At 40.8% G+C, this 72,089-nt stretch overlaps 1 protein-coding gene across 2 annotated transcripts; it reads left to right on the top strand.

Annotated features, from left to right (window-relative positions):
• The first annotated feature begins 16,594 nt into the window (after positions 1-16,594).
• BTC (betacellulin) lies at positions 16,595-59,700 on the top strand. Of its 2 annotated transcripts, XM_032334585.1 has the most exons (6): positions 16,595-17,039; positions 42,004-42,102; positions 50,136-50,253; positions 55,040-55,186; positions 56,268-56,378; positions 57,781-59,700. In XM_032334585.1, exons 1-5 carry the CDS (start codon positions 16,976-16,978, stop codon positions 56,374-56,376), a joined length of 537 nt encoding a protein of 178 aa, XP_032190476.1. In that variant the 5' UTR covers positions 16,595-16,975; the 3' UTR covers positions 56,377-56,378; positions 57,781-59,700. The 2 variants fall into 2 exon arrangements, with proteins under 2 accessions (XP_032190476.1, XP_032190477.1); XM_032334586.1 differs by lacking the exon at positions 55,040-55,186.
• Positions 59,701-72,089: the final 12,389 nt, after the last annotated feature.

Raw genomic sequence — 72,089 nt, 5'->3', positions numbered from 1 at the left:
TGATGCAATTCAGGAAAGCTCTAGAGATCCAGGGTCCTATAGAACCCTTCCTTACCCTCATGCCTCCATCAGCAGCTATGAAGGCTGTAGCCGAGGTCTCTGTGTGCTCCTGGTTGGACCTCCGCCTTCCATCCATGCTCATGCCTCCATCAGCAGCTATGAAGGCTGTAGCTGAGGTCTCTGTGTGCTCCTGGTTGGACCCCCACCTTCCATCCATGCTCATGCCTCCATCAGCAGCTATGAAGGCTGTAGCCGAGGTCTCTGTGTGCTCCTGGTTGGACCCCCGCCTTCCATCCATGCTCATGCCTCCATCAGCAGCTATGAAGGCTGTAGCCGAGGTCTCTGTGTGCTCCTGGTTGGACCCCCGCCTTCCATCCATGCTCATGCCTCCATCAGCAGCTATGAAGGCTGTAGCCGAGGTCTCTGTGTGCTCCTGGTTGGACCCCCGCCTTCCATCCATGCTCATGCCTCCATCAGCAGTTATGAAGGCTGTAGCCGAGGTCTCTGTGTGCTCCTGGTTGGACCCCCGCCTTCCATCCATGCTCATGCCTCCATCAGCAGCTATGAAGGCTGTAGCCGAGGTCTCTGTGTGCTCCTGGTTGGACCCCCGCCTTCCATCCATGCTCAGTACTCTTTGCCTCACCTCCCTTATCTTCCTTGGAAGCATCAGCTCTCGCCTGGAGTTCAAAGCACAGAGGCAGAACAAGCTGACCTGGAGGTGCTTTACTTTCTAACCCACCCTCCACTATTAGATGGATTAGAACAAGCAGAATCCAATGGACATTTTCCCCTCCTTCCTATGAATATAGAACCATCTATGCTGAGTATCTGTGATCCATATGACTTGGTTTGCACTGTGCAAAACATTGGGTAAATGAGTAAGTTCCTTGCCCTCATGTGGCCTGTAATGTGGTCAAGGTGGAGAGCTATGGAAACAAATGAAGCCAATACAGTGACTGTTGCTGAGATAAAACTCTCAGGATGGACTAGAGGCACAAAGGGGAGGCAGGGATACGTGTGGCCAGGGATTAGAAAGTCAAGAGAAGGTTCACAGTTGAGGCGTCATCATGAAAGATGGGAGATGTTTTCTGGGAGATAAGGGAGCACAGGCATTCGGGGCAGCCACAGGTGTTCAGCCAGACAGCTGCAGGGGTTCAGCCGGGCAGTCGCAGGTGTTCAGCCGGGCAGCCACAGGTGTTCAGCCGGCAGCTGCAGGTGTTCAGGCGGGCAGCTGCAGGTGTTCAGCCATGTGACCGGGACACTGTAGATAGTGCAAGTGCTGCAATCTGTCAGAGAGCGGGGCTGGAGGAATGGGGATGGGCTGGATGGTCAGAGCTTTTCGTGTTGGCTAAGAAGTCTGGACTGACCTCTGGCAACAGGGAAATCCTGAAGGGTATTCAGCAGTGTCATAACGTGCCTACTCATTCTTTAGTCAGTTTCATAAGATGCATGTGTTTTGAGTGTGTCACATGCCAGGCACTTTTCCAGGCATTTGCGGCACATCAATAAACTGCGTGGTCCAAGATTTGCAGGAACTGGAGGAAATGATGCAGATTGGAGGGGGGAGTTGGGGTAGATGGGGAGAATGTGTCAAGGGGAGAAGGAACTCTAGTTCACTGGCCCCACTCAAGTTGGGAGCAGGCCAGGCATGTGTGAAGAATCTGGGAGGCCCGAGGGGCTGGAGTTAAGTAAACTAGGAGTAGAATAGGTGGAGAGAAGGTCATGGGCTCTGCAGGACCTTTCGACCACTCTAAGGACTTAGGTTTATGTTGTCGTGAGATGAGTAGCCATTAGGGAGAGAATGAGACAGAGGGTTGGAGGAGAGAGAGAGCGGGAAGGAGAGTGGGCTCACACAAGCATGAGCAAGAGCGAGCAGAAGGTGGCAACTTAACATTCAAAGGGATCATTCAGCTCCTGAGCTAAGCACAGACTGTGGTGTAGGGTCCATAGAGAAGCAGGTAGAACAGTAAAGAGGTTGTTGGAACAATCTAGACAAGCAATGGCAGTGGGTTGGACCAGAAGGGTAACAGTGAAAGAGATGACAAGTGCTGGATTCTGGATAGATCCAGATTTTTATCATAGAATTATCAGTTTCATAGTGTAGAGGATAAAATTTTACATGGGCTTAACATGTTTTGAATGCTTCTTATGTGCCAGATACCAGTCTGAACACTTCCCATGTCTTGACTCATTTATTTTCCACAGCCCCCCAATGGAAGAGGAGTCATTACTATTCTCCAGTTTCCATATGAGGGAACCAGTCGAGAAATAATAGTGGGGTTGAGAAAATCAGATTATTCCAGGCACAAGAAGATAAGGGTCAGAGTTAATGCTATAGAGTTGGAAATGAAGCAGGAAATCAGGCTGTGAAGTGGTGGGGGAGAGAAGATACTATTTTCCATCTTTTTATTTTATTTCTTTCTTCCTGAGCAGGACATCACGTAAGTGACCATTAAGATGGTACAGACAGCTTGAATCTCTTCCCTGGACAAAAGACTTTTGGAAACATTTTCTCTGTAAAGCCGTGAGAGACGCGTATTGTTTGCAGAACTATCACACTGATTCATGGGGAAAGTATTTTCGATGATAATAAAGCAGACAGTGGAAAGTAACTGCAGTGTAAATATATCTTTACACCGGGAGAGATGATAGAAATGTAAAAATTGAGAAGATTGAGGGAAGGTTTTTGTAGTGTTGTAATTTCTTTCCCATGATGTTTTCTGCTAAGTGAATTTCTAAAGAAGGGGTCTAATTTCTTTCTTGTGCCTGCGATGATAGGCAATGACAATTTGCAAGCCTGGATTGACTCAAAATGGGTCTTATTAATGAAGCTGTCAGCATGAAGATGGCAGAAGGAGATAGCGTGCCAGATTATGTGTTGGATTCAGTAGAAAAAGACCTTGATTCTAGCTCTAATGCTGAGGTTTGCTTTATAAAACTTCCTTATGCCTTATTTATAAAACAAAGACCACAAGGGACAACAGTAGGAATGGATGCTTCCAAGGCTTTTTTAGGGTGAAAAAGATGCTAAATAAATGAAAGGTACATAATGAAAAACAAAAATCTCCTACTAGGAACTTTTTGAAGGGAGAGAGTTAAAGTTATTTACTCACTCGAGGGGATTTTTCTGCTGCATTTACCATCTTGACAGTTTGCCCAAAGAAAGGGATATGGCAGTTAGAAGTTATTAAGATTTACAAACGTCATTTGTCATCACAGCTGGAGACTCAGTAACAGCTCTTCAGTCTAGACTGCATTCAAGGCTTGCCCTTCGTCTTCTCCGGGCATTGGCTATAGTAACAAAGCCTCCTTCCTTTAGATTTCTTTGCTCATGGGAATGTGGACTGTGTTTTAGTGCAATCCATGTTCCTACTGCTGCATTAAATCTCCATACTTAAAAATATACTCCAGACAGCTTAAAGATGGTGATTTGGGCTGTGTCGAAATGTAAGCTATGTAACTCACATTGAAAGGCTTGGGTAATTGACATTACCTTGCACTTGTGGATAGGCTAAGAAAGCAGAAATTGTTTGGTTGTTATCACTGCTGAGACCAAATAGACCATGATTTGTAAGAAATACATCTCAGTATTTATTTTGGTATTTCTATGGGAGCAAGTGAGCATATAAATATTACGGGTCATAAACCAAAAGTACTCATTTTAAATTAAATCACAATTTGAAGATAGTCTAGAATATGAGGATGTCTTAGCCATTTATATGCTAATTCGCCTTTTAAATTATTTTTTTAAATGTCTAGTTTCATGGAAGATATAAGCAGAAATGGTTTCTTACTGACCATCTGGTCATTTTAAGCCGTGTTTAAAATGACATGTTGTATTTGCGTTTTATGGCTAAAAAAGACTGTTTAAGGTCATCTCGTCTTGGAATCTCAGCACCTCCAGGTTAGAAGTGAGATGAGATTATTTGAATTTCCTTTTCAATGCACAGTATGAGCATTTCCAGTGCTAAGAAACTCATTATTTCCCAGAGGAATCTATTCTCTCATTAGGACTTTCAACAGATCTTCTTTCCATCGAATCCAAATTCATCTGACTGTAACCCTTGGGTCCTTGTTGCAGCCACCGGGACTGAGCAGTAAGAATATAATTTATTTTCTATGTGACAACTCTTCAAATATCTATCATGCAAGCTACCTTCCCCATCTCCCTCCTTGCCTCTGTCCTCCCTGCTTAAGGCTAAACAACCGGAAAAATCTATTATTTATGTAACAGGGGCAAGAACCCTCATGAGTCTGGTTATGTTTAGCAACTTATCATCAAGGTGATATATATTCTTCCCTTTTGGGATCACTAAAATATGTTTCCTTATCTTTGGCCTCATGGAACTGATTTCACATAGATGGCTAATAGCTTGTCCTCTCTTCTCCCTGACTCCTGTGTCTTGGGATATAATTCTTATGAATCAAAACTCTTGAATTCATCAAAGGGTTGGGAAACTCTTTTAAAATCTCTATATTGGCTATAGTGTTTGTTTCTTTGTATTTTATTTTCTCGTGGTAAGAACACAACATGAGATTTACCGTCTTAACAAAATTTCAAGCGTACAGTTTGTTATCATTGGCTGTAGGTACAATGTAGTACAACTGGTGTCTAGAGCTTATTTATCACGATAACTGAAGCTTTATGCCAGTTGATTAGTAACTCCTCATTTTCCCCTCAGCATGGGCCCTGGAAATCACCACTCCCCCCAACTCAGTTCTGTGAACTTGACCATTTTAGATACTTCCCATAAATGGAATCGTGCAGTATTTGTCTTTCTATGACTGGTTTAGTTCCCTTAGCATTATGTCCTCAAGGTGTATACATGTTGTTACCTAGTACAGAAACTCACACCTGTCAGGATGGGTAGTACCTGAAAAACAAAAGACAATTATTGTTACTGAGGATGTGGAAACATTGAAACCCTTGCACACAGTTGATGGAATGGAAAATGTAGCAAGTATGGAAAATGATATGGGAGTTCCTCAGAAAACTAAAAATAAAACTACTATATGATCCTGCAATCCCACTTCTGAGTATTGGTCCAAAAAAATTGAAATCAGGACCTCAAAGAGATGTAGCGCTCATATCTATTTTCACTGAGTTTCTATTCACAGTAGCCAGGATGTGGAAAGAACCTAGATGTCCATCAACTGAATAATGGGCAAAGAAAATGTGGTATATACACATATTTTTAAAAAGAAGGAAATTCTGCACTCATCTCAGATTTTGATACTTCAAATACCCTCTCTGCCTCTTATGTTCTCCAGAAAAATTCAATCACAAAGAAAATACAAACTTTTAGAAGTGCGCATGTGTTTATGGTGAGCATAGCATAACATGTAGATGTGCCGAATCACTACTTTGTACACCTGAACTAATGTAGCATTGATACACAATTCTTAAAAAGCTTTAAAAAATGTGTGTGTGTGTGTGTGTGTGTGTGTGTGTGTGTGTGTGGTGCACCATTGGCACAGAGCAACTGGTCATGTTCCCATTTGTTATTTTCATTATTAACATAATTAGGGGAAGTTTTCTGTGGTTGGTCCCAAGTCTTTTGTCTTTTTTTTTTTTTTAATATTTTAAAAATTTATTTGACAGAGAGCGAGAGAGCACAAGCAGGCAGACAGAGGGAGAGGGAGCAGCAGACACCCTGCTGAGCAGGGATCCCGATGTGGGACTCGATCCCAAGACCCTGGGATGCTTAACCAACTGAGCAACCCAGGTGCCCCCTAAGTCATTTTCATATATTTCAGCCTTTCAGATTCTGTTGTCACAGATCTTAACCGGACTTGGCTATGTGACTTCCCTTCCAGTTTTTACAGACTTCTTAACTGAAATTGTTAATAATTACATAATTGGTGTCATGTTTTTTTGAGACCTTTTAACTCTTTTAAAGCATTCCCTCTTTTAACTTCTCAAGCCTTATAAATATGGCTGTTTGTCCGTGATATGCCTTTGAAAGCCTGTCTTCTTTCAATTGGGGCTACATAGATGATACTAGTCTTTCTCCATGTGGCCATAGCTAATGTTAGGGTTGCATCGCTGTTTTTCTCCTATGTTTTATTTTGTTTTAACTTTACAACCAATTTCACCTTGTGAGTTAGAATTACATACAAAGCAGCAATCCCCCCGTCTCTTCCTCTATATTTTGAAAAGATACAATTTTTTCGGGAAGTCAAGTGAAGAACTCATTAGATACGCTCTTGTTTCCACATGAGACCTCCGGCAGGTGGCTGGAGGACCGACTTCACCCATCACTACTCTCTGAGCTGTTAAGGTCCTAGTCCGTGATTTACTCTTCTGGGTCATTGGAGCTGATGAGTGTGCTCAGGGTTGAAAGTCTGAACATTTCCTAACATAGTTCCGCCACACATCAGCTAGGTGACTTGAGGCAACTTACTTCTGTGTTTTCATTTCCTTATCAGAAATGAGAATGAAAATGAGAAATGAGAATGAAAATCATGCATCACAGTATATTTGGTGAACATGTAGAAAGTGAGTGCCCCTAAAATGTTTAGAATAGTGCCTGGGGCACAGTCCGCATTGCTGAGTGTTCACGGTTACTATTCTTCCAGCCGAGGGATAAGGCACTCCTGTACTTTTAACTGAAAAACAATTTTTTTTTCTCCCCTACCTGTGAAGGGGACCTATGGAATAACCAGGGAGGACAGGAAACTTTGTCTTGTCCAGAATGAGTGTGCCCATAGCTGGGCGAAATAGACGCTCCGTGCGGCAGAACACCCTCATGTCGCATGTGTCTATCTGGGTAACCCCAGCACTTCCTCACAGCACGCCGGGTACCAGGTCAGCTTTCAGTCTCTATTTGACGAACTGGAACATAGGGATGAGAGGAGTGAAAAGTTATTTGGAGACAATTTTGCCATCATATGGATTAGGAAAATTTTCTCTATCTATCCAATTGTTTGCAAGATATTCTCACAGTAACGTTGACCTGTATTCCTCTATCTCCCCTTTCCTTACTGTTAATGCTTTCCACCATGTTTCAGAAGCTCAGCTTTTAGGACCTGAGATTCCCACAGAGGCATAAATCTTGATCTCTTCTTCTAAAAAAAACTACTTCCTTTTAATATCCCATACGAGTGATTGCTGTAATTGTACCAAATCTTGGGGTAACGTGGAAGCAATCTGGAGTATCATCATCTTAGTAAATATTAAGTATTTAACTATGTGACAGCCACCATGCCGAATGCCTTATATGAAATCTCCCATCTAAGCCTCATAGGAACCTTATAAATAGGTTCTGCTATAATTTTCAACTTAAAGATGGAAAACTTTGGGTTTGGAAAAGTTAAATTATTAGCCCAAAGTCACATGGTTGATAAGGCATTGTGCTAAGATTTGAACTAAAGTTGTATCCTTTCTTAAGATTTAAATGTCAAGACTGCAGTATTCCTCACTTTAACTGTTTAATCAATTTTTTTTACTAATAACATTAGCACATATAACACATTGTGGTCTAAAAACTCTTCTAAATTATTTTCCTCATGGAACTTATAGTGGTGGATTAAGTGTTGGTCACTTACATTCATCTCTAGGGGCTGCTCTGTACTCCATCTGTACTATATTCTAAAGAAGGAATGTTGAGGTGAGTCAAAGATATGGGGTCCCCCCAACCTTCACAAGTGAACAATCACGCTAAGAGATGAAGATTTGAGACAGAGGAACAAGGGGTCAGTGGTGTTATTTCCATCGTGGTACTATGTACTAGTTTGGAGAAGACTTGGACTTATCATAAGACCAAGATAAGGTACAGAGTAAAGGAGGTGGACAGGTAAGGCCAACTTTGTCCTATATCTGGGGGAAATGGCTTTCTTTCTAGGGGGAAATGGCTTGGTCTCCTTACTTCCTCTTAAAAACTTTCTGATAAAATTCAAAGGACAGTATCAGGATGTGACCTAGAAAAAAGGTACAAAAGAGAAAATTACGTCTATCATTCTTTAGTTTCACTATGCTCGGTTCTCAGTAAGTTCCCCAGGACAATCTGCTAACAGAGTAACGAAATGATGAATCAATTATGGTACCATTTCAGTTGACCAGGAATTTGCTGACATTTGATATATTTTCCTTTGTTTCCACATTAAAATTTTTTTTTTTAAATTATTTTTTTTTTATTTCCAGCATAACTGGGGACTTAGGATGGTCCACATTAAAATTTTTATAGTACTTGTCTTTTTCTTGAGCACTAATCTAGAAGTTGGAAGGCGTAATACATTTTCTAGACTTTTTTTTTTTTTTTTTTTACAGGTTTTTCAGAAACTTTGCTTCCCCACAAAGGAAGAATTAGTCATTGAGATTATTCCTGGAAGGTCCTCTGAATTTTAGTTATCTGGATTTGGAAAATCTCAAATACAGATTCATCAAGCTTTATAGAGTCCTATGTTTTTTTGCTGTAGTCTATAAAGTTGGTCTAAGATTACTAAGAAGGTTAAATACTTTTCCACTGGGGCTGTAGTGGTAGGATGTTCTACCTTCATTGCAGACCTCCCACACCCAGGCTCATGAAGGAAAGCTGATCAAGGGCCTACAACATTCCATTGTTGGGATGTAGGGCACTATCCATAGAATGCAAGTATGTAATTACCCGTACTATGTCCCCTATGACTTTATTTTACCTCCACAGCTGCAAACGAAAAGGGAGGCCTGATATTATGTTTTAAAAAGTCTGGAGTTCTAAACCATAGCCCCTGAGAGGCCTATTTATGTCACAAGCCATCTCCATGTCCATAAGCAAGTCATTTAACTTACTTTAGACTTAGTGGTTGTTTGTGTGTGTGTGTGTGTGTGTGTGTGTGTGTGTATTTTTTTTTTTTTTAAATCTTTAAGGTGGGAGAAGAAACACCTTGTAGGGTTACGATGAAAATTAAATGAGAAAATACAGCAATAGATTCTTTGCCTATTATCCACACAGAGAAGGCTTTATAACATCAGTCGCAGATACTCACACCGTTACAAGGCTCATCTTAATCAGGTTTTACCTGAGTGAATAGCGGGCAGAGGAGAAAGGCCTGTTCTCCCCAGGTTCATCTCTACCCCAGCTAGAATGTGGGTTTGCATTTTCAGTGAAATTCTGTAGATCTTTCTGCTAATGGAGGACTGGAAGAAACTGTACCCTGCAGGCCAAAGAGGACCATAAGCAAAATGAAGAAGAGTCAGTAAAGATTGTCTCGGCCCTCCCTCCCTTGAGCTTTTACTGGGATCTTTCTCCCTTCTCGCATTCCTTTGTCACAGCCAGCTGACCTAATGTTTGAGACTAACATCCCAACCAGTACTCTTTAGTGATGCTTTATGTAGCAATCAGGAATTACTTGTCCCATCTCACCTTTTGTACGAAATTAGTGCTCAGTTGGGGAGCCCTGAAATCACAAATCTGAGTCACTAGAGTATCTCTTGGAGGAGTGCTGCCCAGACGAGAGGGTACTGAGGAGTTCATGATTTTGAGTCCGGGGTGCCTGGGTGGCACCCTCCGTCCAACTCTTGGTTTCCTGTGATCTCAGCGTACAGAGATCAAGACCCGCATCAGGCTCTATGCTCAGCGGAGAGTCTGCTTCAGATTCTCTCTCTCCCTCTGCTCTCTCTCTCTCAAGTACATAAATAAATCTTTAAGTAAAATAAAATAAAATAAAATAAAATAAAATAAAATAAAATAAAATCTTCCTTAAAAATAATTTTGAGTCCAAAATGCCATGTTTTATCTAAAATATATTGTTATTGATAAGATGCACCATTATTTTAGGACAATTAAGGAGAATTCGTTTAACTAAAAAAAATTAAACTATGACCAATGCTTTCTTATTACTTAGAATTTTAATTTTACCCTAGTTTAAAGAGATATATTAGTTTTATTTAGACATGGATTCTTAGTATACGTGTTATATATATACATAATTGTTACTATATATATATTAGATTATGTATACATAAAAAGGAACAAGTAATAAGTGAAATAAATTGGTTAATATATTTCTGAGACTTTTTTTGAAGATTATGTTTATTTATTTGACAGAGATCACAAGTAGGCAGAGAGGCAGGCTGAGAGAGAAGAGAGAGGAGGAATCAGGCTGCCTGATGAGCAGAGAGCCTGATGCGGGACTCCATCTCAGAATCCTGAGATCATGACCCGAGCTGAAGGCAGAGGCTTTAACCCACTGAGCCACCCAAGTGCCCCCTGAGACTTTCTCAATTCCAAGTCCTACTGTTCCTAATCACTCTCAACTTTGAAATCATTGATATTTTTGTCTTTCCACACATTATTTTCCTTTCTGCCTTTAAAAGGGTTGGTGATGTCGTATTACTTAAAAGGATGTTTCCCTTGGTCTACAGGATTTTCTCCCAAGACTTTGAGACTATGCACAAGCCATAGCAACTTCCCCATAGCTGTGGCCTGACAACAGCACAGATCCAGGCGGAGGTCAATGATGGGAAGACATTAAAAAACTATGCAGCTTAGGACTGATAAAGTCTAAATTCATTATGATTTTTAGGGGTAAATGTTTCCATTTTAAATATGCATTTTTTCAGTGCATGAAGTTAAATGAGAAATGTTCACAGTATTTCATGCTTGTGTCTAACTTTATATTGTCAAAGCAGGGATGTCTGGGTGGTTCAATGGGTTAAAGTCTCTGCCTTCGGCTCAGGTCCTGATCCCAGGGTTCTGTGATCAGGGATCCTACTTCCCCCTCTCTCTACATGCCTCTCTGCCAACTTGTGATCTCTGTCTACCAAATAAATAAATAATATCTTAAAAAATATATATATATATATATATATTGTCAAAGCATTTCCATACATGTCATCTGATTAAGATTTCAGCCTAGAACCAAGGTTAGCAAGAGTATCATTTTCTCTGATGGTAAATAATGTCTTACAAAACAACAAATTAATGTGATATGGATTCACACATGTATTCTTTCATTAGAAGAGACAATAAAGGGCGCCTGGGTGGCTCAGTGGGTTAAGCCACTGCCTTCAGCTCAGGTCATGATCCCAGGGTCCTGGGATCGAGTCTCGCATCAGGCTCTCTGCTCAGCAGGGAGCCTGCTTCCTCCTCTCTCTCTCTCTCTGCCTAACTATCTGCCTACTTGTGATCTCTGTCAAATTAAATAAATAAAATCTTAAAAAAAAAAGAAGAGACAATAAAAAATTTCAATATACCAGGAGCAGAAGACAAAAATGACAGAATATTCTGCAGGCATGAAATATTTCCTGCTAAGTCACTTGTGAGTATTTTATGTGAGTTTTAACAGTTTATTCTTTTAAAGACTTTTTTATTTATTTGGGAAAGAGAGAGAGGGACACCATGGGTGGGGGAAAGGGTAGAGGGAGAGAGAGAAGCTGGCCCCCCACTGAGCACGGAGCTAGACATAACATGAGTCTCCATCCTGGGACTATGAGAAATATAAAAGCAATTCAAAGCCATCATTAAAAGAGCACACACAGTTATCTCTGAAAAAACTTAAACTCCAAGGATTAGGAGGTTAGGACATAACTGAGTTGTTTGTAGGAATCAGAAGAGCCACTAAATTATATTGAGGTTAATAACAAATATCCTGATGTTTCACCTTAAAATGAAGGAAAAGTGAGAAACGTTCATGATATAAGGATAAATATCTGTACTAAACCACCCCTTGAAAATACCATTCTGCTTCCATGAAAGATCTTTTTAAAGAATTATTTCAGACGTAAGTCCCCTCTCCTTCCCAGTTTCGCTGCTTCTGACTCCTTACTCTCTCCTGTTACTTTCCTAAGGGGTTGGGGGGAGGAGAGGGAATGAGCATCTAAAGCCTGGAAGATACGTTTTCTACTGACTTATTTATTTATTTATTTATTTATTTTATTTTTTATTTTTTATAAACATATATTTTTATCCCCAGGGGTACAGGTCTGTGAATCACCAGGTTTACACACTTCACAGCACTCACCAAAGCACATACCCTCCCCAATGTCCATAATCCCACCCACTTCTCCCAATCCCCCTCCCCCCAGCAACCCTCAGTTTGTTTTGTGAGATTAAGAGTCACTTATGGTTTGTCTCCCTCCCAATCAATCTCCAAACAAACAAAAGCCCAGGGCCAGATGGCTTCCCCGGGGGAATTCTACCAAACATTTAAAGAAGAACTAATTCCTATTCTCCTGAAACTGTTCCAAAAAATAGAAATGGAAGGAAAACTTCCAAACTCATTTTATGAGGCCAGCATCACCTTGATCCCAAAACCAGACAAGGATCCCATCAAAAAAGAGAGCTATAGACAAATATCCTTGATGAACACAGATGCGAAAATACTCAACAAAATACTAGCCAATAGGATTCAACAGTACATTAAAAGGATTATTCACCACGACCAAGTGGGATTTATTCCAGGGCTGCAAGGTTGGTTCAACATCCGCAAATCAGTCAATGTGATACAACACATCAATAAAAAAAAGAACAAGAACCATATGATACTCTCAATAGATGCTGAAAAAGCATTTGACAAAGTACAGCATCCCTTCCTGATCAAAACTCTTCAAAGTGTAGGGATAGAGGGCACATACCTCAATATCATCAAAGCCATCTATGAAAAACCCACCGCAAATATCATTCTCAATGGAGAAAAACTGAAAGCTTTTCCGCTAAGGTCAGGAACACGGCAGGGACGTCCATTATCACCACTGCTATCTACTGACTTTTTTATAAGCTCATTGAAGATTAATTTGTTCGACTTAAAAGATTAATTTATTTTTCTGGACTTTGGAAAACTAGTGAGTTCATTTATGTAAACCTTCAAAACAGTACTTTCTGTTTACTGGTTAATAAATATCACACCCTGGGTTATAGGTCATCTTGGTCTCTCCGTAGAGTTGAAACAGAGAGGAGGGATGAAAAGGAGGGAGAAGCAGGTCAGAAGAGTCTAAGGGAGTACGGAGAGGCAGAGAGTGCCCAGATCCCCTCAACTTTAGGTTCAGTGTTTCTCTCCCAGCAGGGCTTTTCTGGGTGCTGTGTCCTTCCGTCCACTACAACTCTTAGTGCGAGAGTGATAGTGAAGGAAACCAGTTCCTACTTTCTATGTACCTATAAATGGGTTTTAATAGTAATATGACAGCTATTTGCACTGAATAATTTCTAATATGTGAGATTTTTGCCTTAGAGAGATATATCTTTGCGAACCATAAACACTGCAAATCAGTACCATCGCATTTTATCGATGAGGACACTGGGCTCAGACAGATGAGTCATTTGTGACCCACGCGTCTGGTGACCCAGCCCCAATCTGAACAGAATGAACAGACACCTAAGCCAGTTGTACATAATATTCCACCTCTGTTGTCTTACCCGGAGGAGTGGCTGGGACCATGGAGGAAGGGGTGAAGCCATGATGGCAGGTTTATGGGGTTGGGATATCCAGGCCCTTGCCATATTAGAGCATTAAAATTATGCCACTTAGGTGTTTGCCTACTTAGCCTTACACCAAGCCAACACAAAAGCCCAGATTTAAAAAAAAAAATCAGAAATTATCTTTTTGGCGTAGATGTGAATATGGGTAAAGGAAACAATCACTATGATGAACTAAAACTAGGTATAATATCGTAGAAAAGATTATAGCTTAGATCATTGGATTTGTATTCAGCTGCCACTGAAAAAATATGGCAAGTCAAACAGATTGAGGCATATATATTAAACACAAAAAGGATCCTTCGGAAAGGTGGGTGGGGGTGGATGAAATAAGTGATAGGGTTTGAGGGTACGCTCGTCACGATGGGCCCAGGGTGGTGTATGGAAGTGTCTCATCACTCTGCCGTACGCCTGAGACTAATAGAAGCCTGTCTGTTCTCGACACTGCAATAAAAATAACAAACTTAACTTAAAAAAGGATCCCTGAGAGACTGAAGAAGAAGGTATAATAAAACAGGCAAGGGGGGCGGGGAACCAAAACCAAAAACAATAATCCCCTCCTCCCAGAAAAACTAGTGTAAAATGAAATCACCCGAATACAGCTTTCAGGAAGTGATTTTTCACTGGTTTTCCTTAGAGATGAGCTCAGGGACTTCAAGTGGAATATTTGAAAGCTCTCTACATACATCGTGCTTTTAATTTTTAATAATCTACAATGCAAAATATTATCATTATTCCAAAATATTATTTTTAAAACTTTAAAAAAAAGATTTTATTTATTTATCAAACAGGGATCACAAGTAGGCAGAGAGGCAGGCAGAGAGAGAGGAGGAAGCAGGCTCTCCACGGAACAGAGAACCTGATGCGGGGCTTGATCCCAGGACCTGGAGACCATGACCTGAGCCGAAGGGAGAGGCTTTAACCCACTGAGCCACTCCAGTGCCCCAAAATATTATGTTTTAAAGAGCTTTTCACCCTTCCTGTCTCTTTTCATTCACTCACTCTTAGGGAATTAGAGAATGTTAATGACCACTAGGAAGTCTTCCTGCGCTACTGAGTGCCTTAAAGCAACAGGTTGGAGAATGCAAGCTGACCTAGAATGAATACATTCTGAAATTTTCTTTTCTGCCACATGCGTGTCTGCTTATGTGTTGTGTCCCAGAAATAACCACAAGCTTATATTGTCCTGTCCAGAGGCGGGGAGGTGTGTTCCAGCTGGAGGCCGCTTTCTGTGGGAGGAGATGCATGTTGCAAAGACCTTCCAAAGGAATCCACTCAAGCTTCATACCAGATTAGGGAGGGCTGGTTTTACCTGCCTAAAGCTGGCACACGGAACACGCCCTCAAGAAATCCCTTGTCTGGGGAGAGTGGGGATGCCAGTCCTCCCTCGTGACTTTGGTGCAGTTTTGACCCACTCTTTCCTTAGTAACAGCTCAGCTTAAAATCTAAAGCCTTGAGACACACCCCAGTTCCCTGAATGAGGCCACAGAAAGGTCAGATTCTCCCAAAGTTTGTAATTGGATCAAATATTTACCTTCCTCCATGAGTGAATGAATTGAGAGAGAGCGAGGGAGATGAGGAAGAGGAGGAGGAAGAAGAAAGGGAAAAAGGGAGAAGGGGTAGGAAGAAAGGAAGGAAGGATAAAGGAAGTGGCTTGACCTTGAGATTCCAGTGCCAGGAAATTGGGAAGCCATATTCTCCAGAATACATATTTTATTTCTGGCATTAAATAAAGCCCTTAGGAAAGGCTATTAATTTAATCTCTATATTAAATTACACTGGTTCATACTCTAGTGGCCTGAAAAAGTTAATTTACCATTTGAATTGCATGAACGATGAACACTTACATCACATCCGGGCACTTTACGATACCCAACAAACATTTAGACTTATTTATTTATTTATTGTCTAAGTGTGCTTTATTTTCTGTTAGTTCTATGGAAAAAGAAGACAGTGATGTTCTGCTGCGGAGAGCAGGACAGCTCCTTGACAGGGTACCATCTCAGAGAGAAAGACGCTTTAGCATGGGGCACTGGAGGGAGGAGAGAGTAGCAGAAAAGAAAAGGGAGAGGAGGGAGATGATGTCCAACCCCTTGCCTTCTCTGCCCCTGCCCTTTTTATTTGGAATGTAGTAACCTTCTATCCCACAACCTTAGATTTCTCTGAACCCCGTGCCTACCATATCAATGTTTTATGAGCTGTCATGTGAGGGCTAGAACGGGATTTGGGAAATTAACAGCTGATTTTTATTCTCCTGGATGTATCAGTTGCCTGGGGCACTAAAATAATATGAATTGGTTTTGAAATGAAATGTCACTTGTGGAAGAAAAGTGCATCATAATTTGCTTAATTTAAACAATGGGGAGGAAGGGACAGACATTTGAACTGCATTTCATATGTTAATGAATGTTTATTGGACTTTTGGATACTATATAAACACAAGTCTGGACTGGGCGGGGGGCGTGATCACACAGTGATCTTGCAAGAGGAATATGGACCAGCATGAAAACAGGTGGTCCATATTCTAAACAACTAAATAACCTTTAGTTATTTTAGAGGCAGATATATTAATTACATAAGGTAACATTGGATGTTGCTTCCCATCTTTGAAAGCTGTGAGGGTGCCCTTGTGTTCCAGAAAATGCTTGGTGCAGAGCCCTTGGATCCAACTCTCCAGGAAGAGGGGCTGAGATGAAGGGGGGAGAGTGCTTGGCAAGCCACAGGCAAAACGCATTCTCCCTATTTTTATAGAACCAATGCAGTACATGAATTTTTTTTAATGTCTTTTTTTTTAAATTTTTTATTTGAAATAAAGGAGAATGCAGTGAATCAAGGAGTAAATAGATACATAAGAAAACAAATGAAATTGCTAACGTAGCTCTTGGGGAGCTAAACTCCCAGATATGCAACAAATGATGTAGGTAAAGGAAAGGTTTGTAAGTTGTCAAAGCCCTAAGGTTAATCACACTGAGTGTTGGCGCCGGTCCCTCGGAGACACCAACAGTTGGTTGAAATGAGGGAAGCTAGAATTCAGGGCACGCGTGGGGCTTGAGGCTCCCCCAGCGCCCTGCAGGAGCTTAGAGGAGCTTAGAGCCCGAAGCACCGCCCGCAGGCCCGGCCCCTAACCGCCCTCGGGGGTATTCCCTCCGCTACCGAAGTACCTGGCTCGGTCCCCAAAGGGGAGGGAAGCGGAGAGTCAGGTGCGACCCAGCAGGGGGAGCGGGTGAGCTGGCCCGAGGGCAGCTCGAGCACGTCCTTGAGTGTGGGTGTGGGTGTGGGGCAACTTGGGTGGGAGCAGCGTGGAGGCTACCCCGACGGAGTCCCGCGCCTCGAGGCTGGGGTGTGTGCAGGAACAGCGAGGATAAATAGGAGGCTCCCTCCGCCCGGGCTGCACTCCCGGAGCCGCCCGCGCCCCGGGTGTTGCCTGCCCAGGCCCGGGTGCCCGGCCGAGAAGCAGTTTCGTTTCCGGCTGGCCGGAGAGAGTAGTTTCCAGGCCCGCCCTCGGGCGCCCGCGGCCGGGGAAGGGGCGCAGGACGAGGGGGACTCGTCCAGGGGCTGCCCGGCCCCGCAGCGTGGGGTTGATGGACCGGGCCGCCCCGGGCAGCGGCGCCGGCTCCCTGCCACTGCTCCTGGCCCTCGCCCTGGGTAAGTGGCGCGCCGGACGGCGGAGCCCCCGCAGGAAAGTCGGCGGCGGAGTGGCAGGGAGCGCGAGCCTGCTCGGCGCGCACGTCTGGGCCCCCAGGGCGCGCTGGGGGCTGTCGGAGCCCAGGCGGAGCTCTCTGACCCCTGGGCGGGCGCGAGGTGCGGGTGTCGGCTCTTGGCACCTAGGGCTGCACCTGTTGGGGCTGCCCGAGGGCGGGCGGTTCCCGCGGCCCGGCTGCTGGCGCAGGTGCCCGCGAGTGACGGGGTGGCAGGGGAGCCTGGACGGAGAGGACCGCGGGGGGAGGCAGAAAGGGGGGAACCGGTGGCTGAAGATGGGGCCCGGGACTGCCCAGGACGGTGGAGAGCAATCGGCGGGCGTGTGTGGGCCTCGGGTGTGCGAGAGATAGGGGGGCGACTCTTAGAGGGGCAGGAATGGATTAAGACCCCCGACCCTTGTCAGGACAGTGGGGAGGAACCGGAGGAGAGTGGAAGACAGCTCCTGCGACCTCAGTCCCGGGCTGCTGCGAGGGAAAGGGACATGGCCTGTTTTACGGAGCGCGCTGTCTAAGCAATGCGGAGATGTTTCACTTGGAACTTCTTCTTTCCTATTTTAGGATGACATGGGGGAGAGAAAACTTTCCTTCACTGAGAAAAAGTGCACTTGGGCTGTTCGGTTCGGGAGCTCTGGGTGCGGCCCGGCCCGAGGGCGGAGTGGGGGGCTGGAGGAGCAGGACCCCTGGACCCGCTAGAGGCTCGCTGCGCTTCCTCGGAGGCGGGGTTGGCAGAGCGCGCGGGACCGCAGGTGCGGGGACAGTTCTTGCCGCTGCATGTGGGAAGGGACCAAGGAGGGCACGCAGGTGGGCACAGCCTACCACATCAAGACTTCCCTTCTACATCATGATCATTTTTTTTTAAAGATTTTATTTATTTATTTGACAGATAGAGATCACAAGTAGGCAGAGAGGCAGGCAGAGAGAGAGAGAGGTGGAGGAAGCAGGCTCTCTTCTCTGCAGAGCAGAGAGCCCGATGCGGGACTCGATCCCAGGACCCTGAGATCATGACCTGAGCTGCAGGCAGAGGCTTTAACCCACTGAGCCACCCAGGCGCCCTACATCATGATCATTTTGAGGCAGGGAGGGGCAGGGAGAAGCAATATTTTGTAGTTTTAGGTGAGCTGAGGGTAGGGGCACCTGGGCTTGAGGGGTTGATGTGGGAGCGGGGAGGGGGGTCTCCGCAGCTTTAAGTGTCTCCAAGATATCACCTCTACCTTCAAGCCTGGGAACGACTGGATTTCTCCCGTGGTGGGGAAAGAGGTGAAAACTTTGCGGACACTTTCATCTGGCTTTGGGCCTTGCAGTAGGAGAGGTGGCTAAAATGTGTCATGACCTTGGCTGGAAGTGGATCTGACTTAGCGCCATGATTACGGAGAAGGGACTGATTGAAGGAACCCAGCGGAGAAAGAAGGGAGCAACAACTAGTAGGTAGGGGTATCACGTGGAGTCGGAAAAAGAGCCATAGGTAGAGAGCGTTGGGTCCAGAGACAGTGCTGATGCGCTGGGCTGCATTACTGGGAGGAAGCAGCCGTTTTCTTCCTCCTCCTCGTCTGGATTTTCCAACAGAGTATTGATTGAAAGTCTGCTCTAGTCAGCAAGATGTTAGAGCAGATGGGGATAGGGCTGGGAAGAGGGCTCAAGAGATTCCTAGACATGAGGCCTGCCTGAAGGATGTTATGCTGAGGTCCCCCCGGGTGGCTCAGTTGGTTAAGCCTCTGCTTTGGCTCAGGTCATGATCTCGGGGGTCCTGAGGTCAGGATCCCTGTGTCAGGATCCCTGCTCAGCGGGGAGTCTGCTTCTGCCTCTCCCCTCCACTCCTGCTCTATCTCTCTCGCCCAAATGAATAATATCTTTAAAAAAAGGAAAAAGATGTTATTCTGAATGTGGGAATGCAAGACTAACCAATATGAAACAGTAAGAGAAACATTCAGAAAAGCAGACAGAGAAGGACTAGCTCACCAGGGAGAATGGAGCAGCGGGAGAAGTTGCGTGAAGGACATGCGTGGGTGCCTTGACGCTTGGGTAGGATTTGAAATAGGCAGGAGAGGCCAAAGATACAGGGTGCAGTGGGGGCGAGGGACGGAGCTGGGGGCCAGAGGACCTGGCTGTCTCAGATATAATCCCTGGACTAAGAATAATTAAGGCCTAGATAAGGGCACTGTGGCAGCAGAAATGTCGTGGTAGAAGTGATGATTCCAGGTTGATAGATATCCTCTCCCTTTTACTATCATGTAATGCTTTATGTTTTTCTCAAACCTTGTCACAAGGCAGAAAGGAAAAGACAAAACAAAACTCCAACCCAGTTCCGTGGCACACTCACAGTAACCTGATTGGGCAACTGCCCTGTTGAATGTTTGGCTTAGGGAACTGAATTCAGTCTCCAGATCCCCTGAGAGCCCTACAGCAGGCAAAATCCCGAAGGTTGTAATCTGTTGGCATCAGTGGTCCCATAAAGTGGTTCTATTTCTCTCACACGCGCTTGACTTTTCAGTCTCATTCCTGAGTTAAATCACATGTTACATGTTAGTTACTTTTTGAAGAAAATGTGAGCAATGTACTGTGTGATGCACTAATGTGTGGGTGTGTGTGTGTTTGTGTGTGTGGCAGGGGAGGGGTTCAGTGGGAGAAGGGAGTGCCTTGAGATCAGGCATGGAGCAGACATGAGACCTGGTTCCAGCTCTGCCGTTCTGTGACTGAGATGTCCAATTTCTGAACAGTGTTTCTCTCATTTGTAAAATGAGGGAGCTGCTTTAGATGAGCCCAAGGCCCTCAGCAACTTGCCATTGTACTCATCTTTAACTAACATTTCCACTGGGAAGTTCAACAGAAATTTTTGAGCACTTGGTAACTTTCATTTACTTTGTAATGGGATCTTTGTTTCATGCAGAATTTATCATAATAGAGAGAACCATGGATGCTTATTTCTTTGAGAAATATGGTAATGACGCAATAACTTTGGGGCCCCTGGGTGGCTCAGCTGGTTAGGCATCCAACTCTGGATTTCAGCTCAGGTCATGATCTCATTGTTGTGAGATCTAGCCCAGCTTCCTGTTCTGGGCTCAGCAGGGAATCTGCTTGAGATTTTCTCTCCCTTGCCTGTCTGCCCCTCTCCCAGGTCCTGCACACTTGCCTGTTCTCTCTCTCTCTCTCTTTCTCTTCAGGGGCACCTGGGAGGCTCAGTCAGCTAAGCATCTGCCTTCCACTCAGGTCATGATCCTGGGGTCCTGGATCCAGCCCAGCATCAGGTTCTCTGCTCAGCAGGGAGTCTGCTTCTCCCTCTGCCTCTGCCTCTACCCTCTGCTCCTGCTCTCTCTAATGAATAAATAAAATCTTAAACAAATAAAATAAACAAATAAATCTCTAAAAAAGGCAATAACTTTGCTTAAAGTATCTTTTTTTCTATCTCAAAGAAATCAGAGTATCTTTTTTGATTCTGTATTAAATTTCTCCTTAGTTTTAAGACTAAAAATATATTCCCCTCCTCATTAAAATTGAAAACATTAATATTTGTGGGTCGGTTTAAGTTCTGCCTGAGAATATGAGTGTGATCATACTACGGATCCAGCTTCCAAGTCACCAAGCAGGTGGGTGACAGCAAGTAAAATTCCCATTGTACAGATGAAGTCACTGAAGCCCCAAAAGCTGAACGATTTTAGGCTTTGCCTCTCCAGTTATACTTCTGGCCTAGAAGAACATTAGGAGTGTTTTTTCCTTTTTCAAAATCCCAGGTTTTGCACTTAAGCAGCTGTTACAAATTGATTTTTGCTTTTTCTCCATTCTCAGTCATTGTGTGGAAATTCTCAAATAATCCTGGAAGATCCCACCACTTGCAAGCATGCCTTGTTACACCCAGCTGAAGGTGCCCCTGCGGATGCTTTGGGCTGCCCATGTCTGTGCTGAAGTCAAAGGCCCTGAGGACAGATAGTCCCCATGTCTGTCTCAGGGTCTCTGCAGACACTGCTCACCCCAGTGCCTGGGTGCCCAGTGCAAGAACCTCTACTTGGTTTTTTTCCACCCTTTTATTGTAGTTGGCTCATGCTGGGACACAGACATGAATGTCATGAGGAGGACAGTCGGGGGCACAGTCAGAGGGGACAGGCAATGCACTCTACTTTTAATCAGCTCTGTGAACAATGGACCATACTTGTAAACTCTCCATTAGGATTAGCAGCTTCCAGGAGGGTCCAGACAAGCCAGGGTCCAGGCTGCATGCAGTTAAGCCTAAGCCATGATCTTGAAACCCTTCCAAAATGACCATGACGGATCCCTGGATCCCCAAAGAATCTGTGAGTGGGTGGGGGTAGCAGTCGGGGTCAGGAGAGCACCGAAGTAAAATCTAAGAAGAAAGCGATCTGATTAAAATGGGTATGCTTTGTAATGCTATTATTAGCTAGTCTTCCCAGACATATTTTTATCTTAAGGAAGGAAATTTGGTAGCTTAAATGAATCTCTAATTGTTAAATTTAAAGAAATGAGAGTTTTTTTTTTTTAATGGTTGGAGAGGGTGTATTTAATCTTAATTCAGTTCACTTAGGCAATAACCTACTTTAATTATCAGTGAGGTAAATTCCAATAGCCACGGAGTACTTTTCTTCATTCTTTACTTTTTTTTGAGGATATGTAGTGTGTTATTTACTTGACTGGGAGAGTAAAGGCATGGATTCCAAAATGGTGATGAAAAGTGTAACCGAACTATAACAATGCTTGTGTTCAGCCTTTTTTTAGTTTCAAAGTGCCCGAGTTGATAGTATAACAGGATGGGTTATTAATTTAGTATTTCCCTCACTGCAAAGGCTTGGATTTATTCATTCATTTAGCCTTATTTCGTTTTTTGGCTGGGGATGCACAAAGAGTGCCCGGCACATAGTAGGACCTCAAAAGCTGTTAGTTGACTGACTGAATGTAAATTTTTGACAGTATCCAGTCATTAAAAAAACAGCAGATTGGATAAAGAAAACAGTTCTGTTTCTTGCTGGCAAAACATGCACACAATTCAGAGATGTAGAGAGATCTGCTTCTTCGTCTTTTTTCACTTGGGACTTGCTTCCAGTAATGCTAGAGATCCTTTCATCAAAGGACTTTCGTTTTGCAAGTAGTAAGTTTACTTCTGTTTCTTATGTTCTGTATGGGGGATTTGGAGTGCTCCTTGTCTCTCAGTGTTTGCTTCAAGGGCACATCTCCTCAGTCAGAATAGGGGCTTTAAAATAAATGTTTAATGGGTGCAGAAAGGGCATTCTCCAACAGGTCGTTAAAAAATGACCTTTGAATTCTGTAAAGTGTGAGGTAATTTGCTGACTTGTTTGGTTATACGATTTTCTTTCTCTTTGTTTTTTTAGCCATTCTTCTTTCTTTTTTTAAAATTTAAATGCAATTAACTAAAATATAAATGTATTATTAGTTTCAGAGATAGAGGCCAGTGATTCATCCGTCTTATATAATACTCAGTGCTCATTACATCACATGCCCTCCTTAATGATGATTATAACTTTTTCTATTACACACGTTTCATTAGCTGGGAGTAACCAAGTTGCTTTGTTCATGGTTTCTATTCAGTATTAAATGGAATCAAACCTATGGTGGATGCTATAGAAGTTGAGACAGGTTGGCTGTCGAGGCTGACTGCAGTCTGACATGTTAATGTTGAGGAATCCCTAACTAATCTAACATTATATGTAAATATTTCATAGTCATCGATGGTCTGGATTTCTTGATGGTCCCCTGCCCTGTGGTGAGTCACATGGTCCAGGTCTTTCCAGAGCAGGAGAAGACAGCTTCCTTCTGCTTCTTACTCCAGGAAGCCTAGTACAACTACAAAAAATTGTCATCATTCTTCAGGGCTGAATGAGGCAGTTGTAGAAGATGGAGACTTGACTTTTTCATGACCACCTCCCCACCGGGATGTCATTCTGAGTTTCTGAAACTTGATTGGTCCCATCTCCTAGGGTGACTGACACAAGATATTACTGATGACACAAGCAGATGCCTGCTTGACCTTTCCTATGGAATCTCAACATAACCTTTACATTTGGGGGACCTTTACAGTTGAAAAAAGCATTTTAATATCATCTTCTCATTGATCTTTACACCCAAAATCATAAGAGAGCAGTTCTGTTGCATGCGAGGCACTGTTCTAAGAACCTGATAACTCATTGTATCCATATAACACTATCCATAGAACACTCAGGTTACACATTATTATCATTCCCACTTATTAGGAGGATATGAAACACAAAGGCATTAAATAACTTGTCTAAGGTTCTCGCTTTGTGAGCATGAGCTCTGAAGATGAGGCCATAAAGCCTGGAACATAGTAGATAAATACTTGTTGTTGAATGAGGTAGACAAGAGGAGAAGGGTCACTGACATGCAGTGCAATGACATATCATGGCACTGAAGAGTGACCCACTTCTTCTGACTTACTGAAAAAGCACTGAAGTTCATCCTAGCTATTCCTACCAGCTTTGCTTTCCCCGATGCTGACCTATATATCTGTGGCATCCCCAGCTCTGGATATGCTGTAGGTTCTTGGATTCCTGGTTCTTCATCCCAGCCAGGAAACCTGCTTTCTTATATCCTAGGCACAGCCTATCCCAACCAATAGTGAACAGTTGGTGAGATGATGTTCTTGACTGATGATGGCTAAACAGCATATCCTGAAGTGGTATGATGCTGTGGTCAAGAGTGTAGACTCTGAGCTAGGCTATGTCTATTCATGACCTCTTGGTGCTGTGACTTACTAACTCCTTGATGGTGGGCAAATCTCTTAAACCCCTTTGGCCTCAGTCTCTTCATCTATAAAAGCCCATAGAAATAGAACCAAGGCTATTGTATGGACTAGCTTAGTTACAGCACAAAGCACTTAAGATGTTCCTGAAACATGGTAAGTTCTGGATAAACATGAGCTATTATAATAGATAACAGGAAAGTACAGAAGAAATCACTAATTATAATCAGCATATTTTTTAAACTGTGGATATTTTGTTTCTGGGTACTTTCTTATTATAACCAGGGCCTATTAATTGATAGAAAAACTTTCTCTTGCCTTTATTTCTCAAATTCCTGCTCCCACTAGTTGTGAAAGAGGAAATAGATACAAATTCTCAAAAGAGTTCTATTTGACTGGTTTTGTTAGAAAAGAACAAATGTAAAAAATAATTCTGCAAAAGCAAAATGCATATCTGCTTTCTAAAAATGTCTCTATAGATACTTCCTCATCTGCCAATTTTGATCCTAGTTTTATGCAGTGAAAAGCTCTATAGCATTTGCCTGGCATTGACACCCAAGACCAAAATCTTAAGGTTGGACCAGACACAAAAGTCAGCTTGCACTAGCAGAGAAAAATAAAATATTTAGGTTATAATTTTAATGTTTTAGGTAATCTCATCAAAATGGGGTTATCTCATTTATTTGAGTTAAATAAATAATTATCTTAATTAAAAAGAAATAAGTCTGTCACTGTGGAAAAATGAATGATAACACACTGTCAAAATTTGTTTCTAAAAATCAGAAAAATGGAAAAATAAACAGAAATTGTTTCTTATGATAAAATAATTTTTTTCGGATTATAAAGAGTAGACAGCCATGCATAAAGGTTGTTGTTTCACAATATTATAGCATCGAGAAAGTTATTTAATCATTGAATACTGTAGCATCAAGAAAGTTATTTAATCTCCTCGTGCTGTGTCGTCTCATCTAGAGAATGGTATCAATGATAATAATGCCTATCTTTGGTGACATGGGATTGTTTTGAGGATAAAATGAGATAATTCAGGAAAAGATTTTAGCAGAATAATTGGCTAATAAATGTTCAATGTGTTATTAATATTCTCACTTTCATAACTATGTAGATAATTAAAATTATTTCATAGGTATTGACTAAAAAGGTGAAACAGAATGATTGCACTCCTTACACCAGTTAGAGTGTTGGTGTTTTTGTGCTTTGAGCGAAGGAAATTGCTGTAATATTCACCACCGGAAGCAAACGGAAAAAGGCAGGAATTTGCTCCCTCATAACCATGCTTTCAATAATGCCTTTAACTGCTTCGTTAGAATATAAGTACCATGATGGCAGAAATTTTTGCCTGATTTATTTACAGCTGTATTCCCAGGGCCTAGAACAGTGCTCCTACATGATAAGTGCTCACTAAATATTTGTCCAATAAATGAATCTCAGTGCATGTAGCATAGGCGTCCTCCTAGACAGTAGCTTCTCATGGTCAGTCACAAAGATCATGATGTAAACTTTGCATACAGGCACACACACACACACACCAGCTTCCATACTCAAATCAAAGAACCCTCATATTTCCCAATAACTCTTTATATTCCATCTTTAATGTCTGAATTTGTAAAAAAATGACTTATTTTAGGCAGTTCTTCACTTAGATGGTAGCTATGCCTGGTTTTACTGAGTAGGTTGACTTGAGAGAATGAGATTTGTTCATGAAATTTTGGTATTGACTGCCACCACCAGCAAAACATGAACTTATCCAAACACAAGACTCCTTCTCCCATGGCATAGTGTTGGGGGTGGGCTGTTGGTAAGTAGTCTTTATTTCTAAAACAAATAACAATAAGGAAGACATATCTAAAATTGTTTGCTATTTTACAGTTTGTCTAATACTATTATAAAGTGTGTCTAATACTGTGTTTAGCATTAAGGAGAATTGTCTAAGTACGTCATTGTCTTTCCAAAAAGAATTTGCATTATATTGGGCAAAATGTTTATCAGAAATGAAACATTGTATAGTAATTGAATACCTAACAGTTTAAATTACATAGTGAAAACTAAATATGACCTCAGAAGGAGAAGTTATGGGCTGGAGTGATTAGGGAAAAAAAAAATCAGGGAAATAAGGACTTGAGTTAGTTTTTCTAACTAACAATGGAGAAAACAATGGGAGAAAGATTAGAAGGTGGACAAGTTAATAATGACCTTTCCTTTGTGTGTGTGTCAGAGAGTGAGCAGACCCACATGCCTAGAACAAAGAGTTAATTTTGTGTGGTATCGAGGGGAATACTGACTGGGTCAGGACCTGGTTTTCAGAATGAGAACATTAGTCAGGATCCTGAATTCTTGATGCAATGTCATCTTCTCAGGATTTCCTAGGAATTAGAGCCAGGACATTTTCTAATTTAGATAAATCCATGCATTTAGTTATAGGTAAAGACTTTACTTTAAAATGTTATATGGTCTACCTGTGGAGTTGTTCGATTACTGGGGAAATATCCAGATTCCATTTTACTGTGTGCCCTGTAGCTTGGTGAAGAGCTGGCCTCACCTTTGCTTAGGGGTGACCTTGCTTAAAGCTGACCCCAGTAGTTTGCTTCATGGCTTCTAACCATGTGCTGCTAGGCTTCCCAAGGCTGGGGGTGGCTCATGATCACGAGGTAGCTCCAGGCCCGTTTAGAGCACCAATTGCATTTGGAGAAAGAGACTAATCCAAGAGGACTAATTCAAGAGAATTAACTCCTGACCACAGAGAAAAACAGAAGGGAACAAATTTAATGAGCTTTATTTTCAGTGACTCCCCCTTCTCCACCAGCCCCTTCCAATGACAGCTCCATTCGTTAACCTCGAAGACGTCATTTTATCCCTAACTCATGTCAGAAGGCCTCCTTCTCGGGAGTGTAATCATAATGGATAATGGGCAGCTATTGTAGCATTTTCAATAGGGAATGAATACAGGGGACGCAGTGGCTTGTTTTGTTTTGTTTTCTTTAGAGAGAGCAGGGGTGAGAGAGTGGAAGCATAGAGGAAGGAGAGAAAATTGTAAGCAGGCTCCATACCCAGCACAGAACCTGACAGGGGCTCCATCTCACAACCCTGAGATCATGACCTGAGCCAAAATCAAGAGTCCAACACTTAACTGACTGAGACATCCTGGTGCCCCAAGGAAAGCAGTGGTTTTTAAGATAGGTTTTCACGTGCAGATGAGGACAGACAAATGAGAGCAAGTAAAAAGAAAGCTGCTGTTCTAGGCTAGGAAGTAGCCTAAAAGGTTTGGACCAGGCCATAAAAAGAAAAGAATAAATCCAATAAATGCTTCTAAGTGAGATTTTTTTGGGGATCTAAAAACAAGTCATGTGTAGGTAAGAAAGGGGAAAGAGGAATTAAAACTGTCTCCAAGACTGTTAACCTGAGAGAGAAAAAGAATTTATGCTGCCGTATGTAAAAGAAAGCTGCTTTTTTTTTTTTTTCTTTTGGCTGTAATATAAAATGCTTTTGAGATATCCAAATGTCTTTTGAGCATTTGGAAATATGGAGGTTGACTTCAACTTGGACAGTGGACCCCAAATCTGATTGCTATCCCAAGAAATGTAAAAAGTACAAATTATCAGGCCTCTCCCCAGACTTACTGAAGTTTGGTTGAGATGTCCCCATCAATCTAAATTTGTAAAGGCCTTCCAAGAGAAAAAGCCAATTTTTCTTTCAGAGTAATTGCAAATAATATATATTGATATTCCCCCCAAAAGAAGGTCCTTTTGGGTGTAGGCTGGTTTCCAAAGGAAAAAGAAATGGTAACTTTACAGTTTAAAAATCTGGCACACACTACCTTAACGAAGTGGCCAAGGTCAAAGTCACCAATGATGTCATGCACCCCCCCTGTAGTGTGATGAGGGGAACACTTCCCTTCTGTAGAGTTTGCTCCTAAAATCCGTAAACCCAGTCCAAACATTATAAAAATATCAGACAAACCCAAAATTGAAGGACATTCTATAAGACACCTGACCAGTACACTTCAAATTTGTCAATGATATCATTAAAAAAACAAACAACAACAACAAAAACAAAAAATGCCAACACAGAAAGACTGAGAACCCAACACAGACCAGAGGAGACTAGAAATCCTGACCCAGAGAAAGCACTTTAATGGGAATTTGTGGAGTTAGAATAAAGTCTTGAATTTAAGTCAACAGTAATGTGCCAATATTGGTTCTTTGTTTTGATCATGCCACGGTAATGCACAGTGGAGGCATTAGAGGAAAAAAAAGAGGGTGAGGAGGGTACAGGAATGCTCTGTATTTTGCAGCTGTTCTATAAATCTAAAATTATCACAAAATAAAAAGTTTGGCCCAAAAAAAGCCCTACAGGAGGTCCTAATGGCTAGTCTGTTTGGACAATCACCTGGTTAGAAAATAGGGCTGAAAATAGAAAGTAGTCATTTAGCTGATTGTAATTTCAGAATCTACCACAGTGCCTAGTGATAAATTCTAAGTAAATATTTATTTAAATGCTCAGACCATGGGTGTTTTGTGACATAAAATGGCATTATGGAAAAGAATACAAAGGCAAAATCATAGGGATAGAAAGTAGGACGGTGGTTGCCAGAAGGTGGGAGAGGAGGGAATGAGGAGTTACTGTTTAGTGGGTATAGTGTTTCAGTTTCCCAAGATGAAAAGTTCTAGAGCTGGATGGTGTGATGATTGTACAATGGTATGAATGTGCTTAATACTACTGAACGGAGCATTTAAAGATAGTGAAGATAGGAAATTTTGTGTCATGAGTGTTTTACCACAATGAAAACATTTGAAAAAAAAAAAAAGAAATCTGAGAGTAGAGTATTGGTGGCACCCAAATATGTGGTGTGGGAGTTGGAAAAAGAGCTGGAAGAGTTGAGTAAAGAGGGAAGGACGAGTCAGGAAGCTGAGAATGGGGGTGGATTTTAGGTGGAAGATTTGGGAAGGGCAACCATATCAAATACTGCTGAAGGAGGGGGCTGAGGCTCAGGAAGAGGCCACTGGTGGGTGAATTACAGGAAATCAATGGTGTTCTTAAAAAGGCAGTGATAAGACATTGGTGGTAACTGAAGAACACACACACACACACACACACACACACGACTGAGAGGATAGAAGTTGGAGTGGTGGGTAGAAAAGAGAAAATTTTGGTTTATAAGAGTCAACTTCAAATCATTGAAAACCCTCTTTGTCTCAAAATAGGTTTCCTCTGTGTAGTTCAGAGGGCACAACTTGGATTGATGAACTAAAATTCCAGGAAGGCCACTCTCACCTTAATTTTCTCCCAGGTGGAACTTTGAAAAAAATGGGATCAGCGGCTTGGGATGTGGTGAGCTTTCCATGCCTAGACAAGTTTATGGTCTGGTGGCACTTATGGAAGTTGTGTAAGGTGATTCTTGAGTTAGATAGGAGGTGTGCCAAATGACCATCGAGGGTTCTTGTGTCTCTACAAACACAGCATGATGTCATTGCCATTTGGGAATGCTTTGGAGTTTGGAAGAACAGGGTTTCAAAGTAAGCCACTGTCAACTGACTTCTCTGGAAAGAAAATAGGCAGGACCCTTAAGAACTTGTCAACCAATGGTAAAAAATTTTGAAAAGTAATTTGAGGTTTTTCCTTCTTAAACTGTATTCAGTGACCTTGTCTTCTCATGAATGAGACATCAAGGTTAACATCACCAATGATGTCAGGTGGATATTACATATTCCTCACATGATGTGATAAGAGGATATCTTGGGATTTAGTACTAATCCCATGCCCCGAGCTCAGGTTTGACCTTTTATTTTACCATTTATTAGGATAATAACTTATCAGTGAGGATTCAATTATGAATTGGAAAAAACCCTGGCATAACTATAATTGATAAATGATATTGACAAAGGCTTCAAATGTGATTTTTGGTTATTTCAGGAGACATATTTTCAACATTGCCATGCTTTGATAGAAAGCTTCTATGAGAAAATTCTCTGATCACTTTTAGATACATGACAATTGTCCTGAAATGGAGGGCAAGAAGAGTGACTGAATATGTGATTTAGATGCGAGATGAAACTACACCCCAAAAATAAGCTACAGTTCCCGTTTGCGTTTGCAGGAGCCTGCCAAAGGAAATGCACCCTCTTCTCTCAGTGATTTCTGCCCAACAGTATTCACCACTGTTAAATACTTCTTAAGTGGTTTTCTAGACAGTCAGATTCTTTACTGGGAATCTGTCATTTGGATGTGGCAAATGACACTTCAGAGCTTCAGCTGGAAATATGTGGTGTGACCATGTCTCCATGTGTCTTACTTTCATAGGTCACACAGGAAAATCAATTGAATCATTTCACAGTCACACCAGACACTTCAAGAAGGCCCTTGTTCTTAATGCCCTGCAGAATTCTTCACCGCAGCTGGGCAGCTTGACTCAGTATCTTCAAAACACATTAGGCTCATTTCTGTGTCAACGCCTTTGACCCAGTTTTGTTCCCAACCTCTGTGAAACTTTTCCCTATGGTTTTTCCAACTCAACACATTGCTTCTTTTTGGGATTCCAATAGTCTTCATTTTCTATATACCTGACATTTAAAATATTCTTTCTTTCTTTCTTTCTTTCTTTCTTTCTTTCTTTCATTCTTTCTTTCTTTCTTTCTACTTCTGCTCTCTGCAAATCATTTTGTTGATAAAGATAATAATGGATTAATGTTAAGTTGGATTGGCTTTCCCTAGCTCATTTTAAGAGCCTAAATTCTGGGGCTTTTTCAGGTTGGGTAAGCATCTACTCTTAAGTTCTATGTTCTTTCCCTTACCATTATTAAAGTTTGATGACTGTTACCTCATGGGTCAGAGACTGTGTTATCACTAAATCCAGAGGCCAACTCCAGTCTCTCCTCATTTTGCAATCGGATAATCCTCCCTGATAACAAATTGTTCTTTTGGTTGGTTCCTTTCTCCTCCTGTCTATGAACTATTATGGAAATTCAGTGAGCCCAGAGCTTTTCATTTAAAGTATTGTAATGTCTGACTGTCTGGAATGGTCTTATCATAAAGGAATGGGAATCAGAAAGTCAATTGACAACTGATGATTTCTAAGAAACTAGCTCTAGGTTATTATGGGATTCCCATTCAATTTAGTCATTGTTGTTACAGATTTAATAATGGTCATGGAATAACTTACCTCTCTGGGCTTTAAAAATTTAAGATTGTGGAGTACTTTTTTTTTAAGTTTTTTTTTTTTTTTTTTTTTGTCAGAGAAAGAGAGAGACAGAGGGTACAGGCAGGCAGAGTGTCAGGCAGAGGCAGAGAGAGAAGCAGGCTCCCCTCTGAGCAAGGAGCCCCATGCAGGAGGATCCCAGGACCCTGGCATCATGACCTGAGCCAAAGGCAGAGGCTTAATCGACTGAGTTACCCAGGTGTCCCTGGAGTACTTTTTTTTTTTTTTAAGATTTTATTTATTCATTTGACAGACAGAGATCACAAGTAGGCAGAGAGGCAGGCAGAGAGAGAGAGAGAGAAGAGGAAGCAGGCTCCCCCAGGAGCAGAGAGCACGATGCGGGGCTCGATCCCAGGACCCTGAGATCATGACCTGAGCTGAAGTCAGAGGTTTTAACCCATTGAGCCACCCAGGCGCCCCCCTGGCGTACTTTTATAAGTTAAAAAAGTGTTATCCATCTTTCTTAGCTTTTCTTAAACACCAAGATACTGTTTCTACCTTTTGGGATAAAATTTTACATGTGGAGAGGAAAGAGTTCATATGTTACTTTCCTGATTTTGAATGAACATAAACTATGAAGACCCCCTTATTTTTTTTCTGTCCTGACTCTACTTCCTTTCCTAGTCCTGAAAATCCAGAAGCCTATCTTAAGTTTGACAGTATGGGCAGTTTTTAAGATGATATGATTTGAGAGACCTTTGAAGAGTCCCTCCTTCTCTTAGAACATGGTTGTCCATGAGATGTCCTGATGCCTCAAATGTTCCTTGGGCCAGGGCACAAACAATATACCCCTCTGAAGAGCCCTTTGACTATTTCCTTTGTCTTTGCCCAGCTCCCTACCTATAGTGAGTTGTCTCTTGTTTTGGACATGGAAAACACCATGTCCAGGGCACAAGTTCTGGCCTCTCATTCAGCAAAGGGCCAGAGGTTGAGGCAATTATCACCCCTTACTTGGAATTTTGTCTAGGAAATGGGTGATGAAAGTGATTGCGGCAGACGTATTTCTCCTTCATTCTTTCTTCCACGAACTACTTTAAGATGAAGAGTTTTTTTGTTTGTTTGTTTGTTTAAAATGCTTTATATAGCTTCTGTATGAGTGGACATGTGGTCCGAGCAAAGTTTGGTGTCTCTTTGTGGCGTACTTTGGAGCTGCATCTTTTAGATGGGTACATACATTGCATTGCTTTGCCTTCTTTGCTTCATTTCTTTTCTTTTCTTTTCTTTTTTTCCTCCTCATTTTTGTGACTCCAGAGCTTGGACCTCCTAAATAAAGTGATAATCCCTTCATATATATCTCAGGTTCTGCTTTCTAGAAGACCCAGGTTGAAACACTTAAGTTTAGAATATTTGAGTTACTTAATTTCTCTCCTTGCACATCTGCTTTGAAAGCAAACGCATTTGGAAAGGAAATTATGTTTAAAAGTTATCTTCTATTTGGGGGAATGTCAAGGAAGTACAAAGATACTGGTTTATAGGAAGGCAAAACAGCAATGAAAAAAAGATGGAAAAAAAGTTAACAAGAATAGATGGAAGAGAATGCTAATGTCAAACTTCACCTCTTTTAGTTTTTGTCTCAGTCAATCACAAGCCCACAATGATAAACATCATTCCAATCCCCAATATTTTTTTCAACTGCATGTTTTTTCTTCTTTTTTTTTTTTTTTTTTTTTTTTTTTTTGAGAGAGAGTATGAGGGAGAGAGAGAGTGAACATGAGCAGTGGGGGAGGGTCAGAAGGCACCCAAGAGAATCTTAAGCACCCTCTCAGCTGACTGGAGGCTTGATCTCATTACCCTGAGATGACGTCCTGAGCTGAAATTAAGAGCCAGATGCTTAACTGACCGAGCCACCCATGAGCCCCTCCAACTGCATGTTAGATGTAATCTCTTTTCAGACTTAGAAAATGCTCTCTGTATAGTATGTATACTCAGGGTTCTGTTTCTCTTCTTGACAATGGAGATACAATGAAAAAAATCCCCCAGATCCTTATAGTTTTTATATTCCAAATGTTGATTAAAATTTTTAAACCTTTTTTAACTTTATTTTTCTAAAATTAGAGCTATGATTTACAATCCCCTTGGTTGTCAGACAGCACCATCCAAGATCTGACTTGGTCTACTGTGTTTGTATCACTGAATCATTTAACCAACCCACTGAATCAGTAGCCCTGGCAGACATATTCAGTATGCTGAGTCACTGGCAGAACTGTCCTGAGAATACAAAGAACCATAGAAGATGCCATATTTCTGTTCATCAGCTGAGGCGCATTCACTTCCAATGTCTTTTAAAAACTCTGGAGAGAAGCAGCCTATAGAAAGGCCAACATGTTGTTTTGCCTCACTAAGTACATACATATAAGCACACTGTAGGAATGTGGTGTGTACATGTATATGTATATGTATATGTATACATATTTAGCTTTCATATTTTGTTTCATAGCCATATTTTACATATGGATCAAATCACAGCATATATGTAGAAATTTGACAATATCCATTTAGGGGAATGATAATCTACTGTTTTACCAGAGGAATTAGAGTCTTTTTTGCTTCAGCTCTTTCATAGCTGCTATTGGGTTGAGGACCTACCCTGTGACAGGCATTACCAAGGTTAATAATTCATACCTTATTTTTTCTCTTTTTTAAAGCATATAGCTAGATCTACCATGTTGTTTACTCAGTATGGGCCTCAGTTTACAGATGGGGACCCTTAAGTTCAATGTTGAGTCACTTAATCATAATCGCAAAACTGGTGATTAGAATGTACAACCAGGATTCAAATCTGGTGCCATCTGACTCCCAGTTTATCTTTTTCCCATTAATCGACACTGCTTTCTTCTATATAAACAGAATTTTAGGGATTTGACTATGAGATGTTCTCCCAATTTCTGCTTATATTCATAGATTAATAAATTCTCCTTTGATTTACAGTTGGATTTTCTAACGGGGTGTGGGGTGTGGTTCAAATCCTAAAATGAGATTGGTACAATATCATAAGAAATCCCTGGATTTGGTAGATACAAATAGAAGCTAAGATATCGAAGATTCCTAAGTCATCAGAATACAGATGAATGGCTATTTTTTTGATAATGTTATATTTATTTTTATTTTTAAAATAAAAAAATGCCCTTGGCTGTAAAAATGGAAAATTCAGCTCAGAGATGAGGCAAATACAACCTACATAACTGTTGATGTTGGTCACATTTGATCTTTTAAATAGTTGACCCAGCTGGTGTACAACTTACCTCAGCATTTAGCAGTTAACTATGAGACAGTGGGTCATGCTCCTTGTCAGACTGGGTCTCTTTCAATGCTCATATTGTTCCCAATGACTTCATTCTCCATGCTGACTGACAGGGATAATGCTTTTAATACATTCTGTAATTTTTAATGTGAACATCTCATAAATGGAACTTTGACTCATGAAAGTAGAATTGGATTTCTTTTCCTTTTTGTCTTCAGTTTTATGAGTACGGTTGATATTTATTAACTAGCACCAGAAATATAGACTCAATTTCTCATCACTTAGCAGACACAACGAATCTAACATTTTTATTTTGTTTTTATTGCTTTAATCATCTCTCAGAAATTATGCAGGTCACATTAAATAGGTTGAATGAAAGAATAAGAAAACAAAAAGATTATGAAATATTTTACTGATAGGTGAAACCGAATACACATTGTAAAGGGAACTCTAAAAAGTCTAAAATCATTTTTTTAAGTAAAAAACAAAAGTGAAGCAAAACAGAGCTACAATGAAAAAGAACAAATAATCCCATCCTTACACTGCTTTCCAGTAGCACAAGAGATGTAAGAGTTTCCTTTTATTAAAAACAGACGGAAACCTCAGTATTTAATCAGACAGCCAAAAATGGCTGATGTGCTACGGGGCTGCATTACCAGAAACACAGCGCCTACAGTGTGGGGGACGAGAGCCCCAGTCTATTCCATCTTTGCCAGAACCATGTGAAAAGGCACGTTGGTTTGACCTTACATTTAGGGGACCATGGCAAGGATTATGAGGGTCTTGATGATGACAGGTAAAATGTGGTTGAAGGAACCAGGATGCTCAGCCCGAAGAAGAGGAATCCTTTCAGAAAGTCTTGATATCTGGCTTCAAATAATGAAAATCTGTCATGGGAAAGAGAGATTACACTTATTCCAGGTGATCCCAGTGAGTGGAATAAAGTTATGGGAAGGCAAAAACCCAGCTTAATGTAAAGCATCACTTACAGAGCCTTAGAAATAAATGCTCAATAATCTTTTTGAATGAAATGGCTGCAATTGAAAGAATGGATGGAAGGTCTCACTGAAATGGAACGGCTTGGAGGAGAGAGAAGACTCTGTGCTGAAATTAGAAGGCAGGGTTGAGGAACTTTTCCAGAGGATGATTTCAGGAAGTTGAGAATTGGTTGGTAGGATATTTTAATTCCTCGAAGGTTTTTACTAATTCTGAAATTTAATAAAATTGTGAGTCTTCTGAATGAAAATCTTACTGTTTTCCACATTTAGGTACCATATTTTCTTTCATTTTCTCTAAAGTATAATCCATACGTTCTCTGATGAAGATAATGATCATTTTAATAACATGTTTTTGAATAAATTATTTTACTATATTATTTCATTTGATTTTCATGGACCAGATTATGGAATGGGCAGGAAACTTGTGATTCTAAGTTTTCTTAAGGAAAAAGTTCAGGATAGATTGTTAATTAACTCAAGGTCACACAGTGAATTAATGACTGAGTTTGGTGATCTTTCCACAAGATAACCTTTCCCAAAGAAATTTTTTAAGAAGTCAAAATTTAAGGCTTTGAGGCTGTTTAATTGATTTAAAATAAAGAAACACATTCAAAATGAAAGCTATATTTTGGACAAAAAATATTAAAACCGGTTGGAGAGAATTGCAGTGGTTCTCAACCAGGTCAGTTTTCCTCTCAGGGATATTTGGCAATGGTGGGAAAAATTTTCGATTGTGACAACTCAGAACTAGGGGGAGAGGTGAGGGTAGGATGTTACCAGCATTTGGAGGGTAAAAGCCAGGGCTAATCATTATTCTATGATGCACAGCTTCCCTTAACATGGAATTATCCAGCCCAAATGTCAATAGTGTAAAAGTTGAGAAACCTTTGGGTGTTTTGCATTCAGTTTAAGCCAGATTCCTTTGAACAATGACATGAGATGTATAGAATGTAAAATACCTTTAAGCCCTAATTTTCTAATGACCTTTTATTCACTGAAAATGAAGTGATATTTGCAAAGTTACTAACTTTGACTACAAAGGATCAAAAACTGCAGAAGAGGCCCTGCCTTTCAGACTATGATTTGTAACCTTTTCTGCCTCTACTGGTAGCCCATCCTTTGCCTCTTTCCTATACCTTTGGCTTCTTTCTATCAATTTTCTCTATATTAAAAACAAAAACAAGTCCCCTCCTTTTTTTTTTTTTTTAAATCTGTTCACTAGTCTTTCCCTTCCCTTTGCAGTTGGACATCTTTGAAAAGTAATCTGAGATCATTTGCATACTTCCCATGCCACTAATATTTCTCCCTAATGTTTATCTTCTGGTGTCCCATATGTCTGTGATTGGAACCACAATCCACTCAGCCATTCAAGCTCCAAACTCTGGAGTCATTCTAGACTTCTTTTTTCTCACTTCCCACTCTGTCCCACTAGCCGCTAAGTCTTATAAATTTTACTTTGTGAATATCTCTTGTGTTCGTTTCTTCTTCCCCATACCCAGTGCCACCCCCTTGGTTTACATGTGTCTGAATTATCTATACTGGTATTCAAGTAACCTTTTCAAACAAACACACACACACACACAAACACACACACACACACACACACACACACACAACAAACCAAATGAAAAGATTATGTTGTTTCTCACTTAAAGCATTTCAATGACCCCAAACTGGGTGCCTAACAGAATCCAGAGTAATCAAGATGGTCATATTTATTTTTGCCCCAGCCTCCTCTCCATCACAATCCCTACTCACCCTCCCGACAAGCTAAACAAGTTGCCACTGTGTCCTTTTACAAGCCGCCCCTTTTGTTTAGAATGCCTTGGCTAATTACAACTTTATTTACCATTTTCTTAAAAAATTAATTTTATTTTTGATAAAGTAATAAATAGACATAGATTTTTAAAAATCCAATAGTGCTAAAAGGTTTATAACAACAAATAGCAGATCTTGGCACCATGATTTCCCTCCTCTCCACCTCTTAGAAGCAACCACTTCTGAATATTTTAAGTGTTTCTTCTGTATTTATGTATTTATCTCCATCTTGCTAAATACCTTGCTTGTAATGCTATTTATTGACTTGTCAAGTTTAGATTTTACCTACTGAGTTCCTCTACCCTCATAATTTCAGTATATTGCTATAGGGGTGATAGTCTAAACATTTAAGAACTGGCACAGCATAGATACTGATTCATCACCGCAGTTTCCCCACATGGTGTATGTGGACTAATTACTGGCCCTGTTTTTTTAAAATCATTTTTGATATAATAATTTCAAATATTTGCATTATTATCATCATATAAATATTACCTACTGCAGAAACAAATTACATCAATGATTATGTTACCTTGTGTACACAATTTTTATCTTCTAGAAGTCACTAACTGATGTGTTAAAAAATCATTTCTTCCTCATTAAAAACTCCCCACAATCCTCATCTTCTCTTTCAAGTCTTTGCAGCTAAGTAGAGTTGACTCTCCATCCTGTGTCACCTCTGCTGTTGTCTTTACTACACTACATCTTAAAGATCTGTGTGTCTACCTTCCTTACCAGAATGTGAGCTCCTTAAGGTCAGTGATAGTATCTGTTATCTTTGAGCCTTCGGTGTCTTGTATCATGGTACTCAATAATATTTGTTGAATTATGGATGGAACAGGAATGCCTTTCCTCTGTGAAGCAGCCTTCAGTATTGAGTAAATGGTTTTGTAAGCATTTCTGCGATTCCTGAGTTGCTCCGTACAGATCACAACTTGAAATTCCTGTCAGGGTCTAGGCAGCTCAAGTAAATGAGCGCAGCAAGCCTGATGGTCTGGGGCATTAAAGGGGTCACCTGCTGCTTAGTTGTGCCCAGTTGTTGCCGGGAAGCTGTTTCACACCGTTTTGCCAGAATTTCTGCTTTTTCAGTGGAAGCAGAAAAATCCAGGTTTAATATGAGCTGTCATGATTCAATTGTTTAAAACCATGCAGATCAAGAAAATGGTTCTTCAGGCTGGATTTGGTTCACGGCCACCAGGTTGTGACTATAACCTGACGTTTGTGGGTGGGGAGAAGAGCGCGGGCTACCCCAGTGCCTTGGTTTGCCTGAGAGAGCCTCCTCCCTAGGGTTCCCGTCTGGGGCGCTCCCAGTGGCGTCCGTTCACCAGCTAATGCTGGCATGTGGAGTGATTCATAGCGGAACAGAGTCTGGGCGCAGGCACCAGCCAGCCAGCGTGCTTGAAGGCCCTGCGCAGGGGTTCAGGGCAATCAGAACTCCCTCTGTTAGGTGGAAGTGGAGATGATGGGTTAGATGATAAGTGATAGAAAGGAGTGTGAGTGGACTTAAAATTGTATACTAGATGTCAAGCCACATGCCTTTTTGTGTTACCTAATTTTATTTCCACAATATCCTCTTGAAAAATATATTGTCATCCCCAGTTTGTGGATATGGAATCTCTGTAAGATTTAGAGTGTTTTGTAAAATTCCCACTGTTAGAGTAACTCCAGAATTAAGTCCTCCTGACTCTGCCCATGGAGAAAGCTCATGTATGGGAATTTAAAAATGAATTAAACCTATTTTATAATAATAAAGAAATTGAGATACTAAGATTTTTTTAATCTGAAAGTTGTTTTGTTCTTTTATAGACTGATCTGTTCATTTTTTCAACATTTGTGTTCTGTGTTAGTTACCAGGATTACAAAGAAGAGTAAATATATAATCAGCATGCTTGGAAAGCCCAAAATGATTTTACGTTTCTGGTTTATTATAAGTGTGAAAGGAGAGTGGCTGTGTTGGGATAAAAGATACGAAAAATCTAGAAATTTGGTGGCCATATTGTGTGTGTGTATTTTTCTTTTTTGAACCAAAATACTGATATATATATATATATATATATATATATATATATATTTTTAAGATTTTTATTTATTTATTTGACAGAGATCACAAATAGGCAGAGAGGCAGGCAAAGAGAGAGGAGAAAGCAGGCTCCTTGCTGAACAGAGATCCCGATGTGGGGCTCGATCCCAGGATCCTGAGATCGTGACCAAAGTCGAAGGCAGAGGCTTAACCCACTGAACCACCCAGGTGCCCCTGATACTTGTTTTTTTTTTTTTTAATTTTTATTTATTCTTTAAATTTCTTTCCAGTGTTCCAGAATTCATTGTTTATGCACCACACCCAATGCTCCATGCAATACCTGCCCTCCTTAACACCCACCATCAGATTCACCATCCCCCCAAAACCTTCAGAGTGTTTTTCAGAGTCCATATTCTCTCATGGTTCATCTCCCCCTCCAATTTCCCCCAACTCCCTTCTCCTCTCTGTCTCCCCATGTCCTCCGTGTTACTCCTTATGTTCCAGAAATAAGTGAAACCATATGATAATTGACTTTCTCTGCTTGACTTATTTCACTCAGCCTAATCTCTTCCAGTCCCATCCATGTTGCTACAAAAGTTGGGGATTTGTCCTTTCTGATGGAGGCATAATACTCCATAGTATATATGGACCATATCTTCTTTATTCATTCCTCTGTTGAAGAACCAAGAACCAAGCATCTTGGTTCTTTCCAGTTTGGCAACTGTGGCCATTGCTGCTATGAACACTGGGATACAGATGGCTCTTCATTTCACTACTTCTGTATCTTTGGGGTAAATTTCAATTGGGAAGACATTCCCTTTTTTATTGTTGCAACAAATAAAATATGCTATTAGAAAATTAAAAAGTGCAAATAAGGAAAATTAAGATAAAAGTCTCCTAACCAATGTGAACAACTCTCTATCTACTTACTTACCCAACTTTTTGATTATCTATCTATATGGGCCTATTTTATAGTACTATTACACACTGATGCAGACAAACACACAAATCCCACTACATTATTATTCTGTAGTCTCTCTCTCTCAGGAATATATCAAAATGTTCTATTACTGTTTGAATTATGCTTGAATAGAATTTTATTGCATGAAAATAGTTCCATGTATTTAGTCAACTCTATCTTTATAAATACTTAGGGAATTTCCAAGTTTTTAGAACCCGTGTCATGTAGAGAATTTTTCAGTCACATCTTTTTATGTATCTTGGATTATTTCCTTCTGAATAATTACTAGAAATGAAATAATTGCATTTTTTTTGGTATTTCTGCTTTTAGCACATACAGTAATAATTTGTCCTCCAGTAAAGAAGTGCTAATTTACCCAATATCAGTGGATTTGAGTTTCTATTTCTATTCACTGTTTCCCATGTTAGTTACCACCTTTTTAAATTTTTTTGAACCTTTTCTAATTAGATAGCTAGCAAAGAGTCTCCATATTGAAAGATTCTTTTTGAAAACTCTTTGGCCTTTGAACTTGCCAGATACTATTGTCTTCAGGCACAACAGTCTCACTTCGTGTTACGGCTAATTGGTTAGCTGATTGCCTGTCTTACTAGCTTCGGAGCCCTTTGAGGGTAGAGTCTGTCCTGTCCACCTGTGTTTCTCTGGATGCTCATGGATGTTTGCTGAACTGAGCTGAATTATAGAACATGCACAGTTTAGAAACCATTGGCTAGGTGGATAAATGTCAATATACCCAGTGGGCAAGTTATCCGATTCCTGCCAGGTACATAATAATGAGTAATTTAAGTGAGCATTGATTACATGCCAACAATGTGTTGTTTTGTATACTTACCTGATTGAATCCTCACAGTAATGCTCTGAAGAGGAGATAATAATTATCTCCGTTTTGCCAATGAGGAAATTGAGAGGTTATGAAATTGGCACAAGGTAAATGACGGTAAAGTGGCAAAACCAGGTCATGAACTCAGGTCTAGCTAACTCCCAAGCCATCTCATCTCTCCACATCTGCCCTCCCTTACCTTCTGCCCTCTTCAACTTCTTATTATGTGGCCAATCTTGTCACATCTGGAAGTATCTTTCAGCATCTTGTACCCTTCGCCCCTTGTTGGATTATTTTAAAGTAAATCTTGGATACATTAATTTCATTAATAAGTATTTAAATTTATATATTTAAGACATATGGGCTCTGTTTTTTATCCTGAACTACAATATGATTATCACCCTTAAAATTATCTGTAGTAATTCCTTAATATTATCCAATGTCTAGTCAGGGTCAAATTTCTCAGATTAGCTCATTAGTTGATTTTCTTGAATCAGGTCCACACAAGAACTACCCATTGTATTTTAAACTGTTCTAACCACCACACAGTATTCCTCTCTCCACCATCCTTTCCATGAGGTTTGTCCTTCTCAGCAATAGGAGTACCTAGCTGAGAGAAGGTGCAATTTTCAAATAGTTTCCACAAATTGAATATCTAGTTCACATATCTCAAGAAGGAAGTACGAACAATACTTAATACCTGAGAAACATCGAATCTGTATGGAATGGAGAGGGTACATGTCCTCCATTCTCCCTGGAGATTTATCCGTGTATCTGTGCAGCAGCTGAGAACCCTTTCTATTCCTCTGCTTCTGTGATGTCTCCATCATAAACCATGGCCAAGTCTCTTCACTCAAGATGCATAGTTACATGTAAGTGATGTTGGCTTGAAAATTCTGTCCTTGTCCTTGAGGATGAAAAAATTAGACTTGCTGGTCTGTGTACCCACTCCCACGCCAGGCCCCTTGCTGTGGGAGAATGCCTTGGAAATGAAAGTCACAGGCTTGTTCTTTTCATAAATGGGTCATGACTTTGGTAGAGTACTTTGCATTAAGGAAATTTTCAACTTTTCATGCTTGTTTTGGTTCTGTTTTGAACTTGAAGGTCTAGTGATCCTCCACTGTGTTGTGGCAGATGGGAATTCAACCAGGAGTCCTGAAAAGGATGGCCTTCTCTGTCAAGATCCTGGGGAAAACTGCACAGGTAATGCTTAACAAGTGATACATTTGTATTTCATCAGCCTCATGTGCAATCTTGGAAAGTTGATTTCCTTAATTTTAATTTTTAATACTCATGTAATCATAAAACTAGGTAGTTTTTTGAGCACATACGAATGTCCCAGGCTCTCTGCCAAGTGCTATATGTATAGTAATACCTTCGCTCCTCACAAGGGTCCACTGAGCTGGACAGTATTTTTGACTTTATTTCAAAGTGAAGCCCCAAAAGATTAAGTAACTTGCCAAAAGTCACAGAGCCGGTAAATTGCAAATCTGGGATTCACACTCAGGTCTTTCTGATTCCAGGGTTTCCATTTTTAATAATTATACTATTTTAGGTGTCACATGTGTGTCCTCCAGACTCTAGCATGGAATATCTTGGAATAGATTCATAAAAAGTTGGCATATTCTATTCAGATTATTTTTTTTCTATTCCACAACTTAAAAGAAGGGGAAAAGGCAATGACTTTTACATATTTTTTACCTTAGAGATGCTTGATTCTGTATTCTCAAAGCCATTAGTCCAAAGAAAGAATGAGTCTTGATAAGAGATCAAATAATAAATATTTTAGGTCTTGTGGGCCATGCAGCCTTTTTACTACTCAACTTGGCCATTGTATTGTGAAAGCAGCCATGGACACATTGCAAATGAGCAACTTTAGGTCTATTTTAATAAAACTTTATTTAGAGAAATAAGCTGTGGGCCAGATTTGGCCATTGGACCATAGTTTGATGACCCCTAGTCTGTCCTTTTTATAGACTGAATGGTCTGGTCTTCTGGGGTTGTTTCTGTTTTAAAATAAAACAAAGGCCAATTCTAAAAGTAGGTTGGAGAGAGCCTCCTGTATTCCCTGGAAACTTTTTGGAGCTGGGAAGGTAGTGACTTGTTGTTAAGTGCTCCTTTCCTAGCACCCTGGAGAAGTCACAACTGAGCCAGGAACATACTGAGCAAGTTGTCCTGTTGTGAGTCATCAGTTCCAGCCCAATATTCCTCTTTCTTTCTCCATACTAGTAGGTGGTCTGGAAAGTGCCCACATGCTGTGGAATCCATTGGTGTCTTAGGTCATGCTTGTGTGGGTCTTGTCACTCATGTAGAGAGAAGAACAAGGCCAATTTTATCTTCAGTTGAGTTTTAAATAGCTTCAGTGATGGCATTTTCACATTTCTTTTGGGAGATTATTCTGTCATCCAGTGATTGAGAGTATTAAAAAACCTGCCTCATCATTATCTTAAATGTGTTGCCTATTTTTTTTTAAACTTTAGTAAGAGTATTTAAATATGAGATCTACACTTTTAACAAAATTTGAAGTGTAGAGTATAAGATTGTTAACTATAGGCAGGATGTTGTACAGTATATCTCTTGAAATTATTCATCTTGCATAACCCAAACTTTGTACCCATTAAACAGCGACTCCTCATTTCTCCCCCCGCAGCCCCCAGCCCCTGGAAACCACCGTTCTGCTCTCAGCTTCTGTGGATTTGGCTATTTAAATACCTTTTATAAGTAGAATCATGTGTTTGTTTTTCTATAACTGGCTTACTTACCTTAGCATAATGCTCCCAAAGTCCATCTGTGTTGTTGCAGATGGCAAGAATTTCTACTTTTTTAAGGCTGAATAATATTCCACTGTTTGCATAAACCACATTCATTCATATTTTGATGGATATTTAGGTTATTTCCACATCTTGGCTGTTGTGTATAGTGCTGCAATAAACATGGGAGTATGAGTATGTCTTTGGATTCTTATTTCAATATTTTTGGTTAAATACTCAGAGGTTGGAATGCTGGATCATATGGTAGTTCTGTTTATCAGTATTTTTTTTTTTCTCTGTAGTATTTCCCATAGCAGCTATAGGTTGCCTTTTCGGTCTATTAATTGTTTCTTTACTGTGCAGAAGATTGTTGGCTTGTTTAAAGTCACACAGTAAGTGGGGTAGCCTACCACAAATGTGGAGAGATCGGGTCTAGAATGTATAATTGTTATTCACCTTGCTAAACTGCTGGAATCACGTGGGAAGATCACAATGCTGAATATGCAAAGAAAATTCTGGAAAATAATCCTTGAAAGTAAAGCCTGAAAGGGAAAAACTGTTCTTGAAAAGGAATTAATGTGAAGCAGGAGCATAGTGTCTATATTGTCTGTGTGACCTTGGGCAAGTCACTTAAGCTTTGAGACACTCGTTTGCAACCTGGAAAATTAAGAAATAAATCAGATGATCTTTAGGAGTTGTTCTCGTTTCTAAATGATTTTATAATTTTATTTTCAAATAGCCCCAATCTCTAAGCATTTCATTTTTATTTTGTCCTTTTCTGTCTTGAGGAAGGAAAATATTCATTCCTACCAATGCTTCTGTGTACCAGCAATGCAGCAGACCCTTTTCTAGGTACCCTAGATGCAATAAGGAACAACATGGTCAAGGATGAGGTTGTAGAGGTAATGGGGAAAGAGAGGTAAAGGGTAATGTCATGGAGAGCCTTGCTGGGGATTATTAAAACTTCAGCTCTGAGTTTTAATAACATCATTCAGTGTCTGTGTGCAGATGAGCGGGGACAGACAGAAGCAGGGAGACTAGTTAGAAATTGTTGCCATGGAGACTACTTCTGGTCTAGAGATAAATGTCACGCTTAGACCAAGGGAGTAGAGATGGAAGGAAAAGTGAATATAGTTTAAGTACAACCAATGGAATTTTCTGACCAATTGAATGTAGAGTAAAAGAGATAGACATCGAAGTGACTCTAAGATATGTGGCCTGAATCATAAAAAGAAAGTAGGTTTCGTTTACTAAGATGAGGAAAGACCAGATATGTGGGGGGAAATCAGGCGTTCCATTTGGGGAGTGTCAATTTCAAATGTCAGTTAGACAACCAAGTGGAGATGTTCATTGTGCTGTTGGACACTGAAGGAAGACATCTGGGATGGAAACATAAATTTGGGATTGTTACCATAAAGGCATTCAAGGCCAGGAAATGCCCAGAAAGGGAGTGTAAAGAGAAGAGATGAGAAAGCACTGAGTCCCAAAGCATTGTAAAATTTAGATTCTGGGGGATACAGGAAAGAACCAGCAAAGGAGACCAAGCAAAGGAGGCGTTATATACACTGGAATCCCATAACACGTACTCTCAAAAAACAAAAGAAATTCAAGTTTTCTTCTTGTCCAGTTTTCTTTATGTATCCCCCTGCTGAATAATTTTAAATGAACAAATACACTCACACACCAACACTAAGTTATTTTTTTCTTCCTTTAAAGGGATAGAATGAGAAAGGGCAGCTCTAAGTGAAGGCCCTCCCCTGTAAGCTAAGAAATCCTTGGCCTAACCCTCCGGGTTAAAACACATGCCGATCTGTTCTGATTAACCCCCTTCAAAAGCACATTCTAGTAACACTGGAAGGTTAACAAATACATCTGTGAGACCTTTTTTTCTTTACCTGGAGTCACCAACTCTTGCATTTCTGTGGAAAACGGCATTGGATGTAACACAAATAGGAGTCCTCAGATAAGAGAGATTTTCAAATTTTGCACTTCTTCAAGGGCAGTATGAATTTATATTCCCCTGTCTCCAGGAGATAGTTGGCAAGATAAGAAGGAAAATTAACTTAGAAAATATAAAGCTTTCTTCCTCACCTCCCGACTTAAGAAGGTTGTAAAGGGAGGAAACCCCTATTGGGAAGTTGCCAGGACGTCAAGGACTAGAAGATTAAAGGCTTAGCCTCTACTTCATAGACTAGGAAGACAGGTCTCTGCAAACTTAAACTTCTCTGTCCACTAGCTGCTCCTTTTTTAAGGTCGAACATCTATTGGGGTGGAGGAAGAAAAATGTATAGGTTTATTTTACTCCCTCTCTCTCATTGTTAACACTGATGGGAATTTCATCTCAAAATTTAGGCCTGCCTTTTAAATCTCTTGCACAGAGATTTAACTGCGTATTTACCTAGGGGGTTAGAGATACTATGCGGTTATCACACTGTAATGAGAATTACATAAAATATATTACTCTTGAAGCTGATTTTAGAAAAGCTGATGATATTGATATAACTTATAAAATCATTAAATAGATTTATAATGAGCACACCTGGAAGAACTAAGTGAACGTTTTATGAAAAGTAAAGCTAATGTATCAATTCTGAGGAGTTTTAAACATAAAACATCGCAAGGCCTGATTGGGTTTGAGAATAAGAATTATCTCTAAGAAGGATCAGGGAACTGTGTTGTTTAATCAAAGCATCCATCAAAATGAGAAAAATTCCATCCCTAAACTACATCATTTGATTGTGTGTGCTCTTCCTCCACTGAAGTCTGACCCAAGACCAATCTATCACATCTCATCTAAATGTTCATAGGACCCAAGGAAGGCAACCACTTCTTGTCTGTCTGCCCATATGATGCAGATGGGCATCATATGTTCTTACGTAGAATTAGATATTGTCATACACCTACCTGCAGGAACCCTCATAGTTTCTTACCTAATTGTCTTTAGAATCTTTGGAACTTGGCATCCCAATAAGAGACCGAGGTATGTTACCTGCGGCGCCCAGCCGCTTGAGAGTTTGTGCTGACATTTTTCAGTATGTGGGACCGACCGACTTACTCCCATAGAAAGTTTTGGTTTTGGAAATGTGGGTTGGAAAAGAGTAAGGTGGGAGCGAAAAAAGATCAATTAGTTTCCACCACCTCCAGTGTGAGGGGAGTTTTCACATTAGGTTTTCAAGACCAGGTCATTTGCTTCTCAACAAAGAAACACAATACATGGGACGAATTATTCTTTTGTCATAGGATTAACTTCTTGATAAACATCTCTGCAGTGGAAGGGTGGGCCTTGCCATCCATCCCTTGCTCAATGTCATCAGGTCTCAAGATAGGCAGAAAATGTTAGATTTCACAGTTGTTCAATTTTCAGATAATGTGACCTTGATGAGTAACAGATGAAGGCACCTGGATTTGAGGGGGCCCTTTAGAAAGGGTTATGCTGATAAGCCTTCTCATTTCCATCAGAGAGAACCGAAGATCCCATCTGTTTGGGGAGGTGGGCGGAGGGCCGCGCCGTATGTGCGATGTAGTTTTCTCCAGTTTTTAAAGTTCCATAGAGAAATCACTGGACGTTTTCTGCTTGGTGGCATGGAAGGGCTTTTAAATCCGAATAATGCTGGGATATTTAAGATCGTGTTTATTTGGCAAAGGAGAGAGCTCTGTGAATAATTCAGACAGGGCCTGGCAACCATTTCCCTGGCCTGGGTCTGTGCTGCTTGGATGGGCCGAGGCCGGTCAGGTCACTGCACCCAGCAGCTGCTGGTCAAGGCACTCTTTGGTATCTTGCTGTGTAGGGGGTTTATTAAAAGGCTGGCTACATTTAAAGGAGCACAACAACTAGAGGAAGTAGGAAAGCTCAGGAAACAAAGCCACATAGCTTAGCTTAATGTCAGGTTTGCGTTGTAAAGAAGGAAGGACCTTTCTGGACCATAGCAGATCTATCACTAAGTCTTACAGCTTCTTAAATCCATCTCCTAGACCTCCATGCCCCTGCTGCAGGCCCACGTCACGTGTTTACATGGCTCAGGCAGTGGTTTTCTCCTTGCTCCCAGCCTCTTCCTACTCGGATCCAATCTTCAGCTTCCTACTAATGCACTGATACAATGCTAAACTCAAAGAGCATAGTTCGTACATATACCATTTAATTTAATCTATAAGAACCTTCTTCAGCTCTCCCCTGTCTTGTATTTGAAGTGTAAACACCTCAGCCTACTGATGTGAGGTCTCTAACTTCCATTCACAGCTGTCCTCAGCCGTTCCCCACCAGGTCCCCTACATCTCCATTAAATCTGCCTCCTTCCTGCTGCCGGATCAGGCTTGCGTATTCCTGACTCTGAGCTTTTGTTTCCAACATTCTCCACAAGTGCACAGCTTGCTTACCTCCTCCTAAAAAAGCGATTCATATTTTCTAGAACTTTCTCTTTTATTAGATAAAAACTCTTTGTAATGATACAAGTTCTCTTAGAATTGCCAAGATTTTCAAGATTCTAGAATCAACTCAGTTACAGAGAACTTGATGGTCTGGGGTCCTCTGCTAGGAAGTTCTGCATGAGTTCTTATTCGAGATCCACAACAGCCCTCCACTGTAGATGGTATCATCTTCAGTGTCCAGGTGGGGAAACTGAGGCTCAAACAGCTTCGTAACCTTACCCAGAGATGAGATAGGCTTTACTCTTTTGATGTTTTCCAGGGCTTACTACAGGGCTCTGGAAATAGAAAGTACGAATGGAAGTTGACTGATAAGTTTATTTGCCAAAACATACAGATCTTTGTTTTTGAGACACTTTGCAGTTATTTCTGGAAGAAATTTCAGTAAGAATCCCATTGACTGGCATGCGTGGGAGCAAATGTCTGGCATGCACAAGCTGTCAGCATAGCTGGTAACCAAGTCAGCAACCAAAACCAGGTCAGCCGGTTCCTCAGCAACGTTCTGCCACCCCCTGAAACTTTGTGACCTGGCATCACAGGAATTCGCTGGTTATAGATCATTCAAAGTTCTTGGCAATTCCTCTTCCTGGTGGCCCTGGGCAATTATATGTACTCATTTTTATCATATTAATTAAGAAGTTTTAGGAGTCGCTACTATGAATGTCATCGAGATGGCAGGTGCCACACCAAAGCTTGTGTGAAATGACCTTCTGAAGTGAACATCGTGGTCTTTCTGGCTCCACAGGTGTCCGAGTCCTGTGTGCTGCTGGTCACACCATGACTGTGGAAAAGTCCAACCCTGGGTCAGAGCTCGCTTGTTGGCTGTAGTTCTGGTTGTGGGCACGTGTCTGGTGTGGATCAGCTCATGGGCCACAAGTCACTATCTCTGTACTGTTTCTCTTGTCAATCCTTATCTATTAAAACCTTCTACATGCAAGCAGGGGAGAAACTTTTACATATTACTGTCCCAGTTTAAAAATTTAGGCAAGGAAAACTCTAAAAGGTAAGACAAGGAATACGGAGCAGGATCAAATCCTGCAAATGAAGCTTCCAGTATTTTCCTCTTTCTTCAGAGCAAGAGAAATCATTCAGGGGTTAAATGAGGGAGAATCTCTCATTCAGGCAAGCGTGACTTCGGGGTGCATCAGGCTGAGAGCACATGACAGCTACCTGCTGAACAGCTGGCTTGGCTGAGTGCCAGAGTCCGGCAGTCAAGGACTCTGGGGCAAGACCCACTGCATCTGGGTCTCGCTTCTGCCCTTTAACTCGCACGTGATCTTGGAAGGTGACTTAGCCTTCATGTGTTGTTCTTTGTTCATTTGTTAATGTGAGATTAGGATGATGCTTACCTCACAAGGCTGTTATAAGCATTAAATTAACATATATATATTATTATATAATTTATATTGCTATATGCATTGTTTATATATATATATTATTATATTATACTTACCGAGCTGGATACTGGTTATATATATATTAATTAATTAATATATATAAATATATCAATATATAATATATAAATAAATAAAAAATAAATATATAATTAATTAAAATACATAATATATTAATATATATAGCTGGTTATATATATAACCAGCATCCAGCTTGGTAAGTGTTATGTGCATGTTTAAGGAAAAAAAGGAAAGGGAAGGGAAGGGAGGGGTGGACAGGGGAGAGGAGAGGGGAGAGGAGATTAAAAAAAAAAAAAAGGTCTTTTTGTTTTTAATGGAAAAAAAAAAGTCTCTGTAGCCTTCACAGAAAGAGTAGCCTTCTCTCATCGCGACTATGCTTTCCCCTTTAAGCAAAGCCAAGGTTTCCGAGAGCCAGGCTGGACATAAATCTTAATTAAAATATGCAACATTCCCACCAAGATCCCCAAGACCCTATCTCTAGAGCTATCTGGGGACCACACAAGTCTGGCTTGTATCCCAGCGTGGCGAGAAGGAGAACCGAGAAGCTGGAGCCGGTTCAGCAGGAAAACCTCCGCGCAGAGGGAACGGGTTCTCGACACACGGTGTGCGCGAAGCCAGTGCACTGACGGCGCCTTTTCTCACTTGGCAGCTACCACCGCGCAGTCGAAGCGGAGGGGCCACTTCGCGCGCTGCCCCAAGCAGTACAAGCACTACTGCATCAAAGGGCGATGTCGCTTCGTGGTGGCCGAGCAGACGCCGTCGTGCGTGTAAGTGGGGCGCACCCGCCGCAGGGGCAGGTGCGGGCCGGGGCGTGCGGGGACAGGGAGGCCGAGCCCCCAAGCCTAGGTCGGGTCCCCTTTCCCCGGTCCTGGCCGCCCCCCCGCCCCCAACCCCTGCCACGTGCCTCGGGCCCCTTTGGGTGGCTCCTCGGGGAGAAACTGGGGACACTTTGCTCCTGAACCGAGCCCGGATGGGCTCCCGTCCGCGTCCAAGCAGAGCCTCTGCCCAGCCTGAGCGCTTTAGCCTCCGTCCGTCTGGAAGCGAATTCTGGCCGGTGCGAGGCAGTTCCTAGTCAACGTCAATACCGAGGATTTTCTGCCGATCAAAAGCTACTCTCGTAGGCGTCCATTCGGGCCGGGCAATGAGCCTGTTGGGAAGCGGAGGTTGGCAAGGCTGATCCTTAGGAAGCGGCTGGGAGGACACTGCTTCCTCCACCTCGAAGGAGACTGAGGCCGAGTTTGATTTTATTCAGGCACAAACCACTTTTTTTGAAAAAAAAAATTATTTTCTTCTAAAGAGATGTCCCTCTCAGTGTCTTTTGAGACCTCTCCTGATGGATGAGCAAAGTGATTGTTTAAGTGTAATATTGACGGAAGTTCATAGAATGTGTATGTTTTTACGTGGATGTCCTACAGTATCCTTTTTTGAAATTTCCCCATAAGTGTCTCAGAACAGAGATTCCAAACCCTAATTTAGTGAAACATGTAAGGGTCCTGGACGCCATCAAAATTTAATTAAAATTAAATTTAATTAAAAAATAAATACACTGGTTGATACTGACAGGGGGATAAGAATTGCTAATGTAAGGAAATTTAAAAAAAAAGTGTGTGTTTGTGTATGTGTTGGGAAAGAAGAGAGCTGCTTTCTTTCTTTTCTTTTCTTTCTTTCTTTTTTTTTTTTTTAATTTCCTCTAATTGCTCACTGGCTTAAGAGACTATATTGAGTTTTAAAAAATATTTATTTTTATTTTTTATTTTATTTCTTTTAGAGAGAGAGGGTATGCATGCTCACACAAGCATGGCTCTTGGTGGGGGGAGGGTAGAGTTGAGAATCTTAAGCAGGCTCCACACCCAGTGCAGAACCCAATCCTGGGCTCAATCTCAAAACCCTGAGATCGCGACCTAAGCCATAATCAAGAGTTGGACACTTAAACGACTGAGCCATCCAGGTGTCCCAAGTTTTAAAAATATTAATGCTCTTTAACCCAGTACATTTTTCCAACTTATCCCTAGGTCTGCAAATTTATTGTTCTTTAATATTCCTACGTTCCAAAATGAAAACCACAACGTGTAATCTACCTGCCCAAGATCAAAACACAGATCAAATCCTTCAGTGTGAGGTTAAAACTCATTTCCATGGCCTCTGCAAGCTCTTCTGATCCTGGCTCACCTTCCTAGCCATATCTCTCACTGTATGCCCAAATGTTCCTCTGAAATCCTACATTTCTTTTCATGCTTTATCACACAAGCTCCCACAGTCCGGAGAGCTTATCATTACTGATGTTTCAGGTGTAACTCGGACATCAGCTCCTCCTGGACCCCAGCTTTGGCATTGAGTTTCCTTTCTCAGACACATACTCAGGTCTGTTAGATGTCCTTTCCCTGAGGTCCAGTCACCCTCCTATGAAAACTCTTTTCCTCTGGAGCATGGCTGTTGGTTTCTTTGAGAGTCCCTTCTGAGTCTGTGAGCACCTAAAGGTGGGTCTTGTGGCTTATTCATTTTTTGTGTTCCAGGGCCAAGCACAGCGCCAGAATTTAATAGGTGTTCAGGAAATGACCAGTGAATAAGTAAATAAGTCCCTCTAGCATGGTCCATCTAAAGTTATGCTGTCAAAACTAAGAACAACTTCCTCTGGGCCAAGAACAGCTTCTTAGTGGTAAAAAGCTATAGAATCAATGGGAAGCTGAAGAACATAGGAGTCAGGACACGGATTTTTGATTCAGGTAGACCTAAGTTAAGATTTTTGTCTGCACCAGTTATAAGCACTGTTAATAGTGGGTCTGTTACCTTTCCTGGGCCTCAGTTTATCTACTACAAAAGGACATAGTAATATTGCCCTCTCAGGTGTTGAAAATAAAGCAATCTGTTAAAAAAAATCCTTATTATAGTACCCAGCACAGAGTAGACGTTCCATAAATTGTACCACTGAGATGAGTGGAACATATTTGATGTGACTTGACCTTTCGAGTGACTTAACATAGTATAGATTTAGGCAAAACCCTCTTGCCATGGGGGACTCTGCTATCCTGAAAAACCAGAGGTACCTCCTTTTGCTTGGAATTACAGGAATTGTGGACTCCTGTTTTTACATTAAAAAAAAAAATGGTGTGTTTCCAATAACTCAAATCCCTTGAGTCTTCTCAGTATTTTCTTAGAATGGGGATGATTTGTTTCCAGACACATACCTTTTATTTATTTATGCAGCACAGTTCATTTAAGCAGGGTTGCATGTGCTTGGGGCAAAAACTCAAGAGTCAAACTTCCTGAGTTTGAATCCCAGTCCCACTCATGTAATTTCTCTATATCTCTGTTATTAATAAATGGCAGCTATCTCAAAAGATGTTATAAGGATCAACTGATGTAATAGTTAACAAGTCTCTTACAATAGTGTCTGTTGATTATTTCAGAACAGTGATCTAAAATCTGGTTTGCCAGAATCCTGAAGGGTCATGGGAATCTTTAAAAATTATTTTACATTTTGTAAGATGCTTATTAAATAGAAACTCATGTATTCAGTTATTCAGCATTTAATAAACATCTACTAGGATCTGGCCCTCTTGATTCTCTTCCACTAAAATCACCATTAGCTGATATGTTACTGGTTTGCTGAGAAGGGACTAGCATAAGAGCCACTATATAACTTGGCTATGGACATGTTTGACCTTCTTGCATGACCTTATCAGGTTATAGCTTGCAGGTAGTACTGCTTACTGAGAAATTCAATTAAAGCTTGGTTAAGCCACTGAACCCAGAACTTATCATTAGAAAAACATTCTGAAAGAGCAGCAGGTAATTGCTGTGTATTTTATGGGCAAGTTATTGTTTAAAAATGCCACATTCAGTAAATTTGTTAGAGAAACAAGCTAATTGGAAGAGACTATATTTGTAAGATCTTAATTATGACCTTAAAAAAAAAACCTCTTTAAAAAATATCCCTCTCACACATGCAATTAAATGTGATTTTCCCCTCCAGTGCCTTTCCTATGTGTAAGAGACTTTTGATATTTCAGATATTTCTAAGCTCTCTTCCTGTGATTTTGACCTTGTGACAAAGATGCCTGGCTATCTTGCAGGAAGCAATTTTCCCTCATACATCCTTGGGGTCCTTTTGCAGTAGATGCCATTAGATATCTTTTCTCTTTTGCTTGCATTGAGCCTCACCTTTCAATTGATGGCCGTGGCTGAGCTAGTTTTTGTTGTAGTTGTTTCAAGCATTATATCAGTTATAATGTTGGCGTTAAAGGATCTCCTTACTTGTGCAAGATAGGCTTTGTGGGAATTAACTACCTTGCTCCTATCAAACATAACCTATAGAATGGCCTGGCAAATAGATCCTTTGTTTAAAAGATAAAAACAGAACAAAATAAACAAAGCCAAGAAAACCAACCTAGGTTACAGAGAAATCTGTTTAAGAAGCAGAATTTCATCTTTTTGAGGTTTATATGATTGTATATGCCACCACCATCTCTTTTGTTTTGAATGAGTCTGAAAGGTTGAATTTGCATTGTTAATGCTAAGGGACTAAATTTCACAACATATATTTTCAGTTGGGAATAGTCTTCCAACAAACTTCTTATGCACATTTGAAGCATCTAACGTGATTCAGAGAATACTTTAGACAGTCCCCAAATCACTGAGCCTTTAGCTTCTTGAGCGTTGCTCAGACAAGTCTTGGGTTGGTCAAAGGGAAACTGCTCTATTGGGGTATATCCTAAGTCTATGTTGATAAAGAGTTGACAGACTGAGGAAAGTGAACATCCCCCTAGGAGATTTGTTGCTGTCTGGTCACTGCACTTTATGACAACCACAGAGAAAGGGGCCACTTACAGGACAGTGGAGGACATGGCATCCCTCGAGCATCAGATAAAGGAGCTGGAGAGGATAAGACTCACTGTGTTTTGGAAGGATGTGGTTGGAGAGGTGATGTGGAGCCTCACCTCATCTGTGGCCACGTTGAGTAGCAGAATCACAACTGGTGGGTGGACGTTAGAGAGAGAGAGAGAGAGAGAGAGAGAGAGGAATCCTGTTGGATCACATTTATCGAGCTTCTACGTGTTAGGCATTGGTCTATGAAATTTCACACCCATTACCATGTTGGATCATATTAAATAGTGTAATTTTTAAATAATTTGCAAGAGAACTGGGACATGTTGAGGGCCCTACAATGGAATGGGAAGTCCTGGGGATTTTGAATTCCTTGTCATAGTATTATTTAAGTGCTTGGGAAGGCTACGAAGGGCATTTTACCATCCCCTCTTTCAAGCTCGGAATCTAAATCTTTAAACTAAGTTTTGGTGATTGCTGTCATCTCTGTTTATTTATATTAGCCATATTGTTAATGTTCAAGTGATGACAGGTTTTCAGCCAAGCAAAGAAAGTGAAATTACTTGTGAACACAGCGGGATACAGCTTAATTTGAAAAAAAAAAAAATTAAAGGAACTTCACCTTTTATTAATTCCAGTTAATGACAACAGTATTAGTTTCTTCAAATAAGAAATGGTAGAGATTCTTCAAAGTCTTGCACTGTTTACCTTGTTGTGTTGTTTTTCCAGCTGTGATGAAGGCTACACTGGGGCGAGATGTGAGAGAGTTGACTTGTTTTACCTCAGAGGAGATAGAGGGCAGATTTTGGTGATTTGTTTGATAACAGTTATGGTCATTTTTATCATTTTGGTGGTCGGTGTCTGCGCATGCTGTCAGTAAGTATTTTTTAAATTTACTTTTAAGTAAATCTGAGAAATTGTATGTTGCTCTGTCTTCTTCTTTCCTTCCTTCTTCTTTCTTCTTTCCATTTTGCTATGATTTAAATAAATCACATTTTGAGGTTTGCCATTATTTTTGTTGAAGTATCTACTTATGATAAAACACACAATGCATAGTTTTTGTCATTTTACTGAGCATAAGTATTTTAATTATAAATAAAGTGTGTTTAAATTTCTTGATTGAAAAAAAAAAAAAGGTGGACCAAATGTGTGAAGGTGATCAAAGGTATATACTTCCGGTTGTAAGATAAATAAGTCCCTGGGATGTCAGTATGGTATAGCAACTGTAGTTAACAATACTCCATTGTGTATGTAAGGCAGACATTCAACAGACTGAGCTACCCAGGAACCCCTTCTTAACATATTTAATCTGGCATTTTATTTTCTGTAAAACAGAATAATTAAACCAGATAATCTGTATGATTCCTTTTAGCTATAAAATGGAAAGTTATTTAAAAAATTTCTTTTACTTGCCTGATGGCAAAAAGGAATTTTTATAACACCAGTTTTGGGGCAGAACTGAGAAATGACCTATTTTAGCACATCGATTTGGAATTATGCTTTAAGAAACTGGATTGCAGACCAGAGTATCTTACACTTTTTTTTTCTTAATGTATCGGTAAGTGTAATTAACATATCCAGAGGCCACTCTAACTCTCTTGGTTTTCTTATGTCTCTTTACAATTTGTACTATTTCTTACTCATGCACTAAATAGTGCTTATTAGTAAAATAACTGGTCCCGGAAATTTTGCTTGTGCTAACCAAGCTTCATCAACAACTAGGTACCATAGTATTTCTATTTAGGTAACTCTACTCTATTCACATGTTGGCCAACTGTGGCTATCATTTGGGCCTGGAGAGAGATAGGTTGAGAGAGAACCTAACATATTTAAGAAAAAAAGGAACCTACAAATTTTTAGCCATCTAGAAATAAGATCATAGGCCCTCTTGATGGTTGATTATATGTTCCCATGAACTAACAGGCTTGTGCTAATGTCTGACACTTTGTTTTCCAAGTCCTCTTCGGAAGCGTCGTAAAAGAAGGAAGAAGGAAGAAGAAATGGAAACTCTGGGTAAAGATATAACTCCAATAAATGAAGATACTCAAGAGACTAGTATTGCTTAATGGTAAGTGTGATGAGTTTTGTAGATGGGGTGCTCTTCAGGTAACTGTTACCTGGTGAAACGGGGCTTAATTTGTTTAATAAGTCAATCCTTGGAATTTGATTATGCTTAGAAACAGCTAAAAGTAAATTGATTTTTTTCATAGACTCCGAAGCTGAATAAAAGACCTTCTCATGTCTCTCTTTCGCGTGTTACCGCATTGAGAGGCATGTAGAATGAGGACTTTCCTACACTTTTTCTGGGGTTCTGAGATCATCCTCTTTTCTAATTCTGCATGGTTGTGGTACTTAGTCTATACTTTTTCTTCCTCGTTTTTGGGTGTCAGGAAGAGGTATTTTGGTTTAATAATCTCACATTAAAAATTAATGACCGTGTTTTAATAATAACCACATTTACTGAGCATTTATGCTATGCCGGACACTGTTCTAAGCTCTTTAAATGTTACATCAATTAGGATCCCACCTGGATCCAAGAAGGAGATTTTGGTGAGGGACTGGGAGGGCAGGGTTGGGGAAACCACAGGAACTTCAAGGCTCCTGGAATTTTAACACTGGCAGGAGGCTGCTCCCTCCCATGCCTGGAAGGGCTGGGGAAGGTTACTTTGGCACTCAGAGGCTGGCCACCAGAGGGCCTATACTCTGTAGGAGCTACATCTGAGGATGGAAGTAGCCACTGCTGGAACCAAAACAAGGAAGAGGAGGAAAGGCAGAACTTTCTCACCTCCTGCCTTCAGGTCTCCATAAAGTACCTCCCATTAGCCAAACCCAAGCAGCACCCAGGTGGAGGCATGGGAGCCCTTGGGATGTGTCAGGCCCCTCCCCTTGGAGTGCAGAGTTGGGGAGGGAGGTGGGCAGAGAAAGGCTCCTAGGGTACAAAAGGCAGAGGGCTAATACCATTGGTGAGCTGGGATAGTTTGGCTGTGATAGAGGCAAATCCAATCTGACTGATTTAAAATGAAGGACATGTTTTGGCTCACATGAACTGGCAGTCCAGAGGGAAGATAGTCTGCACACTTGGATGAACAAGAGGCCCTCACACCAGGAACCATTATTTCTCTTTTTCTGCTCACATATCAAAGAGTTGGCTTCATCCTTGGCTAGTTCCTCTTAAGTCATAGTGGTAGCACTGAGCCATGTGCTTCCTTGATCACGTCCAGCAAGAGACAGCAGTGACTCTCCATAGCTCAGGTAGCAGTAGAAAGAATCTCTTTTCCCAGAAACCCCAGCAGATGCATGGGGTACTGCAACTGCTTGTCGAGAAATCATAATGTTCTCTTAGCTTATTACAGGATGACAGTAATCATTAATGAACTGAAGACAAAAATGCTGGCTCTAGATTTTTCTTTTTTAATTTCTATAGTACATTTCTCTTAACCAGCTTGCTGTCTTTTCCCTTATTCCTGCAGGCTATGAAGTTACCTCCAGGCTGGTGGCAAGCTTCAAGATGCCTTGCTCATTAGAAAATGGACAGAATGTGTCTCAGGAAAAGAGCCAGGAGAAATGAATTTTAAATGATGTATTTACTTTTTGTCTGTAATGTTAATCTGTGTTTTTTACTATTTTTATAATAATAAGTAATTTTATTATTGTTCGTAATTGGGAAAAAGCACTCAGTTAAGAAATTTTAATAAACGTCCACTTAAAGTTTTGTTAGCAGTATTATCAGTCAAACAAAAAAGGAGAGTCGGAAGGAGTTTAGATTTTAGGAACTGCATTAAAAATAAAGCTGCCATTTATCCAGCACATACTGTGGACCAAGAGTTTAAAGTATATCATTTCCTTTAATCCTTTTAAGAACCTATGAATATCTCCTATGAACCTCATTTCCCATATATGGGAAAAGACACAAAGAAGTTAAATAACGCAACCCAGATTTACAGAGGTAGGAATTGGTGGAGCTGAAATTGGAACCAAGAGTTACCCAACTTCAGTTTGGGTTCTTAACTATGATTTTTGTTGATCAGAGTGGGTACAACCCAACTCACTGATATAACCCAAGACTTTATACTACATTATGTTTTGCCATGATACTGAGATGCTGGGGATATTTTCCTGGAGAAACTCAGGTTGGAGAGTCCTGGCTGTATATGTTAATATTACCATCATGTTTTCTACAGCACTGACTTCTTTTATATTCCTTTGCTCCTTTATAAATTCTCTGCGGCATGAATAAATTCTTACATTAGTAAAGCAAACAGATTTGCCCCCATAGCTAGGGTAATGAATAAAGATGGAAAGTAAATGCCTGAGCATCTTTAAGCCCAGGTAAGTGTTCATGCTAACTAAGGGATAAATTATAGCACTGGAAGAAGAGGTTGTTTATTCCTGGGCAATGGTCAGTGACACCACAGCAGAGCCCAGGCACACACTGTCTGTGACCATAGCCTCATTTTTGTTCTTCCAAAAAACAGTACCTTTGATTGCTCTCAAGTGACTGTTGATGCAATGAAATCATGACCGTGAGCATCTGTTACTTGGGACCATCTTGCCAAATGTTCCTTCAACTCCATAATATATTTAATAAAGATTCTTAAAAATGAAAAAGCTAAATCTATATTTAGCCAGTATTCCACAGAATATGAAAATGTCTACACTGACTGGGTGGGTGATTTATGAAAACCGATGGAAGGTGTCCCCCACTTGCTGTACTTACGCTGTTGTGAAGCTAGCTAAGCAGGTTTTATACCAGAATCCTAACAGATTTTACTCTGCAGCATAGACTTCATACACAAAGTGAAGAGGGGAATTCAGACTGAAGATGAAGTTGGATGTCACTTTCTAGCACATACCCTGTTTTGAGTGAGAATGAGGTTATCTTCACAGAAATAGCTCAAATATATAAAGCGCTAAGCCAAACAACTAGTTATCTTCTAAATCTGTTTTTCCTTCTGACTTAATAACCATCCTTGAAACAGGACTATATCCATCGGATTCCTGCTGCATATGCTTTGTTTCCAAAAGTCGTCTTCTGGGCTAATCTATGCCCTTGCTTTTTCTCGGTGTACTTTGATACCAAAGTGCTTGAAACAAATGGTTGTTACAGCATTTTAAAACAAAACAAAATGCTGAAAATGTTTCTCCTTCCCGGAACTGAGGTTGGTTAACCAGTGGAATCTCTCAAACCAAGTCAGGCTTGGGAATTTTGTTTTGATCCTAAAATGTAAATGGCGTTTCTTAAAATTTGGTAGGTCTGATATCAAGAAAGAACTTCAAAGATTTTCATATTTTTAAAAAATGTATTTTATAATTGTTTTGTATATTCTAAATGATGTTGTTTATGTAAACTGTCAACATTATCATATAATAAAGTAAATTTATTTTTAAAACAAAGTGAGCATATTTATTTGGAAGTTTTTTTATCAGTACCATGAATTATTAAGAGAAATAAATTTTCAGATTATTGTTTAAAAAATTTTTATATTTTATAGAGATTACAATTCATGCATTTGAAATAATCTATTTTTGTTATAGGTTTTTCTTAGAAACTAATGAATTTGGAAGTGTGGTGGACACCTGTAGGATTATCTGCACAGCTGGGGAGGGTATGTGCTATGGTGAGTGCTGTGAAGTGTGTAAGCCTGACAACTCACAGACCTGTACCCCTGCAGCAAATAATATATTTTATTTAATAAAAAAAATAAAAAAAAAGGACTGCCCAACAGCATGGCCGTATTTTTGGACCCCCACCTATAGCATTTGGTTGGTCTAAGGGGAGTACTTCATGAAGTCGGGTTAATTGGAATCATTCCCAAGGGGACTGTGAACCTGAACAGAAGTTAATCTTTCTGGGTTCTTAGGACATAAAAATGTGGATTTTGAAGCTATTGTGGCCATGTTTTGCTTCACGTGTCCCAGAAAAGCAAAAGAAGCTGGTCAGAGGAGAACAGAGACAAGACTCAAGTTTTCTGACAGTCTGAGTCCCTGTTACGTGTAATTCTAGTACTAGCTTCATTCTATTCCTGTCTGTGGGCTCTATGAGACATATTATCATTACATTAAATACTTCATCTGGCTTAAGCTAGTTCTATTTGGATTTTCTGGAACCTGGAACAAAGGTCCTGACCAACTCTGGTGCATCATGAGATTGTGGAGAAGTTTCTTCTCTCTCTCTCTCTCTCTCTTTTAAGATTTTATTTATTTGAGAGAGAGAGAGCATAAGCAGGGAACAGGAAGGCAGAGGGGCAGAGGGATAGGTGGAGGCAGGCTCCCCACTAAGGAGGGAGCCTGATGTGGGGCTCGATCCCAGGACCCTGGCAGATGCTCAACAGACTGAGCCATCCAGGTATCCTTGGAGTTTTTAAAATCAGAAATGACATCTTCTATGAAACAGAATGTCAAGTTATGTTTTTCAAATAGTGTCTACCATTGTAGGAGAGGAACACTTCTATCAACTGTATTCTATCTTCACCATATGGCCATTCTAAAGGATGTTTGCAGGAAACATGGAATTCAGCAAGCATTGTCTGCATACCTACTGTTCTAGGCACTGTGCCACCCACCATGACAAATGCTAGGCAGGAATGAGACATGGCCCCAAGGAAGCTTGCAGTTTGGTGGGAAAAGCAACTACTCACTGATCATTTCAGTTCAATTTCTTGCTCTGGGAGAGGTTGCAGGTAAATAAGATACGAGAAGAGGATGACTAAACCAGCTTAGAAGGCATTGCAGAAGGCTCCTGAAGGATATTACATCTGAACTGATGACTGTTCTTGAGAAATAAAGGTCTCTACCCCTGGAGCAGGCTGGATAGTTCTTGGATCCTTGTTAAATTCTATAGAATTTCTTGGGAAGCTCTAGCAGTGGAGGAACAGAGACTAAGAGAAAAGAACAAATCAATGCTCTCTGCTTCATTCCAGAATGCTCTGGGCATGATACGATCAAGTACATGAACATATGAGCTGACAGGTGAGATGTTCCTGGTTCCAATGATATTATATTATTAAGTGAATGGGATCTCCTTCCTGAAGAGGATTATGTGGGTCTCTCACATTTCCCACTTCATATCACTGCCTATGGAGTAGGCGAGCTACACAGAGAATGGGGTAAAATGCTCTGGGTCACATTATCTTGCTATTTGGACAAGGCTCTGGTTATTGCAAAATTTTGTGAAGGAAGTCCAGGACACATTTCAGTGTCATGGATTTAAAACCAAGCTGATGCCTCAATGAGACCTTCATTTGAGTATATTCTGTATATATTTTGTTATGAGAGCCTAAACACATTGGAGCATTGCTGTCATTCATTCAATCAGATAAAAAACTGGGCAGAAGATATGAACAGACACTTCTCCAATGAAGACATACAAATGGCTATCAGGCACATGAAAAAATGTTCATCATCACTAGCCATCAGGGATATTCAAATTATAACCACACTGAGATACCACCTTACACCAGTTAGAATGGCCAAAATTAACAAGACAGAAAACAACATGTGTTGGAGAGAATGGGGAGAAAGGGGAACTCTCCTACACTGTTGGTGGGAATGCAAGTTGGTGCAGCCACTTTGGAAAACAGTGTGGAGATTCCTCAAGAAATTAAAAATAGAGCTTCCCTATGACCCTGCAATTGCACTACTGGGTACTTACCCCCAAAATACAGATGTAGTGAAAAGAAGGGCCATATGTACCCCAATGTTTATAGCAGCAATGGCCACAGTCGCCAAACTGTGGAAAGAACCAAGATGCCCTTCAACGGACGAATGGATAAGGAAGATGTGGTCCATATACACTATGGAGTACGATGCCTCCATCAGAAAGGATGAATACCCAACTTTTGTAGCAACATGGACAGGACTGGAAGAGATTATGCTAAGTGAAATAAATCAAGCAGAGAGAGTCAATTATCATATGGTTTCACTTATTTGTCATTCATTCAAAAATATTTAGTAAGTGCCTACTAAGTACCAAGTGTCTTAGTGTTGGGCTTTTATCAGTGAAGAATATGGTTAAAAACAATCTGTGACCTCATGAAGCTTATATTCCAGTGAGTATAATATTTCACAGCATGGAGTTTAAAACAAGGCATACCTAAGAAGTTATGATATCCAGAGGATGTTACCATTAATTAGAATTGTAATCTATGCCACAGGCTTGGAGCATAAAATGCAAGAGGAGGACTCACAGAAGAACTCATTCTTTGAAAGGATTAGCAGATTTCCCTTGATCTCCAAATAATTTACCTATTTTAGTAGTGACTATTAAGAGCAAAAAAAGTATAACCATGTTTCTTTGGTATAAAAACCTTGGTTTATGCTTTTTTTTTTTTTTGTCATGGTTAATGAATAAGGTGCTACATCTGGGCATCTGTTCTTCTTCAAAGAATCATCTATGCTTCAAATAATCTTCCTGAAAAAGAACCTGTTCCCATGTGATCATCTTTGGCAAGCTGAGCGTTAATGCCGAACATAACGTGCAAGTACTTTATTCTTGCCTGTTTGCTAACGTTACTAAGTCCTGGGAATGTGTATCTTATAATAACATCTAGTTGGCACTTCTGTAAACCAATTCTCCCCCCGGGCCTTTTAGTTATTGGTGTTTGAAGTCGTCTGAAATTCTGTATTAGGAAACTAAATAAACTGTACAACTTCAAAAACTATGTCAGCAATTATTTTGGGGAGCTAAATTAGGAGGAATGTTTCTGCTATTGGAAATTTCAGCGTGGATCTCCAGGTATGTTTAGTCAACAGTTCCTGTCAGAACTTGTATTATAAAAACAATGGTAACCAGACATTTTTTAAAGACTTTCTCCGTGTTTTACTTCGCTTTCTCAAGCTTAAGTTACACAAAAGTAAATGTGCAACAGAGGTACCTCAAGAGCAGTCTCCTTTTTTCTTCTCCTTTGGTCTATTTAAAAGAAGTCAAACAAACAAAATTCTTCACAAACACAGATCTCCTTAATATCACTCACTGCAGCAAGTGTAATTATTTTTGTAAGATGTGTGCAGAATAATAAAATATTCCAAAACTCTATGAGCCAAGCTGGGGCTGACGATTTTTCATGTGCTGGGTTTTAGTAATAAGTGAGAAAGAACCTTTCTTTGACTTACCCTGTAAAATGATTTTTGAAATACTGAAATGTGTAAACTAATTTTGATAAACCTGTTTCTAGCATTATTCTTTTTTAACACCTAAAAACATTTGTTTACTTAATGAAACAGAACTATCAATTCTTAAAAAAAAAAATCATGTACATAGTGTTTTTTTGTTTGTTGGTTGGTTTTGTTTATTTTACTCTTTTTTTTTTTTTTAAAGATTTTATTTATTTGACAGACAGAGATTACAAGTTGGCAGAGAGTCAGGCAGGGGTGTAGGGGGAAAGCAGGCTCCCTGCTGAGCAGAGAGCCTGATGCGGGGCTCGATCCCAGGACCCTGAGATCATGACCTGAGCGGAAGGCAGAGGCTTTAACCCACTGAGCCACCCAGGTGCCCATGTTTTGTTTATTTTATTCTTAAAGAGAATCTAGTCTTGGGTATTGGATCTCTACCCTTCTGCTTCCTAACTCTGAACTTCAAAATATCTGAACTCTTAACCAAACCAATGCTCCTGATCATTCTCTCAACAGCACAGAGATGTGGGAAACTTGCTTTCGAACTGTTAAAATGCACAGGTTTCAAACACAAGGTCTTCGTTCAGACAAATCTGGGCCTCACTCTTTGGTATCTCACATATAGTGAGGCCCTTGCCAGTTGCTTCACCCTATGAACGTTCTCATCAGTACAAAAAAATAAACAATAAATAGAGTGGACTGTAAGGATTCGATGAGGCAACACATGCAAAATACTTAGCTCAGCACCTAAAATATTTTAAACACTCTCTGGGTCTGGGCCCACTTAATTTTAGTTACTATTACTATGATCAATAATAGTAGTGACTATGGTGATGATGTTCTCAAAATACTGTTACGGAAGACAAGGAAGACTTTTTCTGAAGTTAAGTCACTGCCTTGATACACTGAAGTCTTCTATATTTTTCAGGATTCACAATCCCTCTGGAAAGGTGTATCTTTCTACTCTTGTCTGAATGAGCCATGAGTCGTTAGGGTGAAGAATTCCAACTCAGGGACTGGCCCTATGAAACTGCCTTGTTTCTCTCCCTAGATTCTTTCTCTCTCCCTCCTTGAAAGTACCCAATGAGAAAAATTAAAGAAGAATTATTACAATGCTGGTGGAAATACTTCAAGGTCTAATACTTTTAAATGGTGCTGAGATAAGTCCGTTATTTTTGGAGATGGAGTTGAACTTCATTCCTCACATACTGCCATCACTGGAAGTTGTAAAAATAACTTGGGTTGGGGACTAGGTGTGGCCTCTCAGGACTGCTGTTCACAGTGTGTTTGCACAGTAATAATTATTATACCCATTTCCTTGATGATAAACCTAAGGCTCAGGAAGCTAGAGTTTCCTGCCAAATCATACTACCGGTAAATCCTTGTCACCTGCCTCTTAACCTTGGTATCTCAGATCTTGAAAGAAAAGTACAATGAAATTGCCTATTTCAAACGGAAAGAGACAGAAACATGTTGTTCTAGACTCTACCCACTGGCTAAATAAATGATTACTAAGACTATGGTTGACAAATCTTTGAAACATTTTAAAAAGTAAACAACCGAACCAGAAGACAAATGAGAAGATTCTGTAGCAACTAGCTGATTTGTTTATTTGTTTGTTTTTAAAACTCAGACTTTCAGCCAAGTTTACCAGCCTTAGTTATTTTTCCTTAAGTTAAAATATCTGAAAATGGAGAAAAGGACTTTGAGTAAACACATGTAGATTGAGCGATATGGCATGCACACAAACTTAACATAGGCATATCGTGATCTTAGTGGAGAGTATTTAATTTGGTGGGGCCAAAATAATCTTTCAAACCACAAAAGATATGAAAGATATGAAGAGATAAACAGCCTGGGAAGTATATGGCTGTTTCTAAAGTTTTTATAATTAGTAAAGTTTGTACAAACTGATGTAAATTTAAGATTTCTTTTTGATAACTAAAATTAATTCCACATTGCCTAAGTCTCTTGAATTCAATGGAACTTCATCAGTTTAAACCTCACCAATCCAAAATTTGGGACAATTCAGGCATGGGGTAGGCAGATGTTTACCTTCATGAGAAGTAAGAAATAGCATTTTGTAGAAACCATAGAGGAGGTTTCGGTGTTATAAGCTTTTCCAGTACATTGAACATTATACTTATACAGCAGCATCTTGTATTTTTTTTTTAAAGATTTTTTTCTTTAATTTATTTGACAGATCACAAGTAGGCAGAGAGGCAGGTAGAGAGAGAGAGAGGAGGAGGAGACAGGCTCCCTGCTGAGCAGAGAGCCTGATGCGGGACTCGATCCCAGGACCCTGAGATCATAACCTGAGCTGAAGGCAGAGGCTTTAACCACTGAGCCACCCAGGCACCCCAGCATCTTGTATTTTTTTTCATGGTAATATCATCACCTCCTGTGACATCAGTTATGTGTTTAAAATCAATCTCATCATTTTTGTAAACTAACCTTTAGATCCTAATTCAATTAATTAAATATTACCAAAAGCTGACGATGGGCACACACACGGAACAAAAGACAGCATATTTTTCAAATAGGAGAAAAGACTTACACACAAGTAGCTATAAGAAAAATCAGAATGAATTCATTCATTCGGAATAGTCAACATTGACTATATGCATAGCATAGTTACAAGTGCTCAGGGTAAAGGGTGACTAGACTAGACTTAGTCCATGTCCCCATGAATTTTGTTCTCTAGTAAAGAGGATGAGAATTTTACACGTATAAAGAATATCTTTGTAGTTTGTACTAGGGATTATAGTGGTTAGGGGAGACTCAGGAAAGATGACCTTTATCTCGGCCTGCAAGGTTGAGTGGGATGTGGTAGCAAGTGTAGGCAAGAAGACATTTCTAAAGGAAAGTTCAAGCTGAGACCAAACTAACCCTTTTCTGGCTGGGTCACTGTCTGTATGGAGATGCTCTAAGTAAGCTCAGCAGCCCACCTTGAAGAGATGGCTGGCCAGCCTGTGACCAGGAGAGTGGGACACTTGCCTACTTTGCCTGAAAGCAAATGTGTACTATATTGCAGACCCATTCCATCGCTGAAGAGATTTTGGCAATTGTCCTCAGACGTTCAAGCTAAGAACTGGTAGGGAGGAAGTTGGCCTCATTCAGGGCCATCCCAGGACTTCAGAGGTTTTCCAGTACTTAAGGGCTTCTTTTCTACTTCCCCTGGATTCTGTTCCTCCTTGATCAGATCTCAGTCTCCTCAGGTCCTTCTGGGGTCTCACAAGCTTAGAAGCTTAGCCATAAAATGTCTGTGTTTTTTCATAAGAAAGGATGGGCTTTGTCTCAGGGTTGGCTGGCTCTTTCCTACCCTCTCCTTCGGCAAGGTGGGGAGAGAGGGAGGATTTCCAATATTTCCTCATTAAGTATCTAAATAAACAAACCTTGCCACTAAAAGAATTTCTTCTCTATCATGCCCCTCCCAAAGAAATGAGTTCCTTTTAATATGAAACTTTTACACTATTTTTGAAAATGAACAACTTGGCATTGTTATGCTAGACAAGCCCTTCTGTCTTCCACATGTATTACTCGAGTTACATGACAAAGCTTTCTCTCTTTAATAAAGAGAGCACTTTATGGTGATCTCAGGGTGGTGAGATCGAGCCCAGAATCAGAATCTGTGCTCAGCAAGGGGTCTGCTTAAGATTCTCTCTCCCTCTGCCCATCCACTCTACTCTGCATGCATGTGCACACACACTCTCTCTTTCTCTCACATAAATAAATAAATCTTTAAAAAAAAATAGCACCTTAGGGGAAAGGAGAGGTAGGTCTTGCGTTTAACTCACTGCAGATGAGGTCTATGCCCCAGGAAGGAGAAGAGCTGGATGTCCTCTATGGGTTAGAGAGCTCTAGATTGGATGGAAATTCAGTAAGTGAGAGAGTTGAGCAAAGAATTCCACTTGAGGAGAACAACCGTTATGACAAGATCCCACAGGTTTGTGAGTGGGGGCGCATTTGGAGAAGGCTGTATGGGACAATGCTGAGGTATAAGCGAAAGACAAATCTGAATTTCAGGTAACCAAAAAAATAACATTTTTGTGTAAGGATTTCCGAACATGCTATCAATGTGGGCATTTTGTATTTACTTGCTAAGTCTGACAACCCTAGCGTGGGAGAGTGGAGCATGGGGTGTTGCGGGGAGTACACCTAAAGAGGAGGCTGTTGGGTAGGGACAGTACAAGATAATACTGCACCTTCCATGACATGCTAAGAATTCGTGAACTTTACTGGACAGGAAGGATAACACATTCTGGGCAAGCAAGTGACAAGGTAAGATATGTCATTTAGGAGGATGATTCTGCAGGCATTGTCAAGGGTACACTGGAAAGCTGAGAACGGAAGGACAGGAGAAATGACAGGAGCTGGATTGGGGGAGGTATAAATATTAAGGCTGTGATATACTGAGGGCATTTTGGTAAGAGAATCAACATGATCTCGTGATCTTTGAGCTGGGGGATGTGAGCGTAGGAAGAGGCCGAGGACTGAGGGCTCCACAACAATGATGGGGCGGCTCTTGATGTGATTAGTTGAAATCTGGATCGAGGAGACGGAGCGGGCAGGGGTGGAGGCTTCGGGGAAAGCAGTTGAGATGGCAGCTTCCGTTTAACAAAAAATAGATTGAGGATTCTGGGAACATCTTTGTAGAGGAGCTAGCAAATAAAGTAGACCCGAAGTTCAAAGCAAGTCCATGTCAAGAAAAAGACGAGCCTGAAGCAGGAGAAAACCATCATGAAATAATAGGTTCCGGAGGTATCATCCAAGAGTGTTGGAGACGGACTGAAGATGCTGGGGTCATGAAGAGAATCCTGCATGTTGATGTCCAGTAGCTTGGGGTGCTGTAATAATGTCAACAAGGGGATGGAGAGATCTACTTGGCATTAGATCTGGCCTTAGAAGCAGTTGGGGACCAATGAGAGAGAGAGAGGAGACAGAGGTGCCTTTGATTCTGTGAGCGAGGGAGAGCAAGGGAGACTGGGCTGCGGAAATGCCCCGCTCACAATTGCAAGGGCAAAGTGAGACCAGTGCTGAGCTTAGGGAGAGAAGACAGGCTCTGCCGTGCATTCACTGAGTTTCAGATTGTTTACCGGACATCTCAGCTAAAGTGCCTTGCTAGTGGGTGCAATATATAAATTATACACAAGGATTGAACTTACAGATTTTGCCAAGATGTAAAATCACAAGTGATTGGTATTTCTGAAGCTATGAATGTGGAGTGGCAGTCTTAGCTCTCCAAGGTGCTGTGAAATCCTTGAAAAGAAATGCAAATTTGAGTGTTTTAGTAGAAAAAAATGCTACTCACGCTCCAGATTGGTTGTGTAGGAAAAAAAAAATCCAATAAATTAATTTGGTTCATTACTAATTAGTTTTTCTCTCCTGAATGCTTATATGCTAGTAAGTGAGAAAACAAACTAATTAAATGTCCAATCTGGTTTAAATTTAGCCCAGATGAGTAAGGTAAGGAGCTCCATCCAGAAATTTCCTGGGCCCCTCAGAATACAAAGATCAGGTTCTCAGAGGCCCTCTATCTCCTTCTGTTTCTCTCACTTAGATGGTGGGCAGGTGGTGAGGAACAGGACTTCAGCCTCATGTGGGTCCTTGGATTGTTTTGGAAGGTTGCCCATGTTGTCTGGGGGGCATCCTCCTGTCCTGTGTGTTCTGCTGGTCTCAGAGGCTGAACTCTGAGGCAGGTGACCAGAGATTGGAGGAGAACAAAGAAAGTGCATTGTAAAGAAACCCAAGGGGAAAGAGAGAGGGCATAATCAGGAGTGGGTGACCAGTGGCAACGTTTGCCACTGGGGTAAAGCTAAGAAAATGTCATGTTTCAAGCAGTCAGAGCAATAATCTCTACTCTACACGATATAGGAAGTTGCCTTTCCAACCCACATGCAGGGAACCCATTGAGAGTAACGTTTGGAAGAGTCAGCTCTTAGTAGATGACTGAGGGTCTTCACCCAACTGTATACTCAACACAGAGATCGGACTCAAATAAAGAATCTGGGAACATGAGCTGGGTTCAGGTATTAGTGGTCATGGAGGCCATTGTGGGGTAAGGTGGTGAACATGATTGCTGATTCCAGAAGAGGCTTTGTAAAGGCTAAGATGCTTTATCAATACTTGGCTGCAAGCCCGGCTCGGGCCATCAGATAAGTCAAGGCAATGGGGTATGTAGGTTTAGTACAGGCTTCTTGTTACAGAAGCCTCTGAGGTAACGGGTTGACATGGCACCTCTCTGCATGATTAGATGATATCAAATGATATGAGATGGGATGATCCTCGTGGAGTCTGGGAAAGAAAAAATGAAGAGCAAGAATTGGTCAGTGTTTATCTGGCCCTGCCCGAGGTGGGGCTTGCGGGGTGTTCTACCTGTGTGTGCTGGATTTTTCTGCTGTAATCTCAGCTTTCCCACCTCCTTTTCTACACTCTCCTCTGCATTGCAGGCCAGAGACCTGGGATCCTGTTTTCCAGGAGTCCTCTCCTCTTACAGTCCCAGAAGAGACTCTTCCGACCCGCACAAGATTTGCAAGGTGCAAGAAAAGAAAAGCTGTCTTTCTCTGGTGGCGGTTGTAAGCCAATGTCTGGCTAGATGACAGATATAAGCTTTGCATAGTTTTTCAGGTGTATTCTTGGGAATCATATGCTTCTAGTCATAGCTTTCCTGACTTCTGACTCCCCAGCTCTTCCGATGGCTGTGTAGGCCTCTAATTCCCTACAGTGAAACTCTCTGTGTGAAACCCCGGGGGAGGTTCTATTTCTCTGATGGAACCAAAGAAAGAGCTTCAACTTCCTTTTGCTTTAATTATGAATACTAATAATAATTTAAATTAGTGCTATTACTTCCCAGATACATTGATTCCAAGAAGGGGATACCTGAGCACCTTAGGTCCAACTCACCTAAAAGCAGACTTTCACAGGAGAGCTTGGGAGCACCTGTCTACTTGGGAACTAGCTTCAGGATACACAAGTGCAGAAGTGAGGCAGCTGAGGCAGGAATTGAGAGAAGCTCCAGAAGGGCATGTCAGTGAGGGAATTATTGCTGTAGACAGCTGAGCTTAACCCTACTTGTGTCCATTTGAAGAACGCCATAGAATGCCCCTCAGAAGGGTTCCACCAGGCTTTGGGTCAAGATAGAATCTCTTATCCACAGTCAGTGGTCCTCCACTGACAGAAGGTCCCCTCTGGAAATGGCATTACATCCTCTGTACTTTTGGGCAGAAAAGTAGAGAAACCCTCCCTTAGAATAGAGAAAGCCCTCGGGCCAAGAAGCAGAGATTTGGAAGCTCCAAGGAAGGGGAAGGTAGTGTTTCTAAATCCGTGGCCCTGCTGTCCAGTGGCCGTGGCCGTGTCAGCACCTGGCTTCCCTATTAAGTCATCCAGCCTCTCTCTTCTGCTTTGCTGCAGCGACAGGAGCAGAAATCCGAATGCAGAAAGATGAAAGAGGTGTGGATGTTGGCAAAATGCCCAGGGAGTATGAAGGCAAGCATGAAACTGGCCAGAATGGACCTGGTGTTGGGGCACCTGGGTGGCTCAGTCAGGTTAAGTGTTTGCCTTCAGCTCAGTCATGATCTCAGGATCCCAGGTTCGAGTCCCACATGGGACTTTCCGCGCAGCAGGGAGCCTGCCTCTCCCCTTGCCACTTCCCGTTTCTCCCCCTGCTCGTGCTTTCTCTCTCTCTCTCTCTCAAATACATAAATAAAATAATAATAATAAGAAATAATTGAGCAGGTGTTATCAGAGGAAGTCCACACACCACGCTTGTGTTTCTTCCCTTCCACCTTCCTTTCCCCAGCCCTCTCATCTCTCTCCCTCCTCCTCCTCCTCCTCCTCTTCTTATAACTGATTTGGTTTTAGTTTAATTCATCTTTCAGATAATCTACCACAAAGTTTTAAGAAATTTATTCAAGTCATTTTTAAAGAATTTAGCCTGAGAGTTCCCACAAAATAAAACAAGATACATTCTCCTAAAAGACCTCTCTCTAGATTGCCTTCCCCAACCCCTGGGCTGAGCAAAAGCAATCACCTGCTTTCAGCGAATACACACAGAATTGCCCAATAAATATGAGTTGTCATGGAAACTGAGCCAAAAGAGAATAGAAAGATGAGGCTGAATATTAAGGATTTCTTTGGCCTCAGTGACTTTTTCTCCCCCAGATCTGAAATTGTTCGATCTATGAAAACATAAACCACACAGGTCCCTGTCCGAGATAGACTAAATGAATACTAAAGGCATCCCTAATAAGTTCCTGAGATTTTAGCGTCTTCCACCAGTCACTCCTATACCTCTTTGCCCCCTTTCTCATCAAAGAGCAATGGCAAATGACCTCTGGTGGCTGCACGTTTTGGCGGGAGTGGCGTGACCAACAGGCCAGGGGATTTGGAATCAGACAGACCTGGGGTGTGCGCGTCCCCTCTGGGCACTGGTGTTTTCCCAGCAGTATTTCGACCCTGGAGATTCATATTCCATAGGGCGATTGTGACAACTTATTTTTTGACTAGAAAAGCTCTTGTTTGTCTTTAAGAGGTGAAGAGGGGGTCAAAGTGTTTTTCCTCCATGCATCTTACTGCTCGGATTCAAATCTGAGACTGTATTTTCTGTTAATAAGGATACTTTCATTAGTGCTATAGTTAAAATATTCTGACACAAGTCATTCAGAGGGAC

Source organism: Mustela erminea, chromosome 2 (assembly GCF_009829155.1).
Source record: "Mustela erminea isolate mMusErm1 chromosome 2, mMusErm1.Pri, whole genome shotgun sequence".
Classification (NCBI taxonomy): domain Eukaryota; kingdom Metazoa; phylum Chordata; class Mammalia; order Carnivora; family Mustelidae; genus Mustela; species Mustela erminea.
Note: the sequence above shows the minus strand (reverse complement) of the source record. Positions and strands in the feature narration are given on the sequence as shown.

Excerpts from the sequence above, each read along its gene's own strand:
- BTC (XM_032334585.1), top strand. The coding sequence starts at position 16,976 with ATGGACCGGGCCGCCCCGGGCAGCGGCGCCGGCTCCCTGCCACTGCTC. Across the intron at positions 42,103-50,135 it reads TCCTGGGGAAAACTGCACAG|CTACCACCGCGCAGTCGAAG; the intron begins GTAATGCTTAAC and ends CTCACTTGGCAG. Across the intron at positions 50,254-55,039 it reads GAGCAGACGCCGTCGTGCGT|CTGTGATGAAGGCTACACTG; the intron begins GTAAGTGGGGCG and ends TTGTTTTTCCAG.